Genomic DNA, 72,089 nt, shown 5'->3' on the forward strand with positions numbered 1-72,089 from the left:
ATAAGCAGCACTTACTCCACAAACGAAGTACACATAATACATATCTTCATTTAATTATATTTTAATTAAATAAAGGAAAAAATTAAACTACTTTTACATGTAACAAATTTGACTTTAGCTAAATTTAAAACTTAAGTCAACTTTAATCCTATAGCTAGTTGAATCAAATACTTCATATAAAAACCAACAATAATATATGTATATTAAACTAAGTTATAAACAATGATGAGCCCAACAAACAACCTACATACAAGATTAGAAAGCATACTTCAGTCACCAACTCAAATTAAGATAAACAAGGGGGGCATCTTTAGCAATACCACAAATTTCACTATATCCCCACTAAAAATCAACACATAGACCAATAATTATAAATATTTAAAATTAATAGCCTTATAATATGATTTGAAAGTAGCTAGCAATTATCTTAAATTGATAGATTTATCATTTAGCTAACAGTTATGTAACAAAGATAAATTTATAGCACTAATTCACTAAAGACATATAATTATATTTAACTTCAATGGAAAAGAGTAAATGTTGGCACCCTTCTTGAACTTATTCAGTGAACTATTCAAGAGTACGTAAATGTGTTATTAAACTTATCAATCCTCACCTAATTTCAAACTATGACAGTATGTGTGCACTAATTAATATATATAATCAACTACAATCCAAATTGCCAACTACTCATTTCAAGCTGGATTCAAGGGACCTAATGAAGTACTCCCTTCCTGTCAAGTTTTGCTGATATTCGTAACAACTTACCCAATTTCTAGAATATCATAAGAAAGAATTAATATCTGATTATATCTAGTTTCCATATCCCTGAGCAATACAACGAGCTCAAAATTCCAAAAAAAAAAAAGGAAAAAAGGGGATAAGCTAAGTAAGCAGTAAGACAAACAAAATTCAACCAAATTGTAATTAACAATATAAATATACACACTTAAGTAGTAGATCTTCATATCTCTGTATAATCAATTGTAATTCAACCAAGAACTCAAATAAAGCACATGCCATAAAAATTCAAAAAGCACATGCAAAAGTTTCAACTCCAATAACTCAAATAAAACTCATCAATGGCGATAATTTCAACTCAAATGCCAAATTCCCAAACAATAACATGTTAAACCAAAATACCATTTACAAATTAATTAAAACCCTAAAATCAATTGATAGATCTACATACCTTCGACTGTTCGACAGGTCCTTAGGAGTTTTCGTTGGCCGTCTTCACCATCGTCTTCACCTTCGCCATCACCGTCAAGAGAAAAGAGGAGTTAGCAAAGTGGAGTGAGAACTTTGTTTTTGGGGTTTACAGAGAAAAGAGGGGAAAAATTTTAAGGCGGGTTAATGAAATGTTCAGCGCGAATACTCGAAATTTTCAAGAAATAAAAGTTGCTGACTTTTTTTTAAGAAACCTCTAGATTACCTATTCTCCAAATTTTTTTAAAACAAAAAAATAAACTAAGCGACGGATTACATTTTTCTGTCGCTGCTTAGCAACGGAATATTTTAACCTGTCGCTAAAGTTATCGCGGATAAAATATTTCCGTCGCTGACTTTATTTAGTGACGGATTTTTATAATCCGTCTCTATATTAGAAACGGAATCAAAATTGTCGCTATATTTCCGTAGCTAAAAAGCCTAATTTTTGTAGTGTTCCTACTTCTCGACATGAAGGTAGACTTGATGATCATGGCACAATTGGGTCAAAACGAATGTCACCAGACCGAGATCAATTCTTACAAGCACACCTTTATGTGTTGCACCATGTTTCAGATGTGCACCCATATTTAGACGAGCACATGGCTAGTTTGCGTGCCGAATTTCCATCCAAAGGTGAAAGGGCACTTATGCAGTTGCATAATAAGAGGTTTGTTGATTGGTTTCGTGTTTGAGTAATGAGTGGATTGAATGATACTAATGTGATCGATACAGTACGGTGGCTTGCGTACGGTCCTAGGGATGATGTCCGTTCATTTGAGGGATATGACATCAATGGGTACACTTTTTGGACCGAGGGTCGTGATTCGAAATCTTCCTCCACCCAAAACAGTGGTGTAACTCTTGTGGCATCGTCAAGGGAGTTTGCAAGTTCTAAGGATAAATCACCTGTCAATGCAGAGTTGTCATACTATGGTCGAATTCAAGAAATATGGGAGCTTGATTATTGTGACTTCACGGTTGCTCTTTTCAAGTGTAAGTGGGTTGATAATATCAGGCGTAACGTCAAACATGAGGACTTTACTCTTGTAGATCTTGGCCACTTGAATGATAGTGTGGAACCATTTATCCTTGCATCTCAATCTAAGCAAGTGTTCTACGTAACTGACCCAATGGATTCAAAATGGTCTATAGTGCTAGCTGGCAAAAGAAGAATCCTAGGCATTGGAGATGTTGAGGATGAGGAAGAATATGATGCGTTTGATGATTCAGCACCTTTCACTGTTCCTAGACCTGTTGTACTAAATGACATAGACAACGAAGCAGGCTATATGCGATCAGACCACAACGAAGGAATTTCAGAATGAGGTAGTTTGATTAAAAGTTAGTAATGGTTTCATTGTAAATATAGTTTAGTTATCATGTATATAGGAGCAAAAGTAGGCGAAAATGATATATTTGTAGTTTGAAATTGCCTAAGTGTACTCATTATCATGCATATACAAGGTTATAGGACTATAAGTAGGTGAAATTGGCTTAAATAGCTTCTACTTAACCCAATTCTTTTGTTTTGTGTATGAACTAATATTTATTCATTCTAACAACCTATATTCAATATATTTAACATGTTTGTAGTTTGAAATTGCCTAAGTGTACTCATTATCATGCATATACAAGGTTATAGGACCATAAGTAGGTGAAAATGGCTTAAATAGCTTCTACTTAACCCAACTCCTTTGTTTTTTGTATGAACTAACATTTATTCATTCTAACAACCTATTTTCCATATGTATAAGTGATATGTAGATTGAAATTGTCATTTTGTACTCATTATCATGCATATACAAGGTTATAGGACCATTATAAGTAGCTGAAAATGGCTTAAATAGCTTCTACTTAACCATAATAACTATCATGCATATACTTTACTATACACTAATATTGTTTTATGATTGCTTTGACAGGTGCTTATTTCTCATGGCAGACGATCATGATCCTCATTTGGGAGAGGACATTGCGATGATGAGTATGAGGACGAGTACGAGGATAAGGACGAGGACGATAGTGATGTGCCTTATGATGTAAATAAGGAGAATGACTTGGGTGAGCCAGAGGATCAGGCTCAAGATGAGTTCGAGCGTAGGCTTAATGATTTTGAAATTTCAGCTGAACGTGCATCGCCTATTGTAAATACAACACGTGAGATTGTTGGTGAGAACCCGACTCCTGAAAGTCAAGGCCAAGGACAAGATGAAAACAACACAGGTGGTGGAGGGGGGGGGAAAGGCACCGGCTCAAAGAAAAATAAGGGGTCCGACGAGAAGCTTTAAGAAACCGGACGGTCCCATGGTCTTGGAGTATGACAACAAAGGCCAACCCGAGCCCAAATGGCGTCGACAATATGCTAATCAAGTTGGGATATGTTCGCGGAAAATCCCCATTACACTTGTAATGCGGCAAGTACCTCCGGGTTTGATTCAAGCATTTTGGGATGATACAAGGGTAAGTGTGTTTTTGGCACATTTAGAAAATTTAAGATACCTTAACCTTATGGTTGTTACTAAATAGAAACTAATAATCGGTTTTAATTTGTGCTTGCAGAGGCTGTTTTCTATTCCTAATGATCCCGAGAAGAGAAGGGTGTTTGAATCTTTATTAGCGGAAAGATTCAGAGGCTTTAAGACCAAGTTGACTAATCGGTGGATCTACAAGAAGAAGAATAAAACAAAGAAGAAGAATGCTAAATAAGATGACCGTCTCCCATGGCAAATATGGCCGACCGTGTCAAAAGATGATTGGGAAGAGTTTGTTATAATGAAGACTCAAAAGAAAGCCATTGTAAGTTTGTGTAAATCTTATCTCAATTGAATAATAGCTTGACACTTTTTGTAGCAATGAGACTAACATTTTTTGTTTTGTAGGAACTTCGAGAGCAAAATAAAGCGAATGCAGAAAAGAAGGAATACGTCCATCGCATGGGTCCTAAGACTTTTGGTGAAAAGAGACCTGAGTGGGTCGATTCGGGTTTATACCCTAAAGCGCTTCTAGTGGCATCAAAGGAACCCTCTAGTTCCACGATCACTACATTGGTGAGTCGTGCGGGTGATTTCTTTTGTTCTCTCCATACGTTTGATAAGGAAACCGGAAAATGGGTCATCAAGGGTCCGGAAGCCAAAAATCTGGCGGAGAAGCTTGTAAGTTACCTATGAATTGTTGTAATTAAGTCATTTTTGCATCTAAATCACTGTACAAACCATTAACTGTTTTACTGACCTCATTTTTCCTTATGTTATAGCTTGAGCACACTCAAGAGATGGTGGAGGGAAAATTTGAACCAAATGTGGAGAATGACCCTTTCACCATGGCTTTGGGAAGGCCATACCATCCAGGACGAGTAGTAGGTTCGGGAGGGTCATTGCTTGAATGGAATAAGGTGATGGGTCCCGAATACACAAAATCGGGTAGATCTCGAGCCAGTGTTAACTCACCGGGGGAGTTGGATGCCAAGGTGGCATCAATTAAGGAACAAGAACGCAACGAGTTAGTTGGTGAATTGAATGCTTGCGCGAAGCTGATGAACTTACCGACTTTGTCGTTCCTCACGAGTACCCCGGACGACTCATGTTCTGAACCAAAAGGACAAGGAAAAGGTGATAGACATGGAGGAGATGAGATACGTGGTGAAGATGTGCCACCTGAGGTAAAATCAATTGGGTTATTAAAAGTTTTAAAATACTGGGTTAATTGAGATTTGAGGTGCAATGATTGATTTACTGTTGCAGGTTCCTACTCCTACACATGCGGACTCGAGGGAGCTTGAAAATCCAACACCGCATGAATTTCCAGAGTTACAGGTGACCTGTAACCCTCTACCTTAATGAATTTTGTTAAATTATCTATGCTGTTGTAAAAGTCCTATTTAACTATCTTCTTTTTATATATATACTTGTGTAGGAAGACACCCGGTGTGCACTTCTAGCCCCGGAGCATGCAAATAAAACGGAGTTGAGTTGGGTGGCGTATGGTAGTGCCCAACCGACGACGGGTGCTACGGCGGGGCCATATCATTACTCAGTTGGGATTGATTCAGTGGTTGCGGGGTTCGAAGACATCCCACTACCCGTACCGATAGAGGAGGTTGAGATAACAACGCTTTGGCAAGCTGTTGGTAACTTTGTTGATTGGCCATGTGCATGGGTGAAGTTGAAATTATTTAGTTCTCAAATTTTGTAAGTGTTAAACCGTTAGGCACTCTTAAAATAAAACCGCCAAATTTTTATTTTTTTACAATATGCAAGGTCTGCCAAGTTCATTTAAAATTGCTTAAATTTTTTTTTTTAAAATATGCAAGTTCCGCCGCCCCGGGACACCCGAGGGAGCCGCCACCGCTGCTGGAACAACGAAGGCAGCCCGCGCCGAGGCCACAGAAGCCCCGACAGGTGGCTGCCAAGGTTGTAGCAGCCACGACAGGTGGCTGCCAGTCTGCCACAGCCTCGACAGACGGCTGCCATGGCTGCTGCAGCCTCGGCAGCACCTGCCTGTGCTGCTACAACCATGGCAGCCACCTGTTGAGGCTGCAGCAGACTAGCAGCCACGACAGCCTTGGCAACCACCTGTCAGGGCTGCTGTGGCCTCGGCGTGGGCTGCCTTCGCTGTTCCGACAGCGGGAGCGGCTCCCTCGGGTGTCATGGGGCGGCGGAAGTTGCATAATTTAAAAAAAAAAATAAAGAAGCAAAGTTCTAATTTTTTTTTGGCACATTTTATCTAAATAAAGCCACTTCGAGCCGAAATGGCTACTCACTTGCCTATTTTCTTCATTTCTCAACTTATAAACTCCTTACGTCTCAAAAAAACTCATAATCACATATTTATAAGTGTTTGTCATTTGAAATTACATAAAAATCGCCTAGTTCTAATGTTTTGGGTCCAATTCATCAAAATAAAGCCATTTTGAGTCGAAATGGCTACTCACTTGCCTATTTTCTTCATTTCTCACCTTATAAACTCCTTGCATCTCAATAGAACTCATAATCAATGTTTATAAGTGTTTGTCATTTGAAATTACATAAAAATCGCCAAGTTCTAAGGTTTTATGTCTATATCATCAAAATAAAGCCATTTTGAGCCGAAATGACTACTCACTTGCCTATTTTCTTCATTTCTCAACTAATAAACTTAAACATTCTCAAACCATATCATAATTACATATGTATAAGTGATTGTGAGTTGAAATTGCATAAAAGAAGCAAAGATCTAATTATTTTGGGGCATTTCATCGAAATAAAGCCACTTCGAGCCGAAATGGCTACTCACTTGCCTATTTTCTTCATTTCTCAACTTATAAAATCCTTGAATCTCAAAAAAAAACTCATAATTAGATATTTATAAGTGTTTGTCATTTCAAATTACATAAAAATCGCCAAGTTCTAAAGTTTTGGGTCCAATTCATCAAAATAAAACCATTTTGAGCCGAAATGGCTACTTACTTGCCTATTTTCTTCATTTCTCAACTAATAAACTTATACATTCTCAAACCATATCATAATTACATATGTATAAGTGATTTTGAGTTGAAGTTGCATAAAAGAAGCAAAGTTCTAATTATTTTGGCGCATTTCATCAAAATAAAGCCACTTCGAGCCGAAATGGCTACTCACTTGCCTATTTTCTTCATTTCTCAACTTATAAACTCCTTGCATCTCAAAACAACTCATAATCAGATATTTATAAGTTTTTTTAATTTGAAATTACATAAAAATCGCCAAGTTCTAAGCTTTTGGGTCCAATTCATCAAAATAAAGCCATTTTGAGCCGAAATGGCTACTCACTTGCCTATTTTCTTCATTTCTCAACTAATAAACTTATACATTCTCAAACCATATCATAATTACATATGTATAAGTTATTGTGAGTTGAAATTGCATAAAAGAAGCAAAGTTCTAATTATTTTGGCGCATTTCATCAAAATAAAGCCACTTCGAGCCGAAATGGCTACTCACTTGCCTATTTTCTTCATTTCTCAACTTATAAACTCCTTGCATCTCAAAAAAAACTCATAATCACATATTTATAAGTTTTTTTCATTTGAAATTACATAAAAATCGCCTAGTTCTAATGTTTTGGGTCCAATTCATCAAAATAAAGCCATTTTGAGCCGAAATGACTACTCACTTGCCTATTTTCTTCATTTCTCACCTTATAAACTCCTTGCATATCAATAGAACTCATAATCAATATTTATAAGTGTTTGTCATTTGAAATTACATAAAAATCGCCAAGTTCTAAAATTTTGGGTCTAATTCATCAAAATAAAGCCATTTTGAGCCGAAATAGCTACTCACTTGTCTATTTTCTTCATTTCTCAACTAATAAACTTATAAATTCTCAAACCTTATCATAATTACATATGTATAAGTGATTGTGATTTTAAATTTCATAAAAGAAGCAAAGTTCTTATTATTTTGGGGCATTTCATTGAAATAAAGCCACTTCGAGCCGAAATGGCTACTCACTTGCCTATTTTCTTCATTTCTCCACTTATAAACTCCTTGAATCTCAAAAAAAAAACTCATAATCAGATATTTATAAGTGTTTCTCATTTGAAATTACATAAAAATCGCCAAGTTCTAAGGTTTTGGGTCCAATTCATCAAAATAAAACCATTTTGAGCCGAAAAGGCTACTCACTAGCCTATTTTCTTCATTTCTCAACTAATAAACTTATACATTCTCAAACAATATCATAATTACATATGTATAAGTGATTGTGAGTTGAAGTTGCATAAAAGAAGCAAAGTTCAAATTATTTTGGCGCATTTCATCAAAATAAAGCCACTTCGAGCCGAAATGGCTACTCACTTGCCTATTTTCTTCATTTCTCAACTAATAAACTCCTTGAATCTAAAAACAACTCATAATAAGATATTTATAAGTTTTTTTAATTTGAAATTACATAAAAATCGCCAAGTTCTAAGGTTTTGGGTCCAATTCATTAAAATAAAGACATTTTGAGTCGAAATGGCTACTCACTTGCCTATTTTCTTCATTTCTCAACTAATAAAATTATACATTCTCAAACCATATCATAATTACATATGTATAAGTTATTTTGAGTTGAAGTTACATAAAAGAAGCAAAGTTCTAATTATTTTGGCGCATTTCATCAAAATAAAGCCACTTCGAGCCGAAATGGCTACTCACTTGCCTATTTTCTTCATTTCTCAACTTATAAACTCCTTGCATCTCAAAACACATAATCAGATATTTATAAGTATTTGTCATTTGAAATTACATTAAAATCGCCAAGTTCTAAGGTTTTGGGTCCAATTCATCAAAATAAAGCCATTTTGAGCCGAAATGGCTACTCACTTGCCTATTTTCTTCATTTCTCAACTAATAAACTTGTACATTCTCAAACCATATCATAATTACATATTTATAAGTGATTTTGAGTTGAAATTGCATAAAAGGAGCAAAGTTCTAATTATTTTGGCGCATTTCATCAAAATAAAGCCACTTTGAGCCGAAATGGCTACTCACTTGCCTATTTTCTTCATTTCTCAACTTATAAACTCCTTGCATCTCAAAAAAACTCATAATCAGATATATATAAGTTTTTCATTTGAAATTACATAAAAATCGCCTAGTTCTAATGTTTTGGGTCTAATTCATCAAAATAAAGCCATTTTGAGCCGAAATGGCTACTCACTTGCCTATTTTCTTCATTTCTAACCTTATAAACTCCTTGCATCTCAATAGAACTCATAATCAATATTTATAAGTGTTTGTCATTTGAAATTACATAAAAATCGCCAAGTTCTAAAATTTTGGGTCTAATTCATCAAAATAAAGCCATTTTGAGCCGAAATGGCTACTCACTTGTCTATTTTCTTCATTTCTCAACTAATAAACCTATACATTCTTAAACCATATCATAATTACATATGTATAAGTGATTGTGAGTTGAAATTGCATACAAGAAGCAAAGTTATAATAATTTTGGCGCATTTCATCAAAATAAAGCCACTTCGAGCCGAAATGGCTACTCACTTGCCTATTTTCTTCATTTCTCAACTTATAAACTCCTTGCATCTCAAAAAAACTCATAATCAGATATATATAACTGTTTGTCATTTGAAATTACATTAAAATCGCCAAGTTCTAAGGTTTTGGGTCCAATTCATCAAAATAAAGCCATTTTGAGCCGAAATGGCTACTCACTTGCCTATTTTCTTCATTTCTCAACTAATAAACTTGTACATTCTCAAACCATATCATAATTACATATGTATAAGTGATTTTGAGTTGAAATTGCATAAAAGAAGCAAAGTTCTAATTATTTTGGCGCATTTCATCAAAATAAAGCCACTTTGAGCCGAAATGGCTACTCACTTGCCTATTTTCTTCATTTCTCAACTTATAAACTCCTTGCATATCAAAAAAACTCATAATCAGATATATATAAGTTTTTTTCATTTGAAATTACATAAAAATCGCCTAGTTCTAATGTTTTGGGTCCAATTCATCAAAATAAAGCCATTTTGAGCCGAAATGGCTACTCACTTGCCTATTTTCTTCATTTCTCACCTTATAAACTCCTTGCATCTCAATAGAACTCATAATAAATATTTATAAGTGTTTTTCATTTGAAATTACATAAAAATCGCCAAGTTCTAAAATTTTGGGTCTAATTCATCAAAATAAAGCCATTTTGAGCCGAAATGGCTACTCACTTGTCTATTTTCTTCATTTCTCAACTAATAAACTTATACATTCTCAAACCTTATCATAATTACATAAGTATAAGTGATTGTGAGTTGAAATTTCGTAAAAGAAGCAAAGTTCTTATTATTTTGGCGCATTTCATCGAAATAAAGCCACTTCGAGCCGAAATGGCTACTTACTTGCTTATTTTCTTCATTTCTCAACTTATAAACTCCTTGAATCTCAAAAAAAAACTCATAATCAGATATTTATAAGTGTTTCTCATTTGAAATTACATAAAAATCGCCAAGTTCTAATGTTTTGGGTCCAATTCATCAAAATAAAACCATTTTGAGCCGAAATGGCTACTCACTTGCCTATTTTCTTCATTTCTCAACTAATAAACTTATACATTCTCAAACCATATGATAATTACATATGAATAAGTGATTGTGAGTTGAATTTGCATAAAAGAAGCAAAGTTCTAATTATTTTGGCGCATTTCATCAAAATAAAGCCACTTCGAGCCGAAATGGCTACTTACTTGCTTATTTTCTTCATTTCTCAACTTATAAACTCCTTGAATCTCAAAAAAAACTCATAATCAGATATTTATAAGTGTTTGTCATTTGGAATTACATAAAAATCACCAAGTTCTAAGGTTTTGGGTCCAATTCATCAAAATTAAGCCATTTTGAGCCGAAATGGCTACTCACTTGCCTATTTTCTTCATTTCTCAACTAATAAACTTATACATTCTCAAACCATATCATAATTACATATGTATAAGTTATTGTGAGTTGAAATTGCATAAAAGAAGCAAATTTCTAATTATTTTGGCGCATTTCATCAAAATAAAGCCACTTCGAGCCGAAATGGCTACTCACTTGCTTATTTTCTTCATTTCTCAACTTATAAACTCCTTTCATCTCAAAACAACTCATAATCACATATTTATAAGTTTTTTTCATTTGAAATTACATAAAAATCGCCTAGTTCTAATGTTTTGGGTCCAATTCATAAAAATAAAGCCATTTTGAGCCGAAATGGCTACTCACTTGCCTATTTTCTTCATTTCTCACCTTATAAACTCCTTGCATCTCAATAGAACTCATAATCAATATTTATAAGTGTTTGTCATTTGAAATTACATAAAAATCGCCAAGTTCTAAAATTTTGGGTCTAATTCATCAAAATAAAGCCATTTTGAGCCGAAATGGCTACTCACTTGTCTATTTTCTTCATTTCTCAACTAATAAACTTATACATTCTCAAACCTTATCATAATTACATATTTATAAGTGATTGTGAGTTGAAATTTCATAAAAGAAGCAAAGTTCTTATTATTTTGGCGCATTTCATCGAAATAAAGCCACTTCGAGCCGAAATGGCTACTTACTTGCTTATTTTCTTCATTTCTCAACTTATAAACTCCTTGAATCTCAAAAAAAAAAAACTCATAATCAGATATTTATAAGTGTTTCTCATTTGAAATTACATAAAAATCGCCAAGTTCTAAGGTTTTGGGTCCAATTCATCAAAATAAAACCATTTTGAGCCGAAATGGCTACTCACTTGCCTATTTTCTTCATTTCTCAACTAATAAACTTATACATTCTCAAACCATATCATAATTACATATGTATAAGTGATTGTGAGTTGAAGTTGCATAAAAGAAGCAAAGTTCTAATTATTTTGGCGCATTTCATCAAAATAAAGCCACTTCGAGCCGAAATGGCTACTCACTTGCCTATTTTCTTCATTTCTCAACTTATAAACTCCTTGCATCTCAAAACAACTCATAATCAGATATATATAAGTGTTTGTCATTTGAAATTACATAAAAATTGCAAAGTTCTAAGGTTTTGGGTCCAATTCATCAAAATTAAGCCATTTTGAGCCGAAATGGCTACTCACTTGCCTATTTTCTTCATTTCTCAACTAATAAACTTATACATTCTCAAACCATATCATAATTACATATGTATAAGTGATTGTGATTTGAAATTGCATAAAAGAAGCAAAGTTCTAATTTTTTTGGGCCCATTTCATCAAAATAAAGCCATTGGTCTTCATTTCTCAACTTATAAACTTATTCTTTCTCAAACTATTTCAGATTTCAAATGAAAGCAAAACTTCAAAGAGAAAGAGGGTGGAGAAGCCTAAAATAATTGATCAACCTAAGAAGAAGCTAAGTGAACAACGGTCCAAGAGTGAACAAGCGTCGAAGTTGCACTCTTCGAAAGGTTCACCCATGCCACCTACTCCACTTGTTGAAGACATTGTTCTTCAATCGCTCTCTGCTGACATGACCTTTCTTCACAACCGTGCTTGTCATTTGGTCGATCCTATGGAAGTTGCACTTCCTAAGGCAATGTTCCACTATGATGAGGATGCAGTTGCATGGATCAGCAAAGAAGATGTGAAGGAATTTCTACGTGGTGCAAAGCTTAACATTTCTCTCATTCAAACATTCATGAGGTACTTCAATGCCCACATAATCTATACTTTTTTCAAGTTATTCAAATTGATGGTGATTATCCTACATCTGATAAATGATTCAATGTTCATGCACGCAGAGCACTACAGGAGCACTTAACTGACACTGATTCTCCTTGTAAAGTTGGGTGGTTGTGCCCCGAGCAGTTATCCACTACTAGAATCATAGGCAACCCCCATGACGTGTTGTACTATGTTGAACAGAGTATCAGGGAATCTGCGCGTGCGGGAGACAAGTTCATATTCGCCCCATGTTATAGAGAGTAAGTCTAACCATGTCAAATTCAATCGATTTGGCCTCATTATATGTTGACTCCTAAATATTAATTTGCTTGTCTACTGTGAACTTATGTAGGGAGCATTGGAGCCTCATGGTGATTTGTAATTCCACTAACACAATTTATCACCTTGATTCAGCTCGATCATCGGAGAAGTGGCTCGTGAAGTCTATATTGCAAAAGTAAATATATATAGCAACCTAGTGATGATTATTGCTAATAATAACTAATTTAGTAATCATACGACTAATCAAATTTGAATGTACTTTTTTTTACTACAGTGTTATGAAGAAGCTACATTGTCGTGCTCCAAAGGGTCCAACATGGAAGTCATCGTTGGTAATTTACATGATATTGTGATTATCTTCAAAATCTATGTTAGTAAATATTTGCTCATTTCCTTTGCATGTTTCACTGATGTGATTTGTTTGTCATATGCTAGTGCGCACAACAATAGAATGGACTTGATTGTGCTTTGTATGTGATGAGATTCATGCTTGACATTGTGACTCATTATACGGACACTCAACAACTTGATGAGGTAAGTCCTAAAACTTATTCAAATGCTATATTGATGTGATTTCTAACCTTAGACACCTAATATTACCCAACAATGGCATGTTATGAGAAACAAAAAGGCTATTTCACAAGAAAGGTAGAAAATGGGCTTAATAGAAGTCATATGGGCCATATTAGGGCCATTTTGTGTTAATATGCTCTTTTGATGTGATTTCTTTCCTTATACACCTATAACTAGATAATATTGACATGTTATGAGATAAATAAAGTTCATTTAATAAGAAATGTAGGAAATGGGCATAGTAAAGTCATATAGGCCATATTTGGGCCATTTTGAGTAAAAAGCGTCACAAACCTTAATAAAATGCTCTCCTATACAATTTTAGGCCTTACACACATACAACTACCCAACATTGACATGTTATGAGAAAGAAATAGTTCATTTGATAAGTAATGTAGGAAATGGGCTACATAGAAGTCATATAGGTAATATTTGATAAAATACATGTTGTTTTGCCTAATTAATTAATTTTAACATAATGTTTTTGTATTTCAAGTTTTGCAAGGTCCAAAAGGATGGTCCGTTGACAATCAAGGAGCTTAATGAAGTTCGTGACATGTTGGCGTCTTTTATCACCTTCAACATGTAAATGACATTGTAATTGTAAATTATTTATGTTAACTTTTGAACTATATTACTTATTATTCATTATATATTTACTTACTATTATTTGTATATGTAAGCAACTTTTTTTTTTGTATTGCGTTTGGGAATATTTATATCTATATATATAATTGAATTCTTGTTTTTAATATTATTTTTGTATCTTATTGTAATAATTAATAATATTATTATTATTAGTTATAATAATAATAATAATAATAATAATAATAATAATAATAATAATAATAATATTTAATATAATTGCTGGAATTACAGGTTATTATTATTGCGGGAAACATGTTTTTTTTAGAATATTATTGCACGGAAATTGAAAAAAAAAACAAAAAAAAAAATTTGTTGAATAGGCACCGGTTAGGCACCAACCGGTGCCTAAAATAGCATTACCACCAAAAAAAAATGGCGGGAAGCAGTTAAAGGCACCGGTTAACCGGTGCCTAAATGAGCATATGGCACCGGTTAACCGGTGCCTAATTGAGCATATGGCACCGGTTAACCGGTGCCTATTTGAACCTATGGCACCGGTTTTGAACCGGTGCTTAATAGATGGTATTTGGCACCCCCCATATAGGCAGCGGTTCAAACCGGTGCCTTAGACCGGGTTTGAACCGCTGCCAAAGGCCTTTTTTCACCTAGTGTTTAATTCAAGGCTTCAAACAAAAGCCAAGTGAGAGCCTCTATGAAGCGTGGGAGAGATATAAGGAGTATCAAAGGGAGTGTCCTCACCACGGAATTCCAACCTATCAAATTATTCAAATTTCTTATGGAGGCGTAAGTTCTCAAGGCAAGTCATGCCTTGATGAGGGAGCTGGAGGTCCCATTATGAATAGGACGGAAGAAGAAGTGGTAGACATCGTTGAGGATGTTTTGAGGTATTATAGAGATTGGCAAGATGGTGAGATAGAATCAACTAGCAAAAGTACTCGGTTGATCATCTAAATGCAATCAACAATCTCTCTTCACAAATGACAAACTTAGGGAAGGAAGTGATTGCAATCAAGGAAAAATTGGAGAGCTCTTCTTCCCAAGCTCCAAGTCTTCCCTCTCAATTTAAGGGGAGAGGTATTCTTTCTAACTCTCATTCCCCTCCTTCTTCTAGTAACATGCCTAGTGGTTGTTTGTTTTGTGATGTGTGTGGTTCATATGATCATGATGCTAGTAATTGCCCTCATGCTTTTCCGGATTGTAATGATGATTTTGATAATAATGAGAGTGAACATGTGAACTATGTGTCAAACAATAATAATGTGCAAAGGATTGATAACCAAAGGGTTCAATGGAATAAGAATTACCAAAACCAAGGTAATTTTGACAACTATAACCAAGGTGGTGGTTATAGGAACCAAGGGATCCAAGGTTCTCGAGGTAATTATAACAATCAAGGTTATAGTAGCAAAAATCAAAACCAAAATCATGTTAATCAAAACCAAGGTTATGGAAATCATAATCAAGGTAGTGGTAACCATAATCTAGGTTATGGGCAAGGTCAAAATAGGGGTAATTGGAACAATCAAGGTAGAGGCAATTTTCAAAATAATGCTCAAAGAGGCCTTCCACCAGGATTTGCTCTAAAGACTCAAGTTGATAATTCCTATTCACAATCCTCTTCCTCTAGGACTAATTTGAAGGAAATCATTCAAAATCAAACCAAGTTGTTGAACACTTACATGGCCGTAAGTGACAAGAAATCTAATGAGATGATGACTCATAATAAGATGCTTGAAAACCAAATTTCTAAACTTGCTAATGCTTTGAAAGACCATGCTAGTCCTTCTTCTTTACCTTCCCAAGGCTTAGATCTAAGAGACCTGTGAATGCTATTGTTATAAGGAGTGGTAAGGTTCTTGAGGAGAGTTTTACTAGGAAGAGTGAAACTAAGGAGGTCTTGGTAGAGGATGAGAGAAATGGTGCATCTTTGAATGAGGTTGTGATTGAGACACCTAGAGAGGTGAGAGTGGAGACAGAAATAGTGAAACCCAAGCTTCCATATCCACAAAAATTCATGAGACATAAGTTGGATGAACAATTTGGAAGATTTATTGACATGATTAAGAAAATTCACCTTTCTTTACCTTTTACTGAAGTTGTTACCCAAATGCCCAACTATGAAAAATTCCTCAAAGACATTTTGAGTGGTAGGAGGAATTGTGATGTGGTGGAGATGGTCAACTTGACAGAGAATTTTAGTGTAATTATAATGAACAAGATTCCAACCAAGTTGAAAGACCCCGGAAACTTCTCTATCCCTTGTGCCATTAACAAGATGCAAATTGATAATGCTTTATGTGACTTAGGAGCTAGTGTTAGCCTAATGCCATATTCGGTTTATCAAAGACTTGAGTTAGGGGAACTTATGCCTTCCAAAATTACCTTGCAATTGGCCGATAAGTCAATTAAAATTCCAAAGGGGAAGGTAGAGGATGTTCCTTTGAGAGTAGGGAAGTTTGTGATTCCGATAGATTTTATGGTTCTTGAAATGGATAAAGATGCTACCATTCCCATTATTCTTGGTAGACCTTTTCTTGCTACCTTGGGTGCCATGATTAATGTAAAGAGTGCAAAAATTTCATCAAGGTAGGACGAGGTCATTGAATTTGACTTGAATGAAAGCATGAAGTATCCATGTTCTTCTTTAGAAAATTTCATGTTGATTGATTCTCTTAATCTTGTTGTGTCTTTCATGCATGAGCACTTGCTCACTTCTAATGATCCTCTTGAGAATATCTTGTTGAATAAGGATAAGATAGGTGCTCCTATTAAGGAAATGGCAATGTATGAGGATTTGCTAAATGGAAGCATTGAAGAAGTGGATGAGAATATGTGCATGAATATTTCAAGCCAAGAAGCTTTGCAAGCCGCCACTTCAAAGGAAGGTAAAGGTATACCAATGGTTAAGCTCAAACCTCTTCCATCACACCTTAGGTATGAATTTTTGGGACCCAACTCCACTTTTTCCATGATTGTTAGCTCTTCTTTGAGTGAGCACCAAGATCAAAAGTTGTGTGATGTTTTGAGGAAGCATCAAGGTGCTTTGGGATATACCATTGATGACCTCAAAGGTATAAGCCTCGCTTTATGTACACATCACATAACTCTTGAGGAGGGTACTCTACCATCCATTGAGAGGCAACGAAAGCTACATCCCCAAATGGGAGAGGTAGTGAAGAAGGAAATCACCAAACTTTTGGATGCGGGAATCATATTCCCCATTTCTAATTCTAGGTGGGTTTCTCCCGTTCACGTTGTCCCAAAGAAGGGAGGTATGACCGTCGTTGAGAATGAGAAAGGTGAGCTTATTCCGAAGAGGACGGTCACGGGATGGAGGATGTGTATAGACTATAGACGTATAAACACATCCACAAAGAAAGACCATTTCCCCCTTCCTTTCATTAATCAAATTCTTGAAAGACTAACGAGGCACGAGTACTATTGTTTCCTTGATGGTTACTCGGGATTTTTCTAAATTCCTATTCATCCCGATGACCAAGAGAAAACTACTTTTACTTGTCCCTATGGTACCTTTTCTTATAGGAGAATGCCATTTGGCCTTTGCAATGCTCCCACCACTTTCCAACGGTGTATGATGAGTATCTTTGGAGACATGTTGGAAGAGGAGATGGAGGTGTTTATGGATGACTTTTCCGTAGGTGGAGTTTCCTTTGAGGCGTGCCTTGAAAATCTTGAAAAGTGTTTGGCAAGGTGTGAAAAAGTGAATTTGGTGTTGAATTGGGAAAAATGCCATTTCATGATTGAAGAAGGAATAGTCCTTGGGCACAAAATTTCTCACAAAGGGCATAGAGTGGACAAGGCAAAGATTGAGGTTATTGAAAAGTTTCCACCTCCGGTTAATGTGAAGGGTGTGACATCATTTTTGGGCCATGCCGGGTTCTATAGAAGATTTATAAAGGACTTTTCCCTCATTGCAAAGCCCCTCAATGATCTTCTTTAAAAAGATGTCGAGTTTGTATTTGATGATAAGTGTTTGGAGGCATTCAATAAGTTGAAGAAAGCCCTAATCTATACTCCTATTGTTCAAGCTCCAAGATGGGATTTACCATTTGAGTTGATGTGTGATGCAAGTGATTCGGCAATAGGAGGTGTCTTGGGTCAAAGAGTTGACAAGAAGCTTCATGTGATCTATTATATATCCAAGACTCTTAATGGAGCTCAACGGGATTACACTACAACGGAGAAGGAATTCTTGGCTATAGTTCATGCTTTTGAGAAGTTCCGTTGTTATCTATTGGGTTCCAAGACCATAGTCTTCACAGATCATGCGGCTCTCAAGTATCTTTTTGCCAAGAAATAGTCCAAGCCAAGGTTGATCTGGTGGGTTCCTGAGCTCTAAACCTTCGACATTGAGATTAGGGATAAAAGAGGAGCGGAGAATGTTGTGGCGGACCATCTTTCTTGTCTAGATGACTCTCGAATTCATGATGATGGTTCTCCAATTGAGGATAGGATGCTTGATGACTTCTTATATGCTATTGAAGCAAATGAGCTCTTATGGTTTGCCGATTTGGTGAATTTTCTTGCACGTCGGGAGTTTTCTCCTTCCTTTTCTAAGAATAAAATAAAGAATCTCAAGAGAGAGGCAAGGTATTATGTTTGGGATGATCCCATCTTATATAAGTGAGGGGTCGATGGCTTACTTAGACGATGTGTGCCAAACGAAGAGGTGCCTAATGTTTTGAAAATGTGCCATTTGGATCCAAGCAGGGGCCATATGGGTGTCTCTAAAACTGCCACTAAGGTCCTTCAATGCGGTTTATGGTGGCCACATCTATTTAAGGACTCATGAGGCTTTGTAAAGACATGTGACCAATGTCAAAGAGTTGGGAACATATCAAAGAGAAACGAAATGCCTCAACAACACATACTCGAGTTGGAGGTGTTTGATGTATGGGGTATTGACTTTATGGGGCCATTTCCCTCATCTTTCGGAAATCAATTTATCCTTGTGGTGGTCGACTATGTGTCTAAGTGGGTCGAGGCCATTGCCTCCCCAACTAATGACCATAAGGTGGATATGAAGTTGTTTAAGAAAATAATTTTTCCAAGATTTGGGGTACCGAAGGCGGTGATAAGCGACAACGGTTCTCATTTTATTCACCATGCCTTTCAAAATATGTTGAGGAAGCATGGAGTCCATCAAAGATTTGGCCTCCCATACCATCCCCAATCGAGCGGTCAAGTGGAAGTCTCTAATCGTAAAATTAAGCTCATCCTTGAAAAGACGGTTGCGAGAAATTGAAAGGATTGGTTGGAAATATTGGATGATGCTCTTTGGGCCTATCGAACGGATTTCAAGACCCACATAAGTACCACTCCATACCGCATAGTCTATGGCAAGTCATGTCATCTCCCAGTTGAAATTGAACACGGTGCTTTGTAGGTAATCAAGAAGATAAATTTTGACTTGGAAAGTGCGGAGGAGAAAAGGTGGTTGGATCTTCATGAGCTAGAGGAGCTTCGGCTTGATGCTTATGATTGTGCTAGTGTGTACAAAGCTCGTTCCAAGGAAACACATGACAAACTTATTGAGAAGAAAGATTTTTGTGTTGGTGATAAATTTCTTCTCTACAATTCTAAAATTAAGTTGTTTCCTGGAAAGCTTATGTCAAGATGAAGCGGTCCCTATTTGGTCAAGAGTGTTTTTTCCAAGTGGTGCTGTAGAGGTTTCAATGATGGATTCTTCTTCTTCTTTTAAAGTCAATGGCCATCGCCACAAATTTATTTTGATTATGCTTTTCTTGGCCTTGTTCACTCATTGCTTCTCCGACAACCACCTTGAATGGGTGGTAATCGTCGAGCTAACGACGTTAAACAAAAGCTCTTACGGGAGGCAACTTGGATTCTCAACCTCTTTTCTCTTTTCTTTTCTCTCTTTTATTTTTGTTTGTTAGTCTTTGTTTTTACTATTTTTCTTGTTTTTGATTTGTTTTATAGGTTGCTTTCCATCATCAACTATGGATTCAGGGTGAATGATGAGAAGAGTACAAGAAGAGTTTGTGATGTAGGGGAGAGGACACCCTGCAGGCATAGAGAGGCCGCGGGGGTTTCGAGCTTTAAAATGATAAATTGTGCAAATTTCAACCAGGAACTCCCCGCGGTTGCCCCATGGGTGAAAGAGAGAGGCCGGGGATGAAAGAGAGAGGGCGCGACTCATCAATAAGGCAAAAATATAGAAAACCAATCAGTTTGTTGCCGCGAGCTCCCCACGGGCGCGGCGAAGTTAGAGCGGGCGCGTCACTCTGGAGAGCCCGCGAACCCCCATTAAGGTAATTTTTGACAAATTCTTCTAAAAACTTGTCGCATGCTGTCCGCGGACTCCCCGCGGGCGCAGCGATTTCGGGAGTGAGCGCGGCGTGCTGGGGTTGATTATGCACGGTTCACCTTTTTTTCTCTCTCCTCTCTTATTTTTTTTCCTTTCACTCATATTTTACCCTCTTTCTCTCTCATCTTCCTCTCAAACCCTAACCCCCAATTCATAATTTTCACATCAAATTCCTTGATTTCACTCAAATTTTCACCTTAATCTCTTACTTTTCTCCATTGTCATCAAGTTTGGAACGTTTTTCTCGTTATTTTTTGGGAAAATTCGGGTTTTTGAAGCACTTTCAAGCTTGATTGGTGCTAGGTCCATTTTTTGTGTTCTTGTGCTTCTTTGTGTCTACAACTTTGGTATAATCCTAATCCTTGCTCTATTTTTGTCAACTTTTATTGATTTTGTGCTTTGATTTTGATTTGCCATGGTTTAGATTGCATATGATGATTATGGTTAATTGTTTGGTGATTTTGAAATTGTTTTGAGTGAATTGGGTTTACTTTTGATATTGATTGTTAATTTTTGTGGTTGTTGTTTGTATTTTGGTTGTTTTCTTGTTTGAAACAGGTACTTTGTAGTATTGGGGGTGTTGTGAAGTTGTGTGGAGTATTGGTGGTAGTATTAGTTTTGAGAAGTTGTTAGTGTGAATTCCTTTGAGCTATTTGGTGTTTTTGATTTGGTAATCATGGATTTGTTAAGGAAAAGCAAGAGTAGCAAGAAGCGCTCCCACCAATCTCCCGACCAATCTTCTCATGGCCAATCTTCCCAAAGCCAACCTCCTCACAATCCCACTCCTCAAGATAGTAACCCAACTCTACCTCTTCCACCTCTCAAATTTTACAACCGGTCTAAACAAGCTCCAATATATAATAAAATTAAATCCCGAAAGTTTAGACCAACACGAAATTACCATTGTGATGACATGGTTAAGTTAGGAGTCAAATCCGACCTTGACATCCTTCTCCACAACCTCCGTTCGATTGAGTTTGTTCAAACTTCTCCTAGAACATATTTGGAACCCACCATCGAATTTTTCTCTACATTTGGATATAATAGGGTGGGGGATACAGATTATCTCATCTCATTCCAATTGTTCAATGTCAAACACACTTTAACCCTCTTCGAATTCAATGAAGCTCTTGGGTTAAACCCTCATGCAGATATTTTTTAGCCACTCCTTTTCAACCCGGCCACTTACAATGAGGGTGCTTGGTGGAGAACCATAGCTTATAAGAAAACCTTTGACTCCAAGAATTCAATTGCTAGTGAAATTATTCACCTGGCCCATAGGATTCTTCATAGGGTCCTTGGTTATGCCGTATTCAACAAGCAAGACCATGGTAAGCTTTCAAGGGAAGAGATTATGGTTCTTTGGATGGCCACTAAGTCGGATGTTGGGCCTAGGGTTAATTTTGGATACGTTTTTATGGAGTGTTGCCGGGCGATTATTAGTGGGGTTAAAACCGGTGAGATTCATTGTGGAGGAATGGTGACGAGGTTGATTTCTCATTTCAATCAAGACGGGTTCTTGAGATCTTGCACTTCGGTTGGAGGGAGTGAAGACATGCTACTAAATTTGAAGCAACTCAACACTTTATGCTTCATTACTAGTACAAAGAACGTCGATGTTTATTCTTGGTTAGTGCGAAATGAGCACTATTGCTTGCTTCCAAACCCGACCGCAACTTCTATTAGTAGGGAGGCTAGGTTTATTTGGATTCCCCTTAGGGATAGGGGGCAAGTAGTAGTTGATATGGAGGAGGATGAGGATGTAAATGAAGAGGGTGATGATGGTGATGACGATGATGAGGAGGAGGAAGAAGAAGAAGAACAACAACAACAATAACAACAACAACAAATCTTTCAACAACATCGAGGAAGAAGAAAACATCAACAACAACATGACTACCAACAACATCGAGCATGCAAGGTGTGTATGTCGGAAACCAAACTTAGCTTTTCAAACTAGCGCCTTATACGATGCTAGTGTACGTAGGGGGGAGGTCACTCCTTCGGTTAATTACCCTTATGAGCCGGCCCAACCTCCCTACGTACCCTTATTGGTAAGGGGTCTCAAACCCCGATGTGCCTAGGCGCGAGTTCCCTGACGAGTCCAGTCATTATGACTACCGGGTTTCGGGGGGGTGACTATAGGAGTGATCCCAGCTACCCCTATGTTCACCCCATACACCCTGAGCTTTGCATCCAACCCGAGCCTTATGACCAGTTGACCGTATCCCAACTTGACCTTTTTAAAGGTCGTTATGGGTGACCATCCGGTTATACCGATGGTTGGGATCCCTATGGTCCCCCTTCTGGTTTCTCTTATGATGGGGATGCGGGTGATGGTGGTGCCGGCCCTAGTGACCATTAGTCCCCCTTGGGTTGTTTATTTACCCCTTTTTGATACCTCTCCTATAGTTGCCCTTGTGTGAGAGGGGTGTCGAAAAGGGTGTTTTAGGGTAGGTTTGGGGGAGGCACCTTGGACTTGTGGGGATATGTTTGAAAAGGTTTTGGTAGGTTTACTTGCTTCGTTTTTGGTAGTCCAGTTGGTATCACTACCACAAAAACTAGATTACAGATCACAAAATATAAAACGGTTATAAAAAATAGGCGTTCTCTAGAAGAATATACAACGTATTTGTGCAAGAGGCGTTTTATGAGTTATTAAATATAGAACAGTTAGAATAGTTAACCGTTCTCTATTTTTTTTTACTCAAACAATAAAAAATAAATAAAATCATTTTAGATGATACAGAACGGTCATCTTAACAACCGTTTTGTATTTCTTTTTTATTCTATAATATTTATAAAAAAAAATTAGAGGGATATTTATGTGCACCATTGGGATATTTAAAATTACCCTAATTATTCATAGGCTGCTTCATATAATTGAAACGCTTTTATACTGCACTATCACTATTCACTAGAGTATTAACTGCTTATTGCTTCAGAAAAACGATGAAAAGTGAAACCTCATGTTGCTCAATTCACCAATTACTACTTCGCCGCCCTACTGCACCACCGTCAGCCCATCTCCCCACTGTCGTTCCACCACCACACTGCTGAACATCACTTCACCGCACCGCACCGCTACACCACCACTGCACTTTCCAGGTAATTCGTTCAAATTTTTCTTTATTCGGATGAGTTTGTCAATCTAGTTGTATTAATCAATTGAATTTTTCAATTCAGCTGTAATGAATTCATAGTTTTCATCCATTGCAGTAATTTCGATCGAATTTTAGGTGGATTAAAAAAATTCACAATTTAGTTTTTGGGAATTCAATCGATTCTTATAAATGCAAATAATTCTATAAAATTGAAGTTTTTTCAATCAAATTACACTTAATTGATACGAATTACAAGAAATTTCACTATTAATCAAAATTATTATTGCCAAATTACTCTAACCTAGGTCAAATATGAAACCCTAATTAGATAAAGAAAGAGGGGTAGGGGAAATTGATTACCACTAGGTTATTATGTTCTATTAATTTCAAATACTTTGCAAATTATTTTAGAAAAATTAATTTGCTTTGCTTTTCTTTCATAAAAGGGCTGGTTATGAGATGTTGTGATTGAAATTAAGTGATGATTAAATCTAATTCTAGTGATGTATAAGAGTAGTCATGTTGTTTGTGGATTTTGGGTAGCTGATTATGAAGAGAGAAGAGCAAGAAATCAGAATCTTATGGAAGTGAATTTATAGTAATGATAAGGTGGCAGAGTTGATTAAAGGAAAATTTCTTGTTGGTTGATTGTGAATAGTTGATACGTTAGTGCATCCTACTTTTGATACTATAATGTCAACTAATCCATATCTTAACAGTTATCAGGCACTTTTACTAAGTCATCCAAAGAAAGACATGGTGACATTGCAGAATACCAGCCATTTATAAAGTATTTATCTTGTTTCATACTCTTTTCTTTATCTAGCTTTTTCTTTCATATAAGTTGAATTGCTCTTCTTGAACTAATTTATTTAGAATATTATGCTCCATTAGAATACATGATAAGTAATTACATCTGTGAGTTTGATTTTGCTATAAAATAGTAATTTCTTTTCTTAATATGAGTAAAGAAATTTGTAGAAAGGCACTTCAGCATCTTGCTGCTGAGTTTCTAGGTGCACAGATCCAGAACGGAGAGCATTGTCCCGTGAGTATCTTATCCTAAATTCCTGATCCATCCAATGACCTGTCTTAGTTTATAAATTTATCTTTAACAGTTGAACTAGGGTGTTAAGCTGTCAACACTCAATACATGTAGTTTCTTATTTTGTATTATTTTGTTGAGGTAAGGATTTAACCGATTTGAAGATGTTGATCTTGATACTATTCCTCTTGTTGAGATAGAGAGATGTGCATCATAAATTCATTGATTGTTCGTTGGCAATGTTTTGGATGCTCAATAATTACTCTAAGTCACAAATTCACAATCGTTATATGTATCATAAGCCTTGCTTTCATCACCCTATTTAAAGTGATTTAAACTTATATTCACCAATTCTATATTATATTTTCACTTATTATAGCTCTGATTTAATATGATAGTACTAAAAAAAACCTTACTTTTACTGAGAAAGACCGATGTATTTTACATTGTTTTGCAGTATATTGACAAAGCTAATGATCGACAAGCTTAGGGGAAGATGGATTTCATATGTTACCGGATGTCATCAACCAAATGACGACATTGATGATTTATCTGGATTAAAGATCTATAATATTGGTATATCTAAGCTAGATTATACATTTTAATTTTTTTTTTATCAACATCAATAAGAAAGGTGTTTTGATATATATATATATATATATATATATATATATATATATATATATATATATATATATATATATATATATACTTGTATTTGTATAGAACAAATTTTCGAATGAATGATTAAATTTAATTGTTGGATGTCTCAAATTATATGAAGTATATTTTTATGGCTTTGGTTAATTCTAATATACTGAAATTGTATATACTAGATCATGAATTTCTTTTACACAGGAAATGTAGATTTTGATGTAAAAGATAAAATACAAGAATACAACAATTATACGAATACAGGAAAAAAGTTCAATAATATCGTCAAAAATAAAATACAGGAATAATACAGCTAGCAGGAAAATAATGCAATATATGATCTCTTGATTGGATTTTTTTTTTTTTTTTTTAAAAAAACTTTAGAGAACAGTTATCTAACTGAACCGTTCTCTATTGTAATGCAATATAGAACTGTTGAGTACTCTAAACCGTTCTATTTTCCTTCGTAGTTGTACGATTATAGGAAGGAAAAAGAGAACGGTTGTGACTAACAACCGTTCTCTATTTGTTAGTATATAAAACGCCTAATTGACCTGTTCTCTATACTTTATACATCGCTTAGCAGAAGAACGGTCCTAAAGCGTTCTATAAAGCCTATTACAACCGTTCTCTAAGCCCTTTTTTGTACTAGTGTATGTTGTCTTACTTTTGGAGATGATGTTTTTGAATTTCTACTAGTGATGATGATGATTTTTTTTCTAGGTTTTTGTATATAGTTTTCTAATAAGTATTCTTTTGTTTGCTTTTGTTTGGAAGTTACTAACAATTTTCTTTGTATATAGTTCTTTATTTTTTACCTTGCTCTATTTCTTATGCTTTGGATTTCGACGTTTCATAAGGTGCTCTTTCACCTTGATTTATGTAGCATAGCTTTGGCGCCCGGTGAAATCTTTCTATTTCTCTTCTCTTTCTTTTCTTAGTTGCTTAGATTAGGATTAGCTTTAGGATGAGTTGAATGGTTCGAGGATGTTTTCCTTGTAAAACCTAGCGTGTTTGGGGGTCATTGGCGTTGTTGCCGAATGACCACTTGTTTGACGCTTGGGTATTGCTTGTGATTGCTTGCATTCTTGTGCTTTTCTCTCTTTATTTTGATTTTTAGCTCTTTTTTTTCTCTGAAATAAAAATAAAACATTTTTTAGGCTATTCTTTTTCTTTTTTCTTGTTTAGCTCTTATCTTTGTACATTCTACAACTCGAAATTTTGCCTTTGAATGTATGCTTGCCTATGTTTTATCAGTGTGCATGCTTTGAGAGTATTTGCGGTTGACTCTAGGATAGGGTATGCTAAGGTAGCGGTTTAGAACTTTTGGGGCCTTGAAGCCGGATTCTTTTGGTTTGTGGTAAGATGGAGTTACGTCCTTTGGTGGATTTGACACCTTTAGTAAGTTTTTGCTACAACCGTGTGAGGATTTTTCTCTTTCAAGCCTTCATCATGTTTTGATTGTGTGGAATGGATCCTTGACCTTTGCATACCTAATCTCAAATATTGACTCATAATTCTCAAACACGAGACCGAACCAACTAGGAAGGACAAAGGCAACTTTTCGGGGTGGTAATTTTTCATTTCTCGGATTGTTCTTTCTTTTTAGTTCATTGGGTTACATTTTCCTTCTTGCTAACCATTTGAGCCTTTTCCCTTCTTTTCAAACCACATCTTTAGAACTTTGAGCCATTTGTTACTTTTTGTTCCATTTTTGGTTTTTGTGAAGCAATTAGTCATATTTTTGGAATTTGTGGTGTATAAAGTTGGATATTGGTTCTATTTGTAAGCAAGCTTATATTTTTTTTATATATTATGAATAATGGCAAGTTAATAAAGAAAAACCTGTCCTAAGTTAAAGAGGCATGGACAATTGCTTTGAAAAAAAAAAGTAAAAATGAGATAATTCAAAAATATTTTGATGTAATTTCTTTTCCCTTTTCAAGCATTGAGGACAATGCTTCCTTTTAGCTTGGGGGAGAAGCGTTTACGCTTTTTGTATATATGCTTATGGACATAGCTTTGAATAAGCTTGGGGGTGTTAGTTTTTTTTTTTGGTGACTTCTCGGTTTTAATGTCGAGGTTTGGCCAATCTTTGCTTCATAACCTAGGTGTACCACCAAATTTTAAAATTTTAGCCTACCCCTAACCTTTTGCCCTTACGTTAAAACCTTTGGGAAATTCCTTTCGACCTAGTGGTTGAGTCATATACCGAGGGAGGGAATTATGAGTTAAAGCCTAAGGAAAAGGGATGCAAGGTCAATATGTCGAGAAACCCTCAAATTTTACTCTTTTTTCCGGTTCCTTCGAGGAACCATAGAGACGCTTGCTAAGGGAAGATGTGAAGCCATAGGGAGAACGCGGTTAGATTGGTTGGGATGAAAGTGGATTACGCCACATCACTTCTCTACGCTTAGCATACCTTATGTTTCAATCAACCGTGAATATCTTGAAGCATGCATACCCATTTCATATAGAAAAGTGTTCATTCATTTGCGTTTGATCATTTGTGAAGTTCCTTATCAAGAGCTATTTGTTTAAATTTTTGTTTTACCTTCTTTTCTTTTTAAATGATTTTGCCTCATTTTATTTCAAAGACTTGTGGGTTAAGCTCTTAGGAAACCCTTACAAGACCTCACTCGTCCTCATAGACGACTTTGGGGTTTAAAGGGCTTGTTGTAGCTAAAAACAACCGTGATTCCTACGTTAGTGAGTCTTAGTGTATATTCTTTTCTCTCTTTTTCTTTTCTAAATAAGCCCTCCTTATTCCTTTTTAGATTTTTTTTTGCTCGGGACAAGCAAAAGTCTAGCTTGGGGGAATTTGATGAGTGTCATTTAAGGCACTCATAGGGTAGTCTTTTAGGATGTTTTCGCCCTATTTTTCATGGTTTTCTTTTATCATTTTGGTCTTTTCTCCTTTAATTTCTCTATTTCTCCTTTCTTCGTGTTTTACTTTCCTTTATGTGGTTTTCTTCGTGTTTCCTTTTATATTCCTCTTTTTCTCTTCTATTTTCTCTCTTTGGTTACTTTTGTAGGTTCTTAAGGAGTTGGCTTCGCAAAGGAATCAAGAAGAGCAAAAAGGGCTAAGCAAAGAAGTATCAAGCTCCTTGGAGAGGGCACGGAGAGGGCGCTCTGCACTGCCCATTGCTGCGGGCGCGGATAAAGTGCAGCAAAGTGGGAATTTTTGGCAGGAACTCTCCGCGCCTTGGCCGTGGTCTAGCCACGGGCGCGGAGAATCTGGAGAGATCGCGGCCCCCCTGTCTTCACTTGGAACAGGGCATCTGCCGCGCCCTTAGCCGCGGGCGTAGGTGTCTTTGCCGCAGCCGTGGGCTACAGTACCTGCGGGCGTGGGTCTTGCCCAAATTGCCCGCGGAGTTAGTTATGGATTCCGTACCCATTTCTTTGCGCCCGCGGGGTGTTCTTGGAAAGGGCGCTGCCGATCAGTTTTTCTTCTTTGTCTATAAATACTCTTGTAATTCCTTTTGAAGGCAAACTTTTAGATAATATTTCATTTGCTTAGTTTTTAGAGAGAGAAACTAGAGAGAAGGTAGAGAGAAAGTAGAGATTGGAATTCTTAGATTTGATTTGTATTACAACATTGCTTCAATCAAGTTTGGATTTCTTCTTCATATCAATGAAAGTTTGTGAGGTTTCTTTTCTTTGAATTTACTTCAATTGCAATTTCTTTAATGTTTGAATTTTTGATTTGGATTTTGATTTAAATTTGAGAATTTGTTGATTGATTGATTTTCCTTTTGATTTAGCTTGAAATGAATATGTTTGTGATTGAATTTGTTTTGTCTTTCAATTTCATCATGATTAATGAGTAGATTAGTTGCTAGGGAGAAGGGAAAGCATGCTTGATTGATGATTTTTGCTAGTTGATGATCATTGATTGAATTGAATTGTTGCAATTAAATTTGTTTGACATAGTTGAGCATGTGATTAATTAGACTAGGAGTGATCAGCCTATAAGATTAATCTAGATTGCATTGAAAATTTCAATGACATGAACCCTTGATTTGAGAATTGCTTTAATTGATTGAATTTAATTGTGATTCTTCTTGTTAGCCATTCATAGTGAACCCTAGCTTGGCTTATAGGAGATAGCCTTTGGATTCCTTTGATTGCAACTATCATTTATCCCTTGTAATGCTTGAATCAGTTGAGCGATCTATCAATTAGCATAATCATTGAGCTTGCATGTGGAACCTATATCCCTAGTGTTTAGCATATTGATTGAATTCTTTAATTTGTTTATCTTCTTGATATTCTAGTTACCAAACTCAACCATTAATATTCTTCGATTTAGCATGACAATAGAGTATAGCATAGTTCCTACTCATTCCTTTGGGTTTGACCCTTGACTTACCGCATACTTGTATAAGGTTTGTTTAGTGTTTATAAATTTAGTTTGACTAAGAGAGAATTAGATAACGACCTAGTTATTCCACTTGTCAGCACTAGACTTGGAAATGAGTCCCATTATCACTGATCTTCGTGCAGTACACCATAGCGGCATATGATGTTTTTCTCGATGAATTGAGGTACATGTTTTGCTGTAAGTTAAGCATATGAAGCTGCCTCGACCCATTTGCTGAAGTATTCGATTGCTACAAGGATGAACTCGTGTCCCCCTTTTTCCTGGTTGTGTTATCTTCCCAATGATGTCGATTCCCCTATGGAGAAGTATATGTGTAGAGAAGCGAAGGTGGAACGTGCTGCAAATTTGCGTAGACTTGACACTTCATACATTTCTTTACATATTCGTGACAGTCTCTCTCCATGTTAGTACAATAATAACCTTGTCGTTGAATCTTGTAGACTAACATTTTAGCATTCATATGCGTTCCACATATTCCGACATGAAGGTTTTCCATAGTTCTATGCGCTTCATTCTTAGCTATGCATGGGAGATTTCTCCCTTAAGAGGTCCTTTTGTGGAGTTCTCCCCTGATGAGTACATGCTGTGAGGCCAGGATCCTCAAAGCACGACGTGCCTTTTTATCAGTGTAAGGAGGGTATTCTCCCTTCGTGACATAGTTAATGATATTTGTATACCATATATGGCTCTTCATCTTCTTCTTGTGATTCTTGTTCGTCATCAAGTGCATGAACTTAAGTCGGCTCATATCTTCTTTCTATGGTCAATGGCATTCTGATTGTGTCTGTTGAAATTCGAACCATTGATGCTAACTTAGCCATCGCGTCGGCAAACTGATTTTCTTCTCTAGGCAAGTACGTATATTCCACTTCATCTAGTTGCTCTGTGAGAGTTTCCAGGTGAGCTTGATACGTAGCGAGACTTTCACTTCTTACCTTCCATCTTTTGAAGATCTGGTTGATGATCAATGACGAGTCGCCATAGATTCTGAGCTTCTTAATTCCAAGGGCCACAGTTGTTTCTAATCCCAAGATGCATGCTTCATATTCTGCAGCATTGTTGGTGACATCAAAGTTGAGCTTCATGGAAATCGGGATGTGTTCTTCGTTGGGCGATACGAGCAAGACTCCTACACCACAACTTTTTTTGGTTTGAAGCTCCATCGAAATAGAGCGTCCAACTATCATCTTCGGTCATGAGTAGATCTTCGTCAGGGAAATCATACTCTTCTTCTTCTTTCTCAACTTCTTCTAGTGGGAAATCTGCTAGGAAGTCAAAAACCGCAGAATCTTTGATAGCCTTTTATGGTACGAATTTCAAGTCAAACTGAGCAAGGTTGGCTATCCACCTTGATAATCTGCCATTAAGTGTTGCTTTTTCAAACTTGGAGGGGTATAAATACATTAATTAGTCTCCCTCTACCTCACATTGACATTATGGTCGACAACACAGTAAACCATGCACTCCTATCATTCATGGATGGCTACGCTAGATATAATCAAGTACAGATGGCTAAGGAAGATATGGAGAAAACCACATTCATCACTTAATGGGGTACATATTGCTATACGGTAATGCTATTCGGGTTGAAAAATGCGGGTGCCACCTACCAAAGAGCAGCCACAACATTATTACATGATATGATGCATAAAGAGGTGGAGGTCTATGTTGATGATATGATTGTCAAGTCAAAAGATCGACCAAGCCACATCATCGCACTTCGCAAATTCTTTGAAAGACTCCGCAAGTATAACATGAGATTAAATCCAACAAAGTGTGCATTCAGAGTAACATCAGGCAAACTACTTGGCTATGTGATCAGTTCTCAAGGGATTGAAATAGATCCCACAAAAGTCAAGGCAATCATGGCCATGCCACCACCCAAGACTGAGAAGGAGATTTGAGGTTTTATGGGAAAGTTGCAATATATAAGTAGGTTCATATCCAAACTCACTGCGATATATGAACCTATATTAAAGAAGCTAAAGAAGAACGTTCTAGTTACATGTGATGAAGACAACCAAAAAGCTTTCGACAAGATCAAAGAATACCTGGCAAATCCACCTGTGCTAGCACCAGCAATAACTGACTTTCCTCTTCGACTCTACCTTATGGTCACAAGAAAAACAATGGGGGCAATGCTAGCACAAGAAATCAAAAGCAAAGAGAACGCAATCTATTATTTGAGTAAAAAGCTTCAAGGTTATGAGACCAGGTACACACCACTTGAAAAGTTGTATCTTGCACTCGTGTGGGCCGCAACAAATTTAAGGCATTACATGGTCGCTAATACAATTCATGTTGTGTCAAAGATGGATCCTCTCAAGTACCTGTTCGAAAAGGCAATACTCAATGGAAGATTATCAAGATGGATAGTCAACCTTGATCAGTTTGACTTGAAATTCGTACCACAAAAGGCCATCAGAGGTTTTTGCAGTTTCTAACTTCTTACCAGATTTTTCATTAGAAGAATCATAGAAAGAAGAAGAAGAAGAGTATGATTTCCCTGATGAGGATCTACTAATGATTGAGGGTGATAGTTGTACGCTCAGTTTCGATGGAGCTTCGAACTAAAAGGGTTGTGGTGTAGGAGTCTTACTCGTATCGCCCAACGAAGAACACATCCCAATTTTCATGAAACTCTACTTTGACTTCACCAACAACGTTGCAGAATATGAAGCATCCATCCTTGGATTAGAAACAGCTGTGGCCCTAAGAATCAAGAAGATTAGAATCTACGGCGATTCGTCACTAATCATCAACCAGATCTTCAAGAGATGGAAAGTGAGAAGTGAAAGTCTTCTTACGTATCAAGCTTATCTGGAAACTCTCACGGAGCAACTAGATGAAGTAGAATACACATATTTTCCTAGAGAAGAGAATCAGTTTGCCGATACACTAGCTAATTTGGCATCAATGGTTTGAATTCTAAGAGACACAATTCGAATGCCATTGACCATAGAAAGAAGATACGAGCTGGCTTATGTTCATGCACTTGATGATGAACAAGAATCGCAAGAAGAAGATGAAGAGCTATGGTATACAAATATCCTTAACTATGTAACAAAGAGAGAATACTGTAACACCCCCAAATCTCCCTATACGAAAATACTAGTATAATACGTATAATTATACCGTAGAGATAGACTTAGGCGTATTACTGTCGTGTGATTACGTAAGGCTACTCAAACTTACCAAATAAACCAACACTTTGCAGCAGAAACTTCAAAACTCTTTTTAATTAATAATAGATTAAAAATAGTAACCAATGTTATGAGCACTCATAAATAAAGTACAAGAACCAACACATCCTAATCTAGGTGAACCACTCCCAGGAATGCTCATTTATGACTTTACCTAAAATTAGTCAACATTGCTTACCATTAAGGCATACAGGGCGAACAAAAAAAAACAAGAAATACGGATTAGCAAAATATTCTAAGTACGATAAGTGTGAGATAATTAAACTCAATTTATTCATAAACATGTTTTTGAAATCAATTCCATCCATTCCAATAATTAAATCAATAATTCCAACTCAAGATTCCAAAACCAATTTCAATATCCAACATTAATATCCAATAAATCCAATTCCACTTTTTTTAAAAAACAATTCCAATTTTTCAAAACCAATTCCAATTATTCACAACTAATTCCAATTCCTCTCCCTAGTTTGCACACCCCCCAAGCTAGTCTCCTAATTTTACAAGGCGATTCTTGAAGAAAGATTCGGTCATACAAAATCCAAAGTCTTATCAAATAAACCAAATCTGCATAGTGGGATTACTAACATGCTTATAAAGCTTTAATAACAATAATTCAATAAATACTCTTTAAATCCAATAATTTCAACCTTTAATAAAAGTTCCAAAATTCCACTTTATTAAATTCAACATGCTTTCAAAATAAAACCCTTTTAAACATGAAAAATAATTAATTCATTTAAAACATGATATAAAATCAATACTCCAATTTATTTATTAAAACCAATTTATTTAAACATGCTTTTATTTCATAAACCATGATTCAATTCAATTTAATTCAATCATCATAAGAGATCATTCAAACATTCTCATTCAAATCAATCTTTTTCAAGGTATCTAACCACCTAACGTACCTTGATCCTTGCTTATTAAAACACACAAACGGAACCTCAAGATTCTTGCTCACACACCCTACAAATAAATATAACCTTAATTAATATAAGGTTAACAAATAATCACAATAATTAAACTAAAAACCTCCCAACTATATGTACATGAACCTCTTAAATTAATTTATCACCAACACCATTAAAAATCTGATTTTATACAAGGTTAATTTTTAAATTACCACCTAAAAATGTATCCATTTTCAAAATAACCACCCGTTAAATTTTTATTTTTATTTTACCACCCAAATTAAAAAACTACTCAGATTACCACCCATTTCAAAATTCCGGTGGATTTCTCTTATGTGGGCCCCACCTAACGACTCTTAGTGGTAATAGGAAGAAGATGATCAGTAGTAGTGGCAATTCAGATAACAAGCTCTTTGTTTTTTTACTTGTTTTCTTTTGGTTTTAGGTTGTCTTGTACTTAATAAACTGGTTTAAAGGGGAGGTGGAGTTCAGACATGGTTGATTGTAATGCTTAAACATAGCCATTCCTAGCCAGTGGGTAGGTCCACATGCAAGAAATCCATCAAAATTTTGCAATGGGTGGTAATCTGTGTAGTTTTTAATTTAAGAGGTGGTAAAATAAAATAAAAAATTAAACGGGTGGTTATTTTAAAAATGGATACATATTTGGGTGGTAGTTTAAAAATTTTCCTTTATATAATTAAAACTACTTTTAAAAAAATTTCCCCATAATAATTATAATTAATTGGATAAGAGAAAAGAAGAAAAGGTAAGAAACCAAGGAGAAGAGAAAGAGGAGGTGGCGGCAAGGGGCTGCCTGCGGCAGCAAGTAGTACCGAAGGTGGAGGGCGGCGGCACGTGGGCGGCTTGAAGGTGGTGGTGCATGGTGGAGGTGGTGGTGCACAAGGAGAAAAAGAAAAGAGTAAGAAATTATTTAGAGAATTATGAGAATTTATGTGAGATTTGATCATGAATTGAAGGGGTATTTATAGGCTAGTGTAAGCATGATTTATGGTAAGAAAATGTAGGAAGAACTATGGTGAGTAGGGTATAAGGGATTACTTGGAGAAGTGAGTAAAAGAATTAAGGAAAGTTTGGATATTAAGGTGATTGTGTATACTTGAATATGGAAGGTATGTATATCATGAAAAATAATAAGGAAATTAGAATTACTTGGGGAATAATTAAAAAGAATGAATGGCAAGAAAATATGATGATTAGATATTAAAAAGATAGAGAATCAGAATTAAGGAAAATAACAGATTTTGAAAGATAATTAAAATATAATTTTACCAATTATATTCCCCCAAAATAATTCAATAGGGCCGAAAATATTAAGCTTACCATAGCTCAAATTTTCGGAATCCTATAAATATATTTAGGAAGATTTTGCTCAGTTTTTCAGGAATAAATAATTGTATAAATAATATAAAATAAATAATTAAATAATTAATTGATTAAATACCAATTATTTACCAATAAATAATCAAGAAAAATCATAAATCAGATTTTCCATACATGGAATATACGAAAATCCTAGCTAATTATTGGAAAATTTTGACCATAATAATATAATTAATAAAATATTATTTTGCTTTAATTAAAATATCCGAAATATGTAAAAAAAAACCGGTTTTTTTAAAATCCAGGTTTTAATCAATTTTAAGTCCGTACTAAAATACCATTTTTATAAAATAATGATTAGTTTTCAAAAATACTTTTGGCGCCAAAATTCAAATATTATTTTGGCTCCAAATAATAAATTTACTAAAATACCATTTTTATAAAATAATTCCTAATTAATTTATTAGAAAATATGTATGAAAATACGGGGTATTACAAATACCCTCCTAACACTGATAAAAGGGCACGCCGTGCTTTGAGGCTCCTAGCCTCACATTATGTGCTTATCAGGGGAGAACTCCACAAAAGGACCACTTAAGGGAGAAATCTCTTATGCATATCTAAGAAAGAAGCATACAAAACCATGGATAACCTTCACGCCAGAATATGTGGAACGCATATGAATGCTAAAATGTTAGTCCAAAAGATTCAACAACATGGTTATTATTGGACTACCATGGAGAGAGACTGTCACGAATATGTAAAGAAATGTATGAAGTGTTAAGTCTACGCAAATTTGCAACACGTTCAACCTTCGCTTCTATACACGTATACTTCTCCATGGCCTTTCTCTACTTGGGGAATCGACATCATTGGGAAGATAACACCAGTAGGACAAGGAGGACACGAGTTCATCCTTGTAGCAATCGACTACTTCACCAAATGGGTTGAGGCTGCTTCATATGCTAAACTCACAGCTAAACATGTAGCTCAATTCATCAAGAAAAACATTATATGCCGCTATGGTGTACCGTACGAAATGATCAGTGATAATGGGACGCATTTCGAATCCAAGTGCGCAGAATTGTTACAAAAATACCATGTCAAACATCAAAAATCGTCACATTATAGACCATAACAAATGGTGCAGTTGAATCGGCCAATAAGAATGTGAAAACTATCATCTAAAAGATGACGGAAAATTAAAAAGATTGGCCAAGAAGGCTACATTTCGCTCTTTGGGTTATCGAACTTCCGTTGGTACATCAACGAGGGCTACCCCTTTCTCTTTCGTTTATGCTTATTTTTCGGTTTAGTTTCTAATATTTTCCCTAGTTTTAAACTTGATTTCGCTTATTTTCTTATTTTTCTTATTCGTTCTCTATTTTGAGTATTTTTGCATTTTTATTAGTTTTAGTTTATTTTTGTAGTTTTAGTTAATAATTTCCCTCTTCTCTCGTTTTATTTATTTTCTTTTCTTTTAGTTTCTAGCTTGTTTTATTTATTTATTTTTATTTCATTTAATTTTATTATTTCTTTAGTTTTAGAATTTTTTTTTACTTTATTTATCTTATTTTTTTTACTTTATTTATCTTATTTTATTTAATTTAATTTTATTTTATTTTATCTTTTGATAATCCCCTCGTGTTGTTTTTGGTTGTAGGTGTTTTCGGGTCCTTGGTCGATCGAGTTCAAGGTCCGAGAATTGAGTCAAATAACATGCTCCAAGCTATCCTAGCTACAATCAACCACCACGCAGCCACCTCCTATCATCCTCCACCACACCATTTCCCCTGCTCCCTCACGCACCTATCAACCACCTGAACCACCAATCACCCCCGTAACAACCTTCACCACACCACCAAACAATCCGCAACCAATTCCCCTGCTCCATCTCCACCACAATCAACCACGCACATCAACAACAACCCAGCCACACCGTCCACCTGCAACAATCAGTCATGAAACCACCAATTCGCATAAGCAATGGCAAAAATAAGAGCAATCGCAAATCAATCGGGTTTGGGCAAACCGCATAGGAGTTCGGTCGAAGTGTCAAAATAGTCAGAAACTTTTGAAGTTGTCTAAATTGAATAGGTGTGGTCGAACATACCCATGGTTCGACCGAACCAACCCCGTAGTTCGGTCTAACCTACCCGAGGTTTGATCGAACCCTTTCACGAGCATCACACGTGATTTTAATGAAGATCAACCGGTCTAATAATGATGATGATGATGCAATTAGTGATGATAGCCATTGATTTGGAGCATTGATTATGATCGGATAGTGGTGATTCAATGATGATGGTTGATGATGGTGGTATGATGATCACAAATCAGAGCAGCCATAGAGATCAAAGAAAAGGAATGGAGTCTGATTGTTTTGTGGGGGATTTGGGGTTTTATTATTTTCTTTTCTTTTTATTTTTATTTCTTTCTTTTCTTTTCCCTTTTTCTTTTTTCTTTCTTTTATTTTTATTTTAGTTTTCTTATTTTATCTTTCCTTTTTACTTTCTTTTCTTTTCTTTTACTTACTAAGTATTCTTAGCTTGGTATATATACCCATTTTTGGGGTAATTAGGGGATTATTCAATTACCAATGATTCAACTCTCTAATTAGTTTTGGGAGAGCTTCTCTCTCTAGGGTTAGATTAGGATTTTCTCTCTCAAGTTTAGGAGTAGTTTTAGAGAGAGAAAGCTTGGATTTCCATGGAGTTTTTGAGAGGTTGAAGAAGCAACTTTGTGGAACTTCTTCTCATCTATTCAATGAGCATTTTCTAACTTTATATCATCTTTATTTCTTTGCTTAATTCTTAGTTTTTGCTTTTTGTTTGTTGATTTTAGTAGATTAATTAGTTTGTTTGTTTAATCTTGTTTTTATTCTTATTTTACCTTGTTTTCCATGTCTTTCTTCATTATGTTAGCTTAGGTCTTGTTCTAGGGAATTGGATGAAGGTTATATTAATGAATTAAATTATTGATTGTGATTAGTATGAAATTGTTTCTTGATTATTGTGTATGGGTGATGCTATTATGGATTAGAATCTTTCTAGCTAATCGATTCTATGCTCTTAATTGTGCTTTCACTCAATTGTGCGAGAGTGAGTTGGTTGAGAGCCCTAAATTCTTCCATACCTTTGCTAGGCTAGTTGCACGAGAGTGAATTAGTTTAGCAGGATAATTAACATGCTTAATTGTGCGAGAGTGAGTTAAATGTGTTGATGTTCCTAATCGAGGTCATTTTCATCTATTTGTATGATGTTGTTTAATGCATTGATGTGATTGGATTCCACTTTCCCTAGTTTTAGTTATTTGCTCTTAGTAATGTTTGGTTTAATCTCTCTCTATCTCAAAACCTTTCCTACTAGTCTAATTTGCACAAATTGATACACTTAGTCTTTGTGGTTCGACCCTTTACTTGGCACTAAATAGTTTAATGTAAGTTTAGGTATTATAAATTTCTAATTTGGTTAGGGTTAGTAGACCAACGACCTACTCTTACCCGCGATCACGTACAACCAATAGTGCTCGAAATCCCTTTTCTGCGAATCGCGTTGGAAAGCCAACTAGATGAAGTCGACTGGATTCGAGCGAGATATGATAAACTAGTCTCACTTGACAAAAAACGCTTGGCAGCTTTGCATCATGTCCAAATCTACCAACAGTGCATGGCACGACATTTCAACAAAAAATTAAAGACTAGGAATATCAAAGAAGGTGACTTAGTACTTAAGGCACTTCGCAAAAATATGTTAGATCCAAGAGGAAAATTTAGACCAAACTGGTTAGGACCATAAATTGTCAAGTCCATTTTGTCTGGCGGAGCGGCACAATTAGTAGACATGGATGGCAACGGTTTCCATAATTTAACCAATTTGGATAAACTCAAGAAATTGTATGCCTAGTTGCAAGGGTTAAAGACCCGTTAGAGCTACGTTTGGCCTGATTCCTTTTAAGGATACGTAGGCAACCCCTAAAGGGGGCCCGACCACTTTAAAAAACTAAACATCCTTCCTCCTTCAACATACGCACGGCATATATTGAAGAAAATTGCAAAGAAGCAGTCACCGTGTCACGTGAAGAAAATACTGCGAGCAACAGAACATATCGCGACACGACAGAATTTTAGCGGAAACATGCAGCAAAAGGCCACCGTGCTACGGTAGCACACGCCGCGATACGACAGAATTCACCGCAAATAGGAAAAAATATACCGCAACACAACAACATTTTGGCATGAAAATACACCAAAACAGCCATCGTGTCACGGTAAAATGTACCACAACGCGGCAAAAGTTATCGTGACACGGCAAACTTACCGTGGTGTGCCGGGAAGTTGTGCAGCATTTTGCAATTTTCGTTTAATTATTATTATTCTTCCATTGCATTTTACTTCTTGAATCGGATTAAAAAAAAAGTCATTGTAATTTTTAAATAAGGCAAAAATAAATATGTTATTATGATTGAAATAAATGTGACTACAACTATTGACATCATACGCCTTATTTAAAAATTAAAACTTAAACCATAAAAGCAAAGCAATATTAGTATAATCCTTCTTCACTTTAGAAGCTTCCTTCTTCTTTTCAACTAGGTCGGCCTTCACCATTAGTGTATCTTTTGTAGCTCGAATCGTCACACCTCTAGTTGAACTTTCACCCCTTTCACCCTTTTTGTAGTTCTTAGGTTGTTTTTTCCCTGTAAACCATCTTTTCTTTACATAACTTTTTTTTAGGCATTATAGCAGTCTTAAATTCAATTCCTTGAGTTCTTGGACTTAGTCGATCTTTAGGAGGCGCCTTCTTACTTCCAAGTCATCCCTTCACATCAAACTGACGTGATCTAACTCGCTCCCTCCCACTTCAAGGATTCGACTATGCCTTATATGCACTAGAGGCTACTCGCAGAAACAGTCCACATAGGCCTTCCAATCCAATAAGTCTCATACTTGTGAACATTACTTTCATGCAATGATACTTCATAAGGACTACTGTTATAACGTGGAACTACTTATTCAAATCCATATTGTCGCCTCAACGGGAAGGGAAATAAAAAGTTAACTTTGACATACTAGGAACATGAAAATATGGTGTATCGTTCGTCCCAACCATCCTAGTGAGCCTCCACCAAGGCACCGCCCATCGAATATAAAATTCTTTCTTTGGAAAGAACACCTTCCAATCATCATATGACGACATGTTTGCAGAGTAGTTCTTCTTCCTACGAACTAGATCATTTGGACCATACTTTTCAATATCGTTGGGGGCTTCAAAGAGTTCCAACGCTCCATTAACCAAATCTGCAAAACAAGAAAAAAGTAGATGGTTATTTGTGTAAAAAAAAAAGCAGAAGAGCACCGTGGCACGGAAGAAAGCACCGTGTCGCGGCAAGGAGTACCGTGACGGTGCCTGCAACGTGTCACGGTGGTTAACAAGAGCGCGTTTTTACATGCAACAGTACTAGAAAGCCCAACCTGATGGATTTTCGGTCAGATTTTGCTTCGTTGAGACCACGTAGAGTTTCTCCAAGGCAAGTCGACATAGGGGATCTTCCAGATTCAACACGTTCAATCACAAATGCAAGATTAACATGTCCTACTCTACCGTTTGCAAATAAAATCTTGCTAAACATGCAAAAATATAAGCCCTTCTACGATATACATGATATGACTTAGAGACAGGACGATTAAAATATAAATTTGCAAGCTTTTCTAGATCTACTTCATTACCACACACAATTCTATTTTGATCAAAATCTGTCAGATTTAGATGACGTTCAAAATCCTGGTAATAATATTCACGCAGAGTAGGCATTGCAACAAGATTTTTAGCAAAAAAGCCAAAGATAGCACCAAATTCTTCCGGCAGAGGACAGATTTCATCATAATCGAACTTGAAACAATGAGTTTCCGGACTCCAATAATCTAAGGTTGCTCTCAAAAAATCATGTTCAATTGCTACATGCCTTAATAAACCTCTGACATGAAACAATTCTAGCTCTCTTTTTTCTGAATAAGTCAAAGAATATGACCAGTCACGCAATGTATTATCAAAATTCTAAGACATTATTATCGAAATATGAAATTCTAGTTATTTTATGTTTCATAATTATGCCTATTGTAGGGAATATTTCAAGCATTACCCCCAAACTTGAACCCTATTATGATCATACACTTAAGCATGGTGGCGTCCAAAGGGAAGGAAGCAAGAGCAAAAGAGTCGCCAACAAGTTTTAGGAACTTGTAAACCGTTCACAGGGTGAAGGTTACACCCCTTAACGATCCAGGAGATCGTTAACTCCAATAGGTCTGGAACCATGAATGGAAGTTCGGGGATGAAGGTACAAATCCAACCTAAAAGAGATTAAACCTGCCCTAATAATAGGCCTCTACTTTATTCTACTCGTATTCATGTGCGCTTTTTGACTAACATGCAATCAATAGGTTTACCCTAAACCTGTTTAATCTATGTTGGTTGAATATTAATGCACAAATAAATCTTTTATTGGCGATCACTTGAATTAGAATCATATTATCTTAGACAAGATTATTTTGCACAAATAAATCTTAATGCACAAATAAGTCTAGGGCGAAAGCAACTTTGAACTTGGATAGGTGTGTCTAGAACTAATGTGTGCGGTATTTTTCAAAAGGGAAGGTTTAGAAAAAGAATAGAGGGAGAAGGAAAGCTTCTAGCTTTTAGAGAGATAAAGAGAGAGATAATCTTTATGAGAATTGGTTATTGAAAAACGGAGGTCTAAGGACCCTATTTATAAGAAAATAGTCCGGAATTGATAGAAAAGAGCTAGAGTTCGAAAAGGAATAAAGCAACCTCCTGTCGCCAACGACAAAGCTCGTCGCCAGGCGACGAACTTAGCGCCACAGCGCCTGGCGACGAACCTTTCTTTAGGCGATGCAGGAGATTTCAACACTTTTTCCACGTTGAATCCACTTCTCGATAAAATTGAGTCGTAAAATCCGTGTTAGGGGTAAAATCATATTTTCGTAAAAACACTTATTCTGTTCCAAGTAAAACTCTAAAACATAATTATCAATCCTAATCCCTTTAGGATTTAAGAGAACCTTCTAGACAATTATAGAAGACTATAATCAATCCTAATATCTTTAGGAATGATAATTAATAATAGGTCATCCTCTAAATCATTGGGCCGCAAAACCAAATCGGGCCCAGTTTAGTATTTTGGCCATAACTTCCTCATTATTCATCGAAATTGGGCTTATAATATATCGTTGGAAAGCTCTTTTTAAGCCCCATCCAACTACACCATTATTGGACCCTTGTCATGGACCAAACTGAACTAGACAGGCTATTATCATAAAATTAGAGTAGGTTTTCGAAAACAGAAAGAAAGATTTTTTATAAAAACTAACCGCAACACTAGATTTTCACACTTTCACTTCATTCAATTATGATTCGACGCGAAAGGTATTCATTAGTGGGTTTGGTTTTGGGGAGACACAAATGGGTGTCTACACCTATCATGTATAAACTGGTCGTAATTTATAGTCAAAAGAGTTCGGAAACGCAAAAAATCTATCCAGTTGCACGCGCAAAAAGCATCGCTGCACTAATTATGCGTCGCGATACGATATAAATTACTTGTCACGACAGTATCCACCGTGGCGTGGAAAATAACCCCGTGACGCAGCATTTCCACGTGTCACGGTGGCCACGTGCTTTTTAATTACTTTTATTTTATTTTATATTGCAAGTATCATGATTAGGTTAATTTATATTTGATTTGACTAATGCTATTATTGTTAATTTGCTTCCAATATTAATGTTTATTCTATTATTTTTTATGATCACCATATTGCATGTTTAAAGGGAATATGTAATTGAAAATCACGCCTAATAAGATAATTTGGACAACCGGTTTAGGTTCCTTTTTAGTCTTGTTATTTAATTCAAGTGATCACAAATATTTTAGAATTATGTGTTGCATTAATATTTAACCAATTTAGCCTAACTATAGTTTGGAGAAAATTGAATATAGTTTGTATGCCTTTGAGATCGCAGGAATCACTTTTCACTATAAGAATCGAGTAGAGGCCAATAAGGGCGAATGTGACTCTATGACTCACTTCGTACCATCATCCCCGATCCTCCTTTTATGGTTCCGAACCATATGGAGTTAGTAATCTCATGAATTATGAATGGGGTGTAACCTTCACGGGTCAATCGTTGTTTCCTATCGTTGTCCCTTATCGTGATTGCCTTTTATAATCCGTGAACGGTTTACAAGTTCCTTAAAAACTTGTTGGCAGCTCCCTACTTTCCTTTTCCCTAATCGTATATGTCAATTCCCACTTCCTAAGAGTGTTAAGCATATTCACACATGCTTTTAACGTAGACGCACTTCGAACGAGGCCTAGAATTTGGCGACTCTACTAGGGAGGATTCTTGGTTATTTATCGATTTAAGTGATCGGTATTTAATTAAGATGAGTGGATGAGACTTGAAAGATTCTTGAAATATATTCTTGTGATTTAATCGGCATTGTCACATATGCATATGCATTTTAGCTTACCTATTTTTCCACAATATTACGTGTTCTACGTATGTGACTAGCTCGGGGGATTTATGCTCTATCAACCCGAAAACGCTCATGCCAATAAGGGTTCATCCGAGTTTTTAAATCCACCAAAACCATGGAGTCGAGTTTGATTTCATCACGAACTCGCGGAGCCGCCTATTGGCATACACCCTCAAGGGAGGCTGCCTTGCTAACGCGTCCAAACTCTTAACCATCATACCCTTTGACACCAAAAAGCTTGACCATAGTCGAATATAGAACTTGACCTTAGGTTGCGAACTATTCTTTGCATCATTGTGCCTACGTGTTTTATGTTTGGTCATCTTGATCCTAACCTTAACAATCTTTCTTTGTCTATGGCGTATTATTATATGACTAACAATTGCCAATGGACCGTACTCACTTAGTAATTAGCACAAACTAAGAAAAAAATGTCGTGCCACGTCAGCATCCACCGTGCCACGGGAAATTTCACCGTGTCACGGCAGTTTCCACCGTGGCACGGTGGATTTCCAAAAAAAATGTCATGCCACGTCAGCGTCCACCGTGCCACGGGAAAGTTCACTGTGTCACGGCAGTTTCCACCGTGGCACGGTGGTTTTTCAGGAAAAAAAAAAATCATGCCACGTCAGCATCCACCGTGCTGCGGGAATGTTTACCGTGTCACGACAATTTTCATCGTGGCACATAGTGGATTTCCAAAAAAAAAAAACCTGGAAATGATCACCGCGTCACGGCAGCTTGTACCGTGACACACAGTACAATTTGCCGTGTCACGGTGCCTAGGAAATAAGTTCAGTTTGTTTTTTTATTCTTCTGTATTAATTTGGTCCTCGTGTTAGTCATTTTGGTTACTTTTCACATGTCTAGCCATACAATCATACCACGAGTCTTATAACATCACTTAATCATTCACGAGTCTAGTATTATTCCACGCAATTTCTTTATTTTTTTTCTTGACTCGAGTCATATACCATGTCGTTTATGATTGTATACTAGGTTCATGCACCCCCATTTCCGTCATAATAAAAGATGAGTGGATCGGAGTTATTCTCACCTGTTTTCAAATGACTTTTTTTCCCCTTCCTTTCCTATCTTGAGCAATGTGTCAAACAATTAAGTGAAGTTGTTTTATTTCACAGCACTTGGTCAAGGAGCAGGGGTAGATTGGTACGGTTCGTGCCATTACTACATCAACCTCTTAGACCTAAGAGCGTGTTTAAAGAGAACTTCGCCATCTCCACGTCACTCATCACCTTCAAACTACTTTCAGTTTGTCCCAATGGCTACTAAGGAAGATATTGAGAACATTAACAAGTCCATTGAGACAATGTCTAACATGTTACAAGCACTCACTACCAGAGTCAACACTGTAGAGCAAAACAAAGTTACCGCGGCTGCAATGGACAAGATCAAAGAGCAAATGAGCAAGATTTCGGAGGATTTCACCTATGTGGAACGACCTCCCACTCCCTAGGATATGAAGGACAGACTGCCTGAGAAGTTCTCCACTGCTGATATCCCCAAGTTCAAGCCAACTGACAACCCAGTGTTCCATTTAAAGGTGTTCTCTGCAACCATGACTCTCAAGGGATTGGACGTAACACTCTTCCCTACGGTGTTCCCTCTCTCCTTAGAACATGCTTGCCAACAATGGTTTTATTCTCTAGATTCCAAACACATTGCAACTTGGCAAGATGTCACCGAAAGTTTCATGAATCGTTACAAGTGTAACATTCAAGCTAGAACTTCTAAACGTGAATTCTCCATTCTCAAACAGAAAGAGAATGAAGGCTTCACCGCTTATCTGAACAGGTGGAGGGAAACAGCTACACTCTTAGTAGATCCTCCCAAATAAAAAGAGATGATTCGCCTCTTCAACCAAAATTTGACTCACAAGTACAAGCAACATCTCAAATTTCTTCCTTTGAACACTTTTGAAGCTGTATATGACATTGGCATCAATATCGAGGATGATCTAATAAAGACTGCCGGTAGTAACAATAATAACACTTGGAAAAACAAAAAGAACGACCTTCCTTATTCTTTGTCTTCTAAGCAAAAAAATATTACCAACAATATAAGCCAAATTAATCTCAATGAAGTATTAGCTCTTGATTCTCCGTTGCCCTAGAAAAGGAGAACCTACACTCCTTTAGGAATGACTTATGATGCGGCCTTTGATCGCTTTTACTGTCAAGGCTTGATCACACCTATTGGGCCATTTCCAGAGCCTAAACCTGAAGAAAGAAGCGCCAAGTGGAACCCTAACGCCCATTGCAAGTTCCATCAAGGAAAGGGTCACTCTACCGAACAATGCTGGAATTTGAAGGACGCTATTCAAGATCTTGTTGATGCCAACAAACTTCCAGTCCCTCCAAGCGGCAAGAAATAGTGAACACAAGGCGCACAGCAGATCCTTTGTGCAAGATTTCATGATTTCTTTATTTATCATTCATCTCCATTCCCCCATTCATGTCTAGCATAGGTTTTCCATTTCGAATTTTTATATGTTTCATGTGTTTCATTCAACTTTTCCATTAATAAAATGAGTGTAGACACCTAAAAATGTCTCCCCAAAGCCAAACTCGATGATGAACAACCTTTCACCACCATTATTGGTCGGGTTGAGTATTTAACCTTTAGAGTGCTTAAATCCATATTCAAATACATATTTTCATTTCATAAACCAACCCAAAATAATTCATTTCGTGTCCTTTAAAATCATTCATTTTGTGTTCTTTTTATAAAAACATTTAATTCAGTTTATTTTGGTCCATAATCTGGGTCCAATGATTAAATATTTGGATGGGGCTTTAAAAGAGATTTCCAACGATACATTATAAGCCCAAATCCGAGTTATAACGAATAAGTTATGGCCTAAATATTAAACTGAGCCCAAACCGAACCTAAACCCACCTTGCCTACGACGCAATGATCATGTGGAGGGTCCAAATTATTTAATCCCATTCCTAAACTAATTAGGATTAATTAGAAGCTTCTATAAGTTTCTAAAAGATCTTAATTATCCTTTTTGAAAAGATAAAATTAAAGAATTTGAAATTGAATAAAACTTTTCTTTTTGAAAATCCTAATTTTATCCGAATTGAAAAACGTTCAAAGATAGACAAATATTATTTTTGTGCCTCATAGTTTTTATCCAAATTTTATATGGATGGATAGCCCTTGAAATTATCTTTCCAATGATATATTATAATATCAATTCCGAGCTATAACGGAAAAGATATGAATGAAATGTCAAACTATATCTAAAACTGACACCGTCTCACTTTTTCGGCCATATCTTTTATTCTATAAAATATTATAATCTGATTCTAATTGGGTTAGAAATTATACTTCAAGATATTTCCAACTATATCTTATTCATCTTATTCCGATTTTTGGATCAAAAGATATGATAAAAACAAAAACCGCAAAAACTGCTGTCTATCGAGTTTTATTCCGATTTAATTCGGATCTTATCTTGAGTTTTTCGACCCTTCTTTTTTCTCTATAAATAGAGGTCATATCCCCCTTTTCCAATCATCAACAAGCTTGATCATCAAATTCTTCTCTTTCTCTCTCTCTCTCATATTCTAAGCCTTAAACCTATATTCCTAATTACACCATTCTTCCCTTAAGCACTCCAAGGAGTCCATACAATACCCGAATTTCTATACTTAAACCAAGGCATGAAAGGTATAATTAACTGAGGGTTTGGACCAAATTAACTCTACTTTTCATTTACTTTAATTGTTTCAATTTGATTTATTTTTATAGAAGTTACTAACAGTTTATTCATGATGTAGCAATTTAAAGGAACGCGCAGAATGTGAGTAATTAATTAATTTAATTACTCTTATTTTATTTAAATACTTCTAGTATCATGATTAGGTAATTTTATATTTGATTTGACTTACACTATTATTGTTAAATTGCTTCCAATATTAATATTTATTCTATTTATTGATCACCATATTGCATGTTAAAGGGAATATGTAATTGAAAATCACACCTAATAAGATAATTTGGACAACCGATTTAGGCTCCTTTTTAATTTTGTTATTTAATTTAAGTGATTACAAATATTTTAGAATTATTTGTTGCATTATTATTCAACCAATTTAGATTAATAATAGTTTGGAGCAAATTGAATATTTTGTTTGCATGCCTTTGAGATCGCAGGAATGCTTTTCACTATAAGAATCGAGTAGAGGCCAATACGGGCGAATGTGACTCCATGACTCACTTCGTACCATCATCCTCGATCCTCCTTTCGTGGTTCCGAACCATATGGAATTAGTAATCTCATGGATTATGATTGGGGTGTAACCTTCACGGGTCAATCGTTGTTTCCTATCGTTGTCCCTTTATCGTGGTTGCCTTTTTATGATCCGTGAACGGTTTAAAAATATTCAATTGACGTATACGATTAGGGACAAATAAAGTAGGGAGCCGCCAAAAAGTTTTTAAGGAACTTGTAAACCATTCACGGATCATAAAAAGGCAACCACGATTAAGGGACAACGATAGGCAACATCGATTGACCCGTGAAGGTTACACCCCATTCATAATCCATGAGATTACTAACTCCATATGGTTCGGAACCACGAAAGGAGGATCGGGGATGATGGTACGAAGTGAGTCATGGAGTCACATTCGCCCGTATTGGCCTCTACTCGATTCTTATATTGAAAAGCATTCCTGTGATCTCAAAGGCATACAAACAAAATATTCAATTTGCTCCAAATTATTATTTAACTAAATTGGTTTAAAATTAATGCACACATAATTCTAAAATATGGTGATCACTTGAATTAACAACAAGATTAAAAAGGAACCTAAACCGGTTATCCAAATTATCTTATTAGGCGTGATTTTCAATTACATATTCCCTTTAAACATGAAATATGGTGATCATCAAAAAATACAATAGAATAAACATTAATATTAAAACCAATTTAATTAGGGTTCCAACAACATAAAATCGTTAGAAAAATAATAAAAACAAAAGGAGCATGATCCATACTTTGATTCTGTTTGTTTGCAACTGCAAAATAATAAACGAGTTAGTAACTTCAAGGAAATAATAAAACGATGATTAAATTAAAATAAATAAAATAAAGTTGATTTTGGGACCAAACCCTCAAACAGTTCTACCTTTCACGCCTTGGTTTAAGGATAGAACCTCGAGTGAAATATGGAATCCTTTGAGTACTTGAAGAAGGAATTTTGAAGTGAAAAGGGTAGGCTAGTATTTAGGCTAAAGCATAGAAGAGAGAAAATAAAATTAGAGAATTACTAGGTGCCCAGTTCATCAGAAATGAGGGGGTATTTATAGGGAAAATGTGCTGAGGGAGCACACGGAACCCTAAAATGATAAAAACCCTAAAAAAGTATCCCGTGACACGGTCAAACTGTACCGTGACACGGTCAGACTGTACCGTCAGACGGTACACTTTCCCGTGACACGGTACAGTTTTGGAGTGACGCGGGAAATTTTCAGAAAACGCAATGAAAAACGCGTTAAGGGTTTACGCGAACACGGAACATCCCGTGTCACGGCAGACCTCCCGTGTCACGGGAAGTCCCACCGTCAGACGGGAAGGGTTCCCGTGACACGGTCAGACTGTACAGTGACACGGTCACTTCCAGTCCATTTTTCCGTCTAAATTCATTTTTAACCCTAATTTCTTTCGGCTTTTTAAGTGTCGATTGATAATTTCGGGCTTTTTTCTGACTTTTATTATTCGGGCTAAAATAAGAAAATAATAAAATAAAAATAAATAAAATGTTTGGGCCAAAAATAAATAATAAAATAATAAAATAAAAAGGTTTGGGCTTAAAATTAATTAATAAGCTTGGGCTAAAATTAAAACTATGCTTTTACCAAACATCAAGACTAATCCATGGACTTTTCAAAAGTATGAATTTAATAAAATACGATTTTTTAAGCACTCTCGGGATTAAATACTAAACCCGACCAATAGTGGCGGTGAAAGGTTATTTATCATCGGGTTTGGTTTTGGGGAGACATTTTTAGGTGTCTACAGAAGCCCCCACTTTGACTGAGTTTGCAGAAACGTCAGTTTCGAAAAAAATAGTCAAAGCAGTCGACAGGGACGGAGAATGATTAAAGACGTTCTGCGATCCTAAATCATTCTGTATACGCCGATACCTGCAGAAAAATGTTAATTCCACAGATAAAAGAGTAACGGGATAGAATACGTATCTGGCACCAGTGTGTCGGTGACAAACGAATTTGGCAGCTTCCTAAGCTTGAAGGAATCTACCGAGTGACATTTGTTGAAACGCTTTCCATGCTTGAGGAACGCCGACTGAAGAGTTTGGCAGTTTTCTAAGCCTGAAGAAAGCTACCGGATAATACCTTCCATGCCTGAGGAAAGTCGACGAACGAATTTGGTGTCATTCTATGCTTGAAGAATTCCACTGATAATGCCTTCCATACTTGAGGAAATCCGACAAAGGAATTTTGTGGTTTTCTATACTTGAAGAAAAATCCACTGATGATGCTTTCCATGCCTGAGGAAAGCCGACTTGGCGGTTTTCTATCCTTGAAGAAAAATCCACCGATAACGCTTTCCAAGCCTGAGGAAAGCCGACTTGGCAGTTTTCTATACTTGGAGAAAAATCCACCGATAACGCTTTCCAAGCCTGAGGAAAGCCGACTGATGAATATGGTTTCATTCTATGCTTGAAGAATTCCACCGATAATGCCTTCCATGCTTGAGGAAAGCCGACTTGGCGGTTTTCTATACTTGAAGAAAAATCCACCGGATAATACTTTCCATGCTTGAGGAAAGTCGAAAGATGATGAGATTGCAAGTCTCTGTGTATTGAGAACCTTGCGTCATGAAATGATGGTGGTCCGCTTGTCCCCGGACGTGGGCTGTAGATGGTCCGCTTGTCCCCGGACGTGGGCTGTAGATAAGACCTGCAAAAATAAATTTGCCAATGGACTCGTATATACTGTGATTGACTTGACCACTAACTTGACCAAGTTTGACTTGATGTGACATGACATGTGTATGACTTGTGAGTGTGTGTGTGTGTATATGTGATTATGCAGACACAAGCAAACGAAGATGCAAAAGCAAAAATTTTTCGTTAATTTTTGTCATGAGTGGAGGGTACCGACTTTCTCCCGAAAAAGAAAGATGTGAAAACTGAACTTTTATTTTCGAACTTCCTTCGATGAAAAGTTTTTTGAACTTCCCCAAAATAATGAAAAGGGAGAGAAGTTTTGAACTTCCTCCTTGAGCAAGACGAAATGATTCGTATGGATTGAATTGTTTGTCCTGAAAATAATGTATGCATGATGCATGTTCTTAGGCCAGGAGGCTAAGGACAATTACATCATGTGACACGATAGATGAATGAACTTAAGTCATGGAGCTAAGCATCATATATGGTGTAAAGAAGCGATTTTGAACGTCACTTAGGTCTGGAAGCTAAGCATGTATAGTGATTATTGCATAATGAACGTTGCTTAGGTCAAGGAGCTAAGCACGATATGCTTTGTATGATTAAAAATCATTGATATATAAATGTTTCTTAGCACATTATGCGAAACAATGAACATTGCTCAGGTCAGGAAGCTAAGCAAGTATACAATGTTTCTTCTACTGAATGTTGTCTTTAAATATGATGAAACATGCACAGTGTTGAAACAAGATTTCATGATAAAAGGCTCTTAAAGGGAAGGATGATTGATATGGATATGGATGTGTGATTGAAGTGTGTGAATGTGATACTAAGGCTGGCTGCAAGGGTTATAGCGATGGAAAGAGATGTGAGAAGAGTTAAAGATGATGACTCTTCAGGCTGAGTAAGCTAATGTGATTTGGGTTCAAGCCCCCAAGTCTAGCTCTAAATGGGTAGGGATAAGCATTGGATATTCTTTGACTTGATCATGCATGGATATGAATATGAATGTGGCCGCACCTCGATGTGAGGTTGCCTACGTATCCGTTAGGAATCAGACCGAACGTAGCTCTAACCGAACTTTGCACAAGTGTATGTACACCTCAAAGAGGTCTTTCAAGGGTTGTAATGTGGTTAAGTTGATGGTTTAAGGAAGAAAGAGGTAAAAGGCTCAAGACCCGAGAGAAGCCCCCAAGATGTGTAATTGTGAATTTGAAAATTTTGAATTTTGCAAGTTTATTTTCAACACATTTTTTTTTGCTTTGAACTTTTTTTTTTAATTCTTTTGAATCAATGTAGGCAATCTCAGATCATGCGGTCCATCACTCACTTAGCATTCATGTTTCTCAGGCACGGTACCGAGCACTCGATGAGAGACGCAATTTGAGACGTGTTCATATCAAAGACATTGGAACACTTGCCTTTAGACATTGTTTTATTTTTGCTTTGCTACTTTTTTTTTACTTGCTTTTTAAATGTTATACAATTACACATCTTCAAATCCCAGGGTTAAGTGAATGTGGGTTGAAGAAATGAAGGCCAAACGTTAGACGAGGCTCAAAGTGGTTGATGAAGAACTGGATATGTGATTGAGTGGTTAATGGGGAATGACAGGGTTGCAAAGGTGCCTCAAATCATTGATGTACCTTGTGTTTAGTTCGGAAATTTTTTTTTTTATTTTTTTTTTCATTTTTTTTTTGCTAATCACATGATCGAATGTAAGAAAGAGATGCTCATTTATGAAGAAGGTAAGAAATGTGACACATAGACACATGGATAACGGGAACCTATGCTAGACTTATTGGGGGAGAGGGTTGAAACAAAAGAATAAAAAAAGCATGAAATCTTGCACGAAGGATCTGTGTGCCTTGTATTCATTACTTCTTGCCGCCTAGAGGGACAAGAAGTTTATTTGCATCCATCAAGTCTTGAATGACGTCCTTCAAATTCCAACATTGCTCCGTAGTGTGGCCCCTTCCTTGATGGTACTTGCAATGGGCATTGGGATTGCATTTGGCGCTCCTTTCATCAGGTTTTGGCTCTGGAAATGGCCCAATAGGTGTGATCAAGCCTTAACTAAAAAGGCGATCAAAGGCCGCATCATAAGTCATTCCTAAAGGAGTGTAAGTTCTTTTCTTCTTGGGAAATGGAGTATCAAGAGCTAACACTTCATTGAGATCAACTTGGCTTATATTGTTGGTAGTATTTTCATGCTTATAAGACAAAGAAGAAGGATGGTCGTTCTTCTTGTTTTTCCAAGTGTTATTATTGTTACTACCAGCAGTCTTTATTAGCTCATCCTCGATATTGGTGATGTCGTATACAGCTTCGAAAGTGTTCGGTGGAAGAAATTTGAGATGTTCCCTATATTTATGAGTCAGATTTTAAATAAAGAGGCGAACCATATCTCTTTATTTGGGGGGATCTACCAAGAGTGAAGCTGTTTCCCTCCACCTGTTCAGGTAAGCGGTGAAGCCTTCATTCTCTTTCTGTTTGAGAATAGAGAGTTCACGTTCAGAAGTTTTAGTTTGAATGTTACACTTGTAACGATTCATGAAACTTTCGGCGACATCTTACCAAGTCGCAGTACGCTTGGCATCTAGGGAATAGAGGCAAGCATGTTCTAAGGAGAGAAGGAACACCGTAGGGAAGAGTGTTACGTCCAATCCCTTAAGAGCCATGGTTGTAGAGAACGCCTTCAAATGGAATATTGTATTGTCAGTAGGCTTGAACTTTGGAATATCAGCAGTGGAGAACTTTTCAGGGAGTCTGTCCTTCACATTCAAAGGAGTGGGAGGTCGTTCCACATAAGTGAAATCCTCAGAAATCTTACTCATTTGTTCCTTCAGTTTGTCAAGGGTGGAAACAGTGACCTTGTTTTGTTCCATGGTAGTGACCCTAGTGGTAAGGGTTTGCATCATGGAAGACAGTGCCTCAATGGATTTGTTGATGTTCTCAATGTCTTCTTTTATGGCCATTGAAAGGTGATGAGTAACGGAGATGACAAAGTTCTCTTTGAACGCCTATTAGATCTGAGAGATTGTTGCGGTAATGGCTCGAACCGTATTGATCAATCTCTGTTCCTTGAACAAGTACTGTGAAATAAAATAATTCACTTAATTGTTTGACTCATTGCTCAAGATAGGAAAGGAAGGAAAAAAAATAGACATTTGAAAACAGGTGAGAAAACTCCACTCATTTTTTATTATGACGAAAAAAGGGTGCATGAACCTAATATACGATCATAAACGACCTGGTGCACGACTCGAGTCGGAACATAAAGAAAGTGTGTGGACTATACTTGACTCGTGAGTGACTAAGTGATGTTATAAGACTCGTGGTATGATCGTATGGCTAGACATGTAAACAATAACCAAAATGACTGACGCGAGGACCAAATTAACATGGAAGACTTGACTAACGCTTTTTTTTTTTTTAAATTCCGTGTCACGGTGGAAATTTTCCGTGACACGGTAGGGTTTCCCGTGGCGCGGTAGACATTCCCGTGGCACGGGATTTTTTTTTTTTTTGCCGTGACACGGGAACTTCTCCCGTCAGACGGGATAAAATTCCGTGTCACGGGAATATTTTACATGTTTTTTTTTTGCCGTGACACGAGAACTTCTCCCGTCAGACGGGACAAAATCCCGTGTCACGGGAATATTTTTTTTTAATTTTTTTTTCTTTTTTTTTTGCCGTATCCCGTGTCACGGGAATATGTTTTTTTTTTTTTTTTTGAAAAAAAAAATCTATAATTTAGAAATTCTACTTGTTTATTTTTAAAGGGGGGATACCATCCGACTTACTCCGAAAAAAAAAACGACACAAAAACAAGACTTCCCTAAAATACGGTCAAAAAAGTGGTGCACGACTTAAAGCAAAAAGTGTGTGAACACGACATGTGAGTGATTAAGTGAAGTTATAGACGCGTGTTTTGACCGTATAGCTAGACACGACTCAAAACTGGACACAACATTCGCACAAAAATCGAGAAATAGACTGACAGGACACTTTCCTGGGCACCGTGTCACGGTGCAGACTGTCGTGACACAGTGCAGTCTACCGTCAGATGGTAGACTTTCCCGTGTCACGGTGAACAGTGCCGTGACACGGCAGAACATGCCGTGACACGGTGCGCAGTTCCAGGTCAGTTTTGTGATTTTTTCAGATTTTAATCGATTTTAAGTCCGTACTAATTACTATGTGAGAATGAAAACCCTCGGTCATGGGTTAAACAAAAAGAGCAAACACATGAGGGTTAGCACCAAACAACCACATAGCATTTAGGCACGATGATGTAAAAAAAAGTTCGCAACCTAGAGTCGAGATCTATGTTCAACTATTGGTCAAGCTTTGGGTGTCAAAAGGGTACCATGGTTAAGAGTTTGGACGCGTTAGCAAGGCAGACTCCCTTGAGGGTGTATGCCAACGGGCGGCTCCGCGAGTTCGTGATGAAATCGAACTCGACTCCATGGTTTGGGTGGATTTAATAACTCGGATGAACCCTTATTGCCATGAGCGTTTTTGGGTCGATAGAGCTTAAATCCCCCGGGGCTAAGACGCATGTAGAACACATACGTTTGTTCAGAAAAATTGAAGGAAGTCGACTGTGAGAAAAGAAAATAGGTCACCGGACTGATTTTAGGACTGCCATGACACGGCAGACTCTGCCGTGACACGGCAGTCAGAAAATCTGACTGGTGCCCTATTTGCTTTTGCGCGCAACCAAGTTATCCAATTTTTCCTACGGGACAGACCTGAATGCGACGTTAAAACGTCTATAAAGATGCAAAAAATGCCAAATTAATCACATGAATATTTTTTCAAGAATCTTTCAAGTCTCATCCACTCATCTTAATTAAATACCGATCACTCAAATCAATAAATAATTAAGAATCCTCCCTAGTGGAGTCGCCAAATTGTAGGCGTCGTTTGAAGTGCGCCTACGTTAAAGCATGTGGTGAATATTCTTGGCACTCATAGGAAGTGGGAATTGACATTACGATTAGGGACAACGATTAGGGACAAATAAAGTAGGGAGCCGCCAACAAGTTTTTAAGGAACTTGTAAACCGTTCACGGATCATAAAAAGGCAACCACGATTAAGGGACAACGATAGGCAACAATGATTGACCCGTGAAGGTTACACCCCATTCATAATCCATGAGATTACTAACTCCATATGGTTCGGAACCACGAAAGGAGGATCGGGGATGATGGTACGAAGTGAGTCATGGAGTCACATTCGCCCGTATTGACCTCTACTCGATTCTTATATTGAAAAGCATTCCTGTGATCTCAAAGGCATACAAACAAAATATTCAATTTGCTCCAAATTATTATTTAACTAAATTGGTTTAAAATTAATGCACACATAATTCTAAAATATGGTGATCACTTGAATTAACAACAAGATTAAAAAGGAACCTAAACCGGTTGTCCAAATTATCTTATTAGGCGTGATTTTCAATTACATATTCCCTTTAAACATGCAATATGGTGATCATCAAAAAATACAATAGAATAAACATTAATATTAAAACCAATTTAATTAGGATTCCAACAACATAAAATCGTTAGAAAAATAATAAAAACAAAAGGAGCATGATCCATACTTTGATTCTGTTTGTTTGCAACTACAAAATAATAAACGAGTTAGTAACTTCAAGGAAATAATAAAACGATGATTAAATTAAAATAAATAAAATAAAGTTGATTTTGGGACCAAACCCTCAAACAGTTCTACCTTTCACGCCTTGGTTTAAGGACAGAACCTCGAGTAAAATATGGACTCCTTTGAGTACTTGAAGAAGGAATTTTGAAGTGAAAAGGGTAGGCTAGTGTTTAGGCTAAAGCATAGAAGAGAGAAAATAAAATTAGAGAATTACTCAGTGCCCAGTTCATCAGAAATGAGGGGGTATTTATAGGGAAAATGTGCTGAAGGAGCACACAGAACTCTAAAATGATAAAAACCCTAAAAAAGTATCCCGTGACACGGTCAAACTGTACCGTGACACGGTCAGACTGTACCATCAGACGGTACACTTTCCCGTGACACGGTACAGTTTTGGAGTGACGCGGGAAATTTTCAGAAAACGGAATGAAAAACGCGTTAAGGGTTTACGCGGACACGGAACATCCCGTGTCACGGCAGACCTCCCGTGTCACGGGAAGTCCCACCGTCAGAAGGGAAGGGTTCCCGTGACACGGTCAGACTGTACCGTGACACGGTCACTTCCAGTCCATTTTTCCGTCTAAATTCATTTTTAACCCTAATTTCTTTCGGCTTTTTAAGTGTCGATTGATAATTTCGGGCTTTTTTCTGACTTTTATTATTCGGGCTAAAATAAGAAAATAATAAAATAAAAATAAATAAAATGTTTGGGCCAAAAATAAATAATAAAATAATAAAATAAAAAGGTTTGGGCTTAAAATTAATTAATAAGCTTGGGCTAAAATTAAACCTATGCTTTTACCAAACATCAAGACTAATCCATGGACTTTTCAAAAGTATGAATTTAATAAAATACGATTTTTTAAGCACTCTCGGGATTAAATACTAAACCCGACCAATAGTGGCGGTGAAAGGTTATTTATCATCGGGTTTGGTTTTGGGGAGACATTTTAAGGTGTCTACAGCTATGTTCATGAGTATGGTAAGGAAACCACTGTATGATAACAGCAAGAACCTCTTGCATGATGGGAAGTATGGGTTGTTCCCTTTTGTCAAGTATGAAATAGCAAAGAAAAAAAGCAAGAACAAAGACAAGAGAACACTAGAAACAAAGGCAGTCTAATGTGTTAACAAGGATGCTATAAGGGACATGCTCCTCAATCATGTTATTCCAAATATACATGAGAAATTCCCCCCCCCCCAACTACCAAAGGATATCATCATCCAATGTGACAATGCTAGGCCACATCAAGTACCTAAAGACGCAGAATTCAAAGCAGCATGTGAAGCATATGGGTTCAATATCCACTTTGTGTATCAACCAGCACAAAGTCCAGACTAAAATATGTTAGATTTAGGCTTGTTTAAGGTGATACAGTCAATTCAATATCAATCATTCCCTACAAACATTGATGAATTACTTCAAAAAGTGAAAGAAGCATGGGAGGAATTTGATCCAACAGTGAACAAGTATACATGGATTACCCTACAGTCTGTCATGCTTAAAATTCTAGTAAGGAAGGGTAACAACAACTTCTCCCTCACCCCCCCCCCCCACACATGAAAAAAAAGACACTTGGACAGGCTAGGCCTACTTCCAGACTTGCTACAGGTAGACAAGGAGCTTTTGAACATAGTGGTACAATATTTGGACACAATTGAAGTGGCAACAACAAATAGCAACCATCAGGTAGAAGCCAACATGGAGGTGGATGCAGACTAGGAAAACATGGAACAATGAAGATGCTTTTGGGACTCATAGACTGCCTCGCATAACCATAGTACCCTAAACTCTATTTTTTGTTTTAGTTTAAGTGTTGGTTATGTGTATTTTGGTAAATACTTAGTCCTCATTTATAGGTAGTCATGTATTAAGGATCAAAAGACTATTGTCCTAACTTTTGTATGTTAAACAATTTTTTGAATGAATGAAAAAATTAAAGTAGTCTATCAAACATGGTTATTTGTCACTCAAAGCAATCTTGACAGTGGGTACCTCAACAGCAACTTCAAAAAGACGTCACTAGAGCCCCACACTGAACAATAAGCTATCTATTGAGTTCCTTCATCATTTGGAGGTAAGTGTCACTGATGCATTACATGTTTTGGGACTCAATGCATCTAAGGGGCCTATTTGGGGACTCATATGTCAATACACATACATACACATATCAGGCAACAACAAGAACACCCACTAAAATCAACAGTCCACAGGTAGCCCATATAAACAACAATCCACCCTAAATCAGTCAAGCCAATTGAGGTAAGAACCAACACAGCCAACTAAGGTAAGAACCAACACAGCCAATAAAGGTAAGAACCAACATAGCCAACACAACCAAGTAAGGTATCAACCAACAAAGCCAACTCATCCAATTAAGGTGAGAATCAACACAGCCAACAACAATAGGAATTAGCATCACATCATCAATCCAACAAACAGAGGGTAATACACCAAACCAACACAACAAACACAACATACAGAGGAGCAGTGTACTGTGAACAGCTTAATCAAATGAAACAAGATTATAACAAATGAACTCCAAAATCTAATCACATCCCAAAAAAGGACTCAAACAACATACATAGCCAATTATCACCCAGCAATCTAGCCACTTATCAAACTCAAACAAATGAATATCTGCAAATAAATTGAAATTAGGGTTTAAGATATTACGCTGCCCAATTAGTTATGGGGATTGGAGTACTGGGGATAGTAGATCTGGTGATAAGCCGTGTACACCTCATCCGTCTCCAAACCAGCAGGGAGCCCAAACCTTATTTGCTTTGCACCGGAACTAGGCCCAGCATCTATCACATTCATTATGGGGTGGGGCTCAGGTGGGCGGAGAACCTCCTCAGCGGTCAGTTCAACGGGTTCAGACTCCCTAGTCTCAGATCTGGTGTCTGTAGCCCTAGCATCAAGTACAACAGCAACAGAAACATCATCACTGGCAAGTTTTTCAACAGGAACAACGACGACGATAGGTTTTAGGTCAAGATCTTCAACGACGGAAGGTGGAGCGGGCCTTTTAGATCCAGAAGCAGTCACTGGTTTCTCCTCCTCGTCGCTGGAGATATACTCCTCCAATTTAGCACCGATGATCCTCCTACACGCAATTATGGAAGCGCGGCGTAGTGGTTTCATCACACCAGTACCACGACGCGGGATGTAGGTCGTAGCAAAACAAGGACGAGGATTCGACCTTTTAGTAGCAGCAGAAAGGGACTCGTACCCCATCAGATCTAGGTTTTCATCATCTGAGGAAGCCATTTTTAGTGAGAGGCTTATACAAAGAGAGAAGAATACGAAGAAATGAGGAGAGAGAAAGGAGAAAACTCAGTAGAAGTAGAGAGAGAGAGCGCTTTGGGAGAGAGAAAAAGAGAGAGAGATTGGGGGTATATGAAGAACTAGGGTTGAGTGTAGGTTCTGGAAGTTTCAAACCCAGAATTTAATTCATCCAACCACATTCATCTTCAATTGAATGCTAAAACATTGAATGAAGGTAGTTGGGAAATTGTAATTTTTTAAAAAATTTGGGTAAATATGGTGAGAATGGTTAAAATAACTTAAGTTAGGTTAATTCTCCTAAATTTAGATTAAGAGTAATAAGATGGATTTATAAAAAAAAAAAGTAAGGGTAAATATGTCAATTTGTAGGAAAAAACCTACTAAAAAAGGAAAAAAAGAAGTTGTTGCAAGTAATGTGAAGCACCCATTTAAGGAAAGTGTTGCGAGTAATCCGAAGCGGAGGGAGTATTTTGAATATGAATCATTGGAATCGGTTTTGGAATAATAAGTTTTGAATTTATTGGATTAATTATTGGAATTGGTTTTAAAAGCATGTTTGCAAATAAAATTAAGTTTACACTATCTTGCACTTATCGTACTTAGCATAATTTGCTAATCCGTATTTCTTATTTGTTTTGGTTCGCCCTTTTACCGTAATGGTTAGCAGTGTTGACTATCTTTAGGTGGAGTCATGAATGAGCATTTGGGAGTCCCGGGATTTGCTTCACCTAGTTTAGGAATGTTGGTCTTGTCTTTATTTTTGAGCACTCATAACTGATACTATTTTTAGAAGTATTAATAAAAGAAATTTGAGTTTCCATTGCAAGTTTTGCTGTTTAGTTAGGTATTTTGAGTAGCCTCGCGTAATCACGCGGTGATGATATGTCCAATTCTATCTCTATGGTATAATTATACGTATTATACTAGTGTAGGGAATATTTCAAGCGCTAACCCCTAGCTTGAATCCCACTGTGATCATACACTAAAGTACGGTGGCGTCCAAAGGGAAAGAAGATAGAGCAAAAGAGTCGCCAACAAGTTTTTTAGGAACTTGTAAACCGTTCACGATGTGAAGGTTACACCCCTTAACGATCCAAGAGATCGTCAACTCCATAAGGTCTGGAACCAAATAAGGGTTCGGGGATGAAGGTACAAATCCAACCTAAAAGAGATTGAACCTGCCCTAATAATAGGCCTCTACTTTATTCAGATCGTATTCATGTGCGCTTTCTAATTAACATGCAATCAATAAGATTAACCCTAAACCTGTTTAATCTGTGTTGGTTGAATTTAATGCACAAATAAACTATTATTGGCGATCACTTGAAATTATAATCACAATTAACCCTAAACAAGATTATTAAATATCTTATTAAGCGTGATTACAAATACCAATTCCCTTTAACATGCAATAAAAGGTGTGATCAAGCAATAAATAATAAATATCATCAAGCAACATAATAATAAAATAATAATAATAAAATCATGATCATAAAATTATAACAATGAAATAATCATCATAATAACAATCATATTAACCATAATAATAATCATGTTAATCATAATAATAATAATTATATAATTATAATCATAAAAAAAACAATTATAAAAATAATCATAAATCATGTTAAAGCATAATAAAAATAGCAAGATCCTAGGCATGATACTAACAAGATTAATAACAAACCCTAGCATGTCACTAAGCAATAAAAATCAAATCTTTAACCCTAACATGATACTAAAAATCATAAATATTAGGAAGAACATAGGAAGCATCGTAACAATCATATTTAATATTAAAATTACCCTAGACATGATACTAGGAATATCATAATAACAATAAAAACATGATTTCTACATCATAACATCAATAAAAACCATTAAAATACTTACTTTGATGCCTCGTACCTCTTTCTAATAACAAAATACACACGTTAGTAACTTCAAGGAAAATAATAAAACAAACAATTAAATTAAATAATTGAAAGAGAGATTTGGGACCAAACCCTCAGAAATTAAACCTTTCACGTCTAGGGCGAAGGCAACTTCGAATATGGCTAGGTGTATCTAGATCTTGCGAATGCGGAATTCTGTATTTGAAAAGCTATTTTTAGAAGAGAGAGAGATGGATTAATTGATTAAGAAAATCTTGATGAGAATTAGCAAATGAAAACTGATTGTAGGTGAATGAAAACGGAGTTTTTACGTCGTTATTTATAGAGAAAATCAGCCAAAAAGATAAATTAACAGAGCAGAGTCCTGGCGCAACTGAAACAGAGCTGGCGCCAACCCTGGCTAACTGGCGCCAGGCGCCAACACTAGCGCCAGGCGCCAGGCCTGTTTTTGACGCGTTTTCGAAATCAGATAAATTTGCCGTACTGGAGGATAAAATCGTATCTTTTCCTCGAAAATGCTTTTTGATTTTAATTAAAACTCTGAAAAGTCAACAAAAGTCAATTTATCAATGCTAATTGAATCAGGAATGAAAAGAACCTTCTAGAAGAATCTAGAATACTAAAACCATTCCTAATTGCATTAGGAATGATAAATCATATTAGACCCTCCCCTAGATCATTGGGCCGTATATAAGGCTCAAACCGGGCCCATTTCAGTAAATTGGTCATAACTTCCTCAATATTCATCGGAATTGAGCATATAATATATCGTTGGAAAGGTCTTGTCAAGCCCCATACAACTACACTACTATTGGACCCATATCATGGACCAACCAAACTGGATTGGTTGTTTTCTTAAAATAAGTTTTCAAAAACAGAGAGAAGAGAAAAGAAATTTAAACTATCCGCAACACTAGACTTTCCACACTTTCACTTCATTCGATTATGATTCGACGCGAAAGGTACTCATCACTAGGTTTGGTTTTGGGGAGACACAAATGGGTGTCTACAACTAGTATTTCCGTAAAGGGAGTTTTGGGGGTGTTACAAGTGATACAAGAAAAGGTAAATCCATTTTAAATTAAAAAAAAAGAAAGAAAGAAAGAACTAGGAGAAGAATAATTAGTAAAAAAAATGAGGGAGTTTGGTTTAATAAAGGAAGTAAGTTGTGAGAGTTAAGCAAATGTATACCTATAATTTTCAAAGAAAGAGTAAGTAGACAAGGTCAAGGGAAGAGAAAGAGAGGAGGGCTTTGGGACAATAGAAGGAGTAGGTGAGAACAAAGCATTTTAAGAGACCATTTTTAGTATTTAATTTAAATACAACTGTCACAAAGGAGATAAATGAGAGAAATTAGGAATGTGAAAATAAATAAAGGAAAAACAAGGAGGGTGTTCAAAAAAGAAGACGGAATGAAGATCACTTTAATTAGAAGACTAATTTTTTAGAATATAATCAAAGAAGTGATAAAAAGTACTTTTTGAAAAGATTCTAAAATTTAATAAACCATATAGGTTAAGTGTAAACATGTAAAGGAAGATGGAAAGGGAGAGAAGAGCAAGTGAGGGTTGGAGAGGTGGTTTGAACGCAAGTAAAGATTAACTTAATGAATTTTGTAAAATTATAAAGTAAGAAAAGATGGAGTGATGGAAGGAAAGAGTGAGAAAGAGAGATGTGTTCACTTAATTAATTGCCAATTTTATGTGCTCAAACCCAATATTAATGTGATACTTTGTATAAAAGAAAATTGATTAATAATATATTTAGGAAAAAAATCAACCTTAATGTAAAATTGTGATAGAGGGGGAGAGGGAGTAGGGGGGAGAGGGAGTAGGGGATAGAGAGAGAGAGGGGGGGGGGGATGAGGGAAAGGGAAAGAAAAATAAGAGACATGGAAGAGAGCAAGAGAGGGGTAGGGATAGAGGGATGTGTTGTTGGAGAAGAATCCAAGTTAGAGAAGGGATGTGGAAGAGAGAGGGGCCAAGAGAAAGAAAAGGGCCTACGTATAAAGGGAGCAAGTGTACACCACAACAAAAGTGACATAAAGTAACAACAATTGGTAAAACTTTTAAAGTTATAAGGTTAATCAATAATTGAAGTTTATTTTTCAATCATTGAATTTCAATTTTAATATGGCAAATTAGATGTTGCCAATCGTCCAATCTCCCTAATCGCAACACCCAGTTTACAATCTTCCTATCGCCTAATCGCACTACTTAATTTGCTAATCTTCCAATCACCATGATCACACCACCCATTTTGTTATTCCTCTAATTGCCTTGATCACACCACTTAGTTTTGCCAATAATCCTCTTATCACCCTGATCGCACCACCCAGTTTGTTAATCCTCCAATCACCTTGATTGCACCACCCAGTTTGGCAATCCTCCAATCGGCATGATCTCAATACCCAGTTTACCAATCCTCCAATTGCCTTTATTGTACCACCCAATTTGCCAATCCTCTTTATCGCACCACACAGTTTTCCAATCATCCAAACGCTCTGATTGTAACACTTAGTTTGTCGATCTTCTAATCACCCTAATCAAAACACCTAGTTTAAGTTTACGAGGTGAATGCATGTATAGTGTTACAAAAGAATATAACCCTTTTGATATTTGACTCCTAAAGCTGAAATGTCTTGTCTCCTGAATATATTTCTTATAGCACTCATAATTATTAACCACTAATGCTTAGATGAATAAGTCATGTAAGCCTCAATATAGCTCAACCTACTATATAAATAAACAATCTATGACAAGTAACATTAATCAATTAGTTTTAGTCACAGTCTCCATTAATATTCAGATTCGATTCTAATTAATAATAAGGATTTTTGACATTTGCTACCACTAAAAACGCCTCTCTTCAGATTCAGTATCAATTTTTAAAATTGGTACCGAATCTGAAGAGAGGCGTTTTTAGTGGTAGCAAATGTCAAAAAAAATCCTAATAATAACTATTTTTTGACACCAAAGCGTTTAACAACTCATTAACTTTCGAATAAACAATTTCACAATGAATAATACCGCTTTTAAAACCGTGAGTAATTTATTAACATTATTTAGCTAATCAACGCACATATATTACATTAATTGATCAGCAAAACAATTCATTCCATCAAATTTCAGCTTTGTTAAACGCTCAACAAAATGTTAAAAATAATCTATACATACAACAACGACTAATTACATATTATTCACCGAGTATTGATCACCAAATTAGGGAATTATGCACGCGGGCCAATAACTAGTAAAGTACAAAGATATCCTGGCATGCTCGATGGCTGGATACTAGGGATTCAAAATTTGAAATCCCGTCTACAAAGGTCAAATACCACTATTACTAGTGCTTCAATTCCCACATTCAACCTATTTCATTCATTCTACAAACTTTCAAGTTTTCACTCTCCTCTCAAAATCTCCCTTTCATTCTTCATCTTTTAACAATGGCGTTGCCTTCCAACTTCGACGAAAATGCTCCTGCTGTCGAAATCACCATTGATTACCTCTCTTCCGAAGATCTCAAGCCCTTATCTGACCCCGATACCCAGATTCAGGTTTTCCCTCTGTCTCTCTATTACTTCAATCGTTTAGTTTTCTGCCATTTTCTTTGATTGCATTAGTTTTGTTTGTTTGTTTCGGAAGATTTGTTGAAAAATTGAAAACAATAGATCTGATTTTAAGAAATAATTCGACCCTTTAGTTGAAATGGGTGTATGAATTTGCAGGGTTTACTTGAGCGTTTGGAATCGAAGGATTGGATTAAGGTCTGTGAATCTTTGAATGATACTAGGAGATTGGCTATTTATCACTCTACTCTTTTGCTCCCAATGTTGTAAGTTTTTGAATTTTAATTTTACTTATTAATTCTTGGAAATTCTGAATACGTTTCAAAAATAGTGTGCTAATGTAAGTTTTGGGAATTCAGGGAACCGGTTGTAGTGGTGTTGGTGAAGGCTATGAAGAATCCAAGAAGTGCTTTGTGCAAGACATCTATTATGGCTGCTGCTGATATCTTCGTTGTGTATCGAAATAAGTTGCTGGAACCTGATTTCTCTGGTGGTTTTGACAATTTGGTAAAACCTCGTTTATTCTCTCTTGCTCCTACGTGCATCTTTATATAAGAATGGCTGAATTGTGTAGAGTTGGACCTTTTATCATATGTTTTAACCATGTTATTCCTTGCTCGATGATCTAATCTTCCAATTTTAGATTAATTTGAGTGGAGTTTGGTCGACATATAAGTTCGTTAACTTTATGAAAGACTTTAAAATTTTGGGGGCAATGTTTTTATTTCTCGTCCATGATGTTATTGGTCTTTTCTCTGGTAATGGTGAATCATCTATTGTTTGTTCAAGTTTAAACTTGTTTACATATGAACTTGCTTGAATTGGATCATTGCGTTTTTCGATTCCCTTATCTATTTATTTGTCTAGTTATATCTGTTTTGTTATGCAAATTACTAGTGAGTTGAGAGTTGAGACAGAACTCAATGATGTCTTGTGCCAAAAGATATGCCGTGATGAATTGTCTCTAAGTCGATTTTTATTGTTTGAATTTGATACATGTGAAATATGAAATAATTTAGTATATGATAATTAAGCTATGGTCTGTGTATACATATTTGATGACTAAGAGGATTGTATAATTGCAGTGATGTTTAGTTATTAACAACATTGATTTGGGTTGCTCTTGAAATATGAGTTGCTGGTTGTTGCTAGATATATAATGCTCTAAATAGAGCTTGATTTAAGTGTCAGTTATTAGACTATGAGTGCACGCCTTCCACGTTATAAGAAACATACAAAGGGTAAAAAAAACTATGCATACCCACACAGATACCCTTATGGTCCCCGCTTTCTGGCACCTTAACTAAAAAACAATAAACAAGGTCCACTGCCTTATTTTCCATCCACTTATACTCAACAAAACCCACCATCAATTTTCTCCTAAACTTATGGGCCCAAGAGAACTGTGAAGTTTTTTGTGGGACAGAGGGGGTATTTGTTACTATGATATATTCTCTTCTTCTTATATGGATACCTTCCTACATTGTTTATACTATTTTACAATGAATAGTATTCCGTCATGTTGACCACTCTTTGTCTCCTTGTGAAAATTAAAGATATGTCTTGGATATTCTTGTGATTGAGATTGGATTCATTATGAATAGATGCTAACAAATTCATCTTACATGTAAATAAGAAATTAGAAACGCACATAGGGAATATGTTATTTGGGTGCTGATACCAGTTACTTCGATTCTTCTTGAACTAAGGTAGTTTTAAACAATTAGTTAATAGTTACTATGGTGTTTTAACAAGTCTATACTTTAGCAATCAAATATATTTTTTCATTGGATAACTTTCTACGAGTCCATATAAAGTATATAAGATATAGTTCTATGATACAACATTCTTATGTTTCCTAGAAAGCTTGTATAAAGTCTTATTTCTTATTAGCAGGCATGTTTAGCTTAGGTGTGCTATTTGATACCTTAGGTCTGGTCAACTTGCTTTAGAATTTTTATTTATATTATCATTGTTGCTTATCAGTTACTCCCTTTGTCTTGTTTGCCCTAGTTTCTAATTGGTTTTTATTTTCGAGTTTGCCCTTAGTTTAAAAAGAATATAAGAGATCATTTCTTTACTCTCACACATAGGCTTTGTTCGATTCAACTAATTTTTCAAACAAAATTTTTTCAACTTCAGGTTGTTTTGCTTGAAAATATGTGTAAACTCTCTCTCTCTCTTGTTCTTGTGTGTAAAATTGTTTTTAAAAAATTAATTGTATTTTTTTGTTTGCAAAAAATTACTATTTTGTTTGCACTTATCTTGACATGATCTGTTTGATATTTGTCATTTAAGTTAAGATAATTTGAACCTAATAGCAACAAAGTGGTCAGATGGTCGAGCATTGGTTCTGAAAACTGATCATAGAATGTTCTGAGAAATTTATAATCACAAGGGGCAGGTACGGGTTGGGGTTAGCTAAGATAGAACTAAAAATCCATAATCAATAAGAGTATTGGCTTTTCAGTTTTTAAGATTATGATACCTAGTGAGTGACATTCAACTTTTTAATTGACTATGCACTTATAAATATCAAATCCAATGGTTTCCTATGTTACTCGGACTCTTCATTTCACCTCACGTACCCGTGTCAGACCCTCGACACTTGGACATGGGTGAGACACTTCATTTTAGTTCAAAATCATTGAAATTTTTCTAAAAATAGCCGGGTCGGACACTTGGACACATATTCGTGTCGGACATGGGTACCCGAGTCCAAGTAACATAGATGGTTTCTGGGTATGAAATTGTATCAAGGAGCTTTCGTACATGTTACTGTATGTGGTTTTTATTTGCTTATACTACATGTTAATGGTGTTTAGCTGTCTTGATGCTGCTTAATACCAAGAGTTGTTCTGTGTTCACAGACGACTCACTATTGTACCGCTTATTCTGTCTGTTGCATTCATGATCATGCATACTACAAAATTTTTTAGTATAGCATATCGTGTAGAATGTCATTCAGTTTTATTCTTCTTGTAATCATTTAGTTTATTGCTTTTTAGCCAGCACCAGGAGTGGTCTGTATTGTCTGCTTGTGATATAGCCATATAGATCAAGAGGAATATGAATAGAGGATTATTCTGTTTTCCTGCCTTTAGGATTTGGGTATTTTCTTTCTTATGTAATTTGATTTTTCATGGAGGGGAGCTTTTTGTTGCACATAGTTTCAGATGGTAACAAAAGCCAATGTCTTAACATGATAAATTCTTTTATGATTGCTTGAATTGACAGAAGGCTTATAGACTAAGATTCTTCTGGAATCTGTGTCCTTTTAAAAAATGTGGTTTCATCTCTCTGGGACTTTAACGAAGTTGTTCCATCCACAAGAAAATTAGTTACTAGAGCAATTGTTAGGTTGGGCCAACAGATTTATTCTGTAAAAGATATGGCAAGTTGAAATTTGATTCAATTCAGCAACCAATATTCACACCTTTTCTCAATATGTAAAGAAATTCGTTAATGATTCTTTCATGGGAAATTCTACATAGTACCTTTGTACTTATGTCATTATAGGGAGCATGTGTACCCTTCAATTTTGTCTTAATGAATCACTGTGAACACTGAACAATTAACAAAAAAGATAAGGTAGATAGCTTTTAGTGGCTAATGTTGCTGGAATTACATTGCTAGGTTTGCAAGCATATGCTATAAATTGGAACTAACCTTCTACACACTTTTGTTTGCCCATTTGCTTCTTCACTCACAATTCTCTTTCTTTTCACTCAAACTTTCTTTATTGCAAAGACCAAAACAGTAAGGATTTCATTGATGGCTTTGTTAGTTATCCATGTCATCTCCACCAATTTTTTTAATCATCTTTCTCTCTCCTTAACTTTTGCTTCACTTAAAGCATTTATCCTTGTGCTGAAGGATCTTGGTCATCGGTAGAGGTTATGACCTTTTTTTCATGCACTAGAAGATGTTGAGGGGGCAGAGTAGGAGGGAAGGGAGGCAGACTACTGTCATAATCTCCCAGGTTCAAGAAAATAAGAAGCTGAATGTTAATTTGGGTGGTTTCACTTTGATTCATGAAGACAAAATTGGAAATGGCTCAAGTACATGAGTACCACGTACAATTTTCTTCTATATTTTTGATGTGTTAGCTGTGTGATTTTTTTTTTTTTTTTTGGGAGAAGGGGAGGGGGGGTTGCGTTAATGTCTACACTTTTACTGCCTTTACTAGTTTATCGGAGTTATAATTCCATACATCTATACTTGTGTTATTTGATCCCTTGTTCTGCTTTTGCTCTTACGTATCTTTCTCAATACTCTGTCCCACATGCCCCATCTGAAATAATTGAAACAAAAATAAGAGTATAGGCAGCAACTAAAGGATATGGGATCTTGTCAATTTTTTTTTTTTTTTGTTTTCAATCTGGTACATGCAGGCTAGATTGGGCTGCCCTGTCTCAGAGTATCAGCCCAGCCCATTAAGACCTCTTTGCCCCAGTCCCCACCCCATCTTTCTCTCAAGCCTTCTCCAAGAATGAGATCCTTGGTCCCCCCTGTAGAAATTGGGAAGTGATGGCACTAGGCCACGAGGGCCTTCAGCAAATCTTATTTGTTTGACGGTGCTTTCTATTTATTTTGAGATTCATTTGTAAAACATTTTAGTTACTGATGTCACTAGCAGGAGCTTCGGCAAATCTTATCTGTTTGATGGTGCTTTCTATTGATTTTAAGATTCATTTATCAAAACTATTTTAGTTTTATGTATAATTCTTCTGTCTCTGTATCTTAATTTACTGCTAATTTCCCATGATGTGCCCTCAGCTGCTACAACTTTTGCTGAAAGCATCTCAAGACAAGCGGTTTGTGTGTGAAGAAGCAGAAAAGACCTTGAAAACACTGGTTCAGTCTATTACCCCTCTTCCTTTGCTTCATAATCTTCAAAAATATGCCCGCCATTCCAATCCAAAAGTCAGGGCTAAAGCTGCTGTATCCATCTCCAATTGTGTATCTAGAATGGTAACATCTCATTTTGTACTGTTTGTGGATATGGTTATGTTATTCTTGCTGCGTTTCACTTATCTGGTAATATTGACATAGTATAACAAATTTCTTTTGATTACAGAGCTTCCAAGATTTACAGGACTTTGGGTTGGTTTCACTGGTTCAAGTAGCTGCTAATCTGCTGAATGACAGGCTCCCAGAAGCCAGAGAAGCTGCACGTAGTATTATTATGTCAGTATACAAGTCATTCACTGAAAATGAAGATCAAAAGCCAGAGTCGTGGCAAATTTTTTGTGAGTCTAATCTACCAGTACTTCATGGACAATCCATAATCAAAATCACAACTACTAATTAGGCATATAGCTGCTACAGGCAGCAGCAGCAGCAGCAGCCGTGTACATAAAGTATGTCTGATCTTCTCTGAAGATGCCTTCAGAAAATTTAGGTCCTCATCAGTTTGTTTGTGATTTACTAGTTGATGTTAAGCTGTATCACGTGCTTGCTACTAGTGTGGAAAATGCGTATCTCTTTCAAATCAAATGTAATAGAGTTTTTTTTTTCTAAGGTGATACAGTCATGTATTGTAACCCCTGCTGGCATGGTGTGCCCTTTTTTGATGTCTATCTTCGTTCCGGCATTGTTATAAACTCCTTATCATATTACTTTTATAATATGAGAACATGGATTTTGGGGCGGAAATTTGAATGTTAGTATTCATTGAATATATTAATATTTGTTTGAATATTATACACCATACATTCTAAACTAACAAGAGTGAGTTTTTTTTTTTTTTTTTTTTTTTTTTTTTTTTTTTTTTTTGAATAGCAACAAGAACTTGTTTAACTATTCTATAATGTGTGCACACTATATGCTGTTTGTTTAGGGGAGTAAGAAGGGAGTGACAGAAGAAATGCAGTGCTTGTTTAGGGGGATGTGTATTAGAAGGGGATTATTGGGGATAGGGATAATACACCAAATTGGATGAGGGGAAAAGTGAGGATAAGGGATAGAAAATGGGTTTTAAAAAATAAATTACCCTTATTGAATAAGGAGAAAAGTGAGGATAAGTTTGTAATTTTATCGCATATCCTAAGTTATTTCTCATATATACTCACATACCAAATTGGATTAACAATTATTTAACCTATATCACCTATTAATTTCCTATCTTTATCCTCCCTCTTTATTCTATTCTTCTTGTCAAACGCTTTATAGGAGTAGAATAGAAGTGGTTTTAAATAACATTACAACTATGCATAAGGGAGGCTTGTAGGTTGTAAGGCGGATGAGAAACTTTATCAGCTTAAGGTTTGCAACATGGATGCATGAAACTTGGTGGAAGAAGTTGTAGAAGAAATGCCACATGTAATGACGGGTGGGTGTGTTAAACAGTTAGGGTCCAAATAGAGGTATCAAAACTGACCCGATTCGAAAAAATCCCATCTATTTTGAATTGTAACCAATCACATTTGACCCAAGAAATTCAGGATCCCGATCTGAAAACGAGTTGAACTCACTCGAATTCGAATTCAACATGATTTGAACTTAATCCAGCATCGATTTGACCTTGAACTTAACCCGAAATCGATTTAACCCGACTTAAACTCAAACTAAACTAGTATCACTCGACTTAGACTAAACCTGACCCAAAAAATACTTTTTTTTTTAAAAAAAAATAATTTATTGACCCAAAAAAATACCTAATTCAATCTAATTTGTTTTGACTCAAAGACCTGATTTTAAACTGACTTGATATTGACTCAACATGAATTTAAGCCAATCATATTTCAAATCAACCATAATTTAAATCCTACCTATGATTTTTAACCAACCATGACTTTAAATTCGACTTAAAGAACTCTAACTAATATCTTATATTGAATTAGTAATTAGCTAGTAAGTGTTATGGCTAAGTGAGCTTGGCCAGAAATGTGTTGTAAGACACTACTTTAACCATCCTAGTGATCTCTTGCATTACAACCTTAAAAGGGTTTGTTACCAAATTAATCTTTCTGATTGTAAATTCATCAAATAAGACCTTTTATAATATCCACATGACAAATCATGAATATACGAAATTGAGAAGACACCTGGCCAATTTATTCCATCATCAAATGAGGCATTCCCCATGTTGGTAGATGTTTCAGGATCATGGCGATGTGGTTGTTGTCTAGGATTTGGGAATTCATATTCCATTTCTAGATCAATTAGATTTTCACGGTTCTCTCTTCAGGGAATAATTTCTCTTACATTTTCATCATCTTGTCGTCTCTTACGTGTAGGACGTTTAGGAGACAAGATCAAAAAATGGTATGGGTTAGCATGTCTTTGTAATTAGACTTTCCTCCTGTTATTTTTT

At 36.2% G+C, this 72,089-nt stretch overlaps 1 protein-coding gene and 2 long non-coding RNA genes across 3 annotated transcripts; all 3 read left to right on the forward strand.

The window, feature by feature from the left end:
• The first annotated feature begins 4,820 nt into the window (after positions 1-4,820).
• LOC110699554 lies at positions 4,821-5,155 on the forward strand. The gene is made up of 3 exons (XR_002506927.1): positions 4,821-4,870; positions 4,953-5,024; positions 5,125-5,155. It is a non-coding gene; the product is annotated as an uncharacterized LOC110699554 (long non-coding RNA).
• Positions 5,156-23,058: 17,903 nt separating this feature from the next.
• LOC110699545 lies at positions 23,059-24,975 on the forward strand. The gene is made up of 3 exons (XR_002506916.1): positions 23,059-23,295; positions 24,011-24,081; positions 24,794-24,975. It is a non-coding gene; the product is annotated as an uncharacterized LOC110699545 (long non-coding RNA).
• Positions 24,976-64,484: 39,509 nt separating this feature from the next.
• Positions 64,485-70,454, forward strand: LOC110699546 (TOG array regulator of axonemal microtubules protein 1-like). Its single transcript, XM_021877035.1, has 5 exons — positions 64,485-64,759; positions 64,931-65,037; positions 65,131-65,278; positions 69,551-69,745; positions 69,852-70,454. Exons 1-5 carry the CDS (start codon positions 64,649-64,651, stop codon positions 70,083-70,085), a joined length of 795 nt encoding a protein of 264 aa, XP_021732727.1. The 5' UTR covers positions 64,485-64,648; the 3' UTR covers positions 70,086-70,454.
• The last annotated feature ends 1,635 nt before the right edge of the window (positions 70,455-72,089 follow it).

Source organism: Chenopodium quinoa, unplaced genomic scaffold (genome assembly GCF_001683475.1).
Source record: "Chenopodium quinoa cultivar QQ74 unplaced genomic scaffold, ASM168347v1, whole genome shotgun sequence".
In the NCBI taxonomy this organism is placed as follows: Eukaryota; Viridiplantae; Streptophyta; class Magnoliopsida; order Caryophyllales; family Amaranthaceae; genus Chenopodium; species Chenopodium quinoa.

What these genes read in the sequence shown, in the direction of transcription:
- LOC110699546 (XM_021877035.1), top strand. Translation starts at nt 64,649, where the DNA reads ATGGCGTTGCCTTCCAACTTCGACGAAAATGCTCCTGCTGTCGAAATC. An exon ending in ACTCTTTTGCTCCCAATGTT is followed by an intron (nt 65,038 to 65,130) that starts GTAAGTTTTTGA and finishes TTGGGAATTCAG; the next exon opens with GGAACCGGTTGTAGTGGTGT. An exon ending in CTGGTGGTTTTGACAATTTG is followed by an intron (nt 65,279 to 69,550) that starts GTAAAACCTCGT and finishes ATGTGCCCTCAG; the next exon opens with CTGCTACAACTTTTGCTGAA.